The sequence below is a fragment of the Taudactylus pleione genome, unplaced genomic scaffold, assembly GCF_031769625.1.
Source record: "Taudactylus pleione unplaced genomic scaffold, aTauple2 ptg000007l, whole genome shotgun sequence".
Taxonomy (NCBI): domain Eukaryota; kingdom Metazoa; phylum Chordata; class Amphibia; order Anura; family Myobatrachidae; genus Taudactylus; species Taudactylus pleione.
In genome coordinates this window covers 1884944-1957032 of record NW_028284410.1, presented here as the reverse complement: position 1 = coordinate 1957032, position 72089 = coordinate 1884944, and the positions used below count along the sequence as shown (strand labels likewise).

Below are 72089 nucleotides of genomic sequence, written 5' to 3'. Positions count from 1 at the left end.
ACAACTAGACAGGGTCGTGACAATTATGAGCCACAACCAACTGTCGGGGAATCCCTGTGACGTAGATGGCATAGCTATCTGCGGAGTGTACCCCAATTGTGGGGCCACTTGAGGTGCAGCAAGCCGACCCATCAGGGTAGTTAGTGCTTGTGCACAACAAGCCCAGGGCGGCTCTTGAGAAGAGCTGGGCCCAGCAGGTAGTCCTGCATTTCTGGTACACAGGGTACACAATCCTCCCACAATAATCTCTCCCTCCTTTATTCTAGCCAAACACCTGTTGCAGGACTGTGTGAGGGGAATATCAGCTTGTCCAGAATCACTGCCAGACATGATGAATGTATTTGTCAACTCCTCAGCTCAATAACAACTGAACTGTGAAGTAAACTAACCCCTGAGCAGCACTGTCACCACAAGGGCTAGTGAAATAGAAAGTACAGGGATAGTTAAAATGGCTGACAGAGAAAAGAATACAGTCAGACAGCGCTATGCCAGGAAAACCTTCACTAAACTGCACTATCATCAACTAACTAGACCTTGTGTCGATTAGGAATAGTGCTACATACACTGACCTACATGGAGGAGAGGTATGCAGGGGGACCCAGGCTCCGCAGCTCCCGGGGAGACCAGCGTTATTAGCATATGAAATGGCCATCGGAGGACTCACAGGGGGCGTGCCTGAGGGAGGAGAGCTGTCTGCAACCACCAGACCGCTGTGGAAAGGCGCTCAGAGCAGCGGGGGAGGGGCCGGCTGTGCCTTACAGGGAAGGCCCGCTCCCCTGGCATGCTGTTAACCCCAGGGATGCCACAACGTCCGCACGCAGTGGCCCCCTTTCCCTGGTGGTCTAGTGCTGACACGCACAGCCCTTCCCAGGGACCCCAACCCTGGGAAGTAAAAGGAACTGTGTATCAGCGGGCGCCCGCCGCGGACGCCCGCTGCTTACCTGAAACGTCCCCTGTGCAGTCCGGCCACAGTTCTGAGCGTCTGGGGGCTTTTGCTAGCAAAAACCCCCAGACACCCGCCACGATCCCTGGCGCAGTGCCAGCGTCTTGGCGCTGGCGGGGTGTCGGAGTGGCAGCATGGGCGTCTTCCGGACAGCCCATGCTGACCACTCTGAAGAAAAAAACTATTTTCAGGGGCTGTCCACGCAGCCCCCCTTGAAGTGACCCGACTCCGTGCCGAGCACCTACGAAACTGAGGTGCCTTGGCATGGGGCGGGGTATAGGAGAGGGACCTGGTGCATCCTGGGAGCACAATTTTAACTGTTGAGGTGCTCGACGACTGACGACATCAGCCTATACCCCAAGGTCTCCTATGGACCCTGCAGTAGAAATATTTTATTAATATTTTTCATTTATTTGTTTTATATTACAATTGTGTCAATAAATTGTTATATTTTTTAGAACTAGCACTCTTTGTCTGATAAGTCGATAATAATTACTCTATTAACACTGACCTATGGTTGTTATGAGACTTGTGTAAATTGACGGTATATTCAGGCTCTATATATAGCCCTGATTCACCTCTGTCATTTTGCAGGCTGTATTTTAAAAATTACAGCTAGGAACTGATTGGTTGGTACTTTATTTATCTCTACTTTATCTCTCTCCAAGCTTTTATAAATCTCCACCTAATTTACCAAACTTAGCAGAACATGTGTTATTGTGCGACTTACAGTTAAATGATGATGCATATGTGCTGGTTTGTACTTTCTGCAGATAACCTGTAAAAGTAAAATAAGCAGAAAGTAGAGGAAAATTGTTTTTATTTTTTTTTTAAATGGAGATAGATGGCTATTATCTTTATAAAGTTTGTATGTTCTCCCTATGTGAATAATTTTACTCACAGCTCTCGTATCCTAACAGTCTAAACACATATTTAGACCATATGTTCCAACAGGTCAATAAGCAGAATTGGAACACAAGCTATAGATGGCTTTACCTAATAGAAGCCTGTGGGCTTCTTACTGGAGACTTCTCTGGGAGGGATTCAATAGGATCCCTCCCAGTGTCCCTGCGACTCACTTATGAGCTGGCAGACGGCTGCTCATGAGCCAAAGGACTCCTGGGTCATAAGCCAGAAGTCCTCACACCGCAAAGGACAGCTCTTATTGGAAGAGTTGTCCTTTATTTATTTATTTATTAACAGTTTCTTATATAGCGCAGCAAATTCCGTCGCACTTTACAATTTGAATCAACATTAACATTATACTGGGTTGTAAAAGACATACATACATAAAAGACATACATAAGGGTAAGAGGGCCCTGCTCGCAAGCTTACAATCTATAGACCTTTGTGATTTTAATTGCAAATTTTCATGCATAATGCATTAATAAACCCCATTATGAATGTGCAGGGCCGGATTAACGGGGGGGGCGACAGGGGTGATCGTCCCTGGGCCCCCACACCTGAAGGGCCCCTACACCTGAAGGGGTTAAAGTGAACCAGAGGAGACGGAACTCCTGCCAGACGCCCGCTGAGATTGTAACCAGCAGGCGCCCGGCTCCCTCCCCGCAGTGGCAGCCGGAGACTGGAGGGCTCACGACGTTTCTCCCATGGTGCAGAGGAGCAGCCGAGCGGCCTGGACGTGGACGGCAGCGGGAGTGGGGCTTAAGGCAAGTAATAGCTCTTTTTTTTTTTTTCTTTGTTAGTGCAAGCGGCTATTGCACTGGGGGCATTACTCGGGGGGGGGAGCATTACTACTGGGGGCATTACTTGGGGGGGCATTACTACTGGGGCATTACTCGGGGGGGCATTACTACTAGGGGCATTACTATTGGGGGCTCTACTTCTTGAAGCAGGGCATTACTACTGGGGCACTACTACAGAGGGAGCATTACTATTAGGGGCACTAATACAGGGGCATTACTACTGGGGGCATTTATACAGAGGGTACTACTACAGGGCGCATGACTACTGGGGCCACTACCACAGGGGCTATGACTACTGGGGACATTACTACTGGGGGCACAACTACAGGGGTATTACTACTGAGGGCATTTAGACAGGGGGCATTACTACTGGGCACACACAGGGCGCATGACTACTGGGGGGCATTACTATTGGGGGCACTACCACAGGGGGCATTACTACTTGGGGCATAACTACAGGGGGCACTACTAATGGGAGAATTGCATAGGGGGAACCACTCCTGGGGGCACTACTACTGGGTGCACTGCATAAAGGGCACCACTACTGTGGGCACTGACACTACTGAGGTCCCCATTGCGTCACATTTAATAAGGGCACCCACATGTTTGTTGCCCAGGGGCCCCCACAGACCTTAATCCGGCCCTGTGAATGTGACCACTGGCGGGATGCATCGTATTCAAAATGCAATGTGTGATGCATCCTGCCCTAGATGTTTGTTCTTCTGGTAAAGAATCAGAATGTAAGACACACTGGGCATGGAGTGTTGCTGAATAAAGACTGCATTATATGTTGATGCTATATAAATAAATATGATTTATCCAGGTATAGCACTAATCACTAAATTGCCTACACGTAAAGCTGGGTACAGACCTCTGCAATCACTCGGCTGATCAGGTTTAACGCTCTCGATCAGCCGAGTGCTGTGTACCCAGCTTGACCACCTGTGTAGGTTCCTCTATAGCAGTGGTTCTCAAAGTCGGTCCTCAGGACCCCACACATTTCACATTTTCCAGGTCACCCAGCAGGAGCACAGGTTTACGCATTACTCACTGACACATTTTAAAGGTCCCACAGGTGGAGCTAATTATTTCTATTGTGATTCTGTGAGGAGACCTGGAAAACATGCCCCATTAGGGTCCTGAGGACCAAGTTTGAGAACCTGTGCTCTATAGGCTAAGGAGGTCAGCATATAAAGTATTAAACAGCACATAAGATACGACCTACCAATCTGACAGTTGCAGGGGCATTTTAAGACATTTATCGGCTAACACGCTCCTGTATTGCTACTGCATACACACCTACACAATCTCAGGTGATCGCCCCGACGATTGTATAGGTGGTACCCAGCTCTTCAAGGTCATGGTTTACATTACACCAAAAAAAAAAAACTAATTACTAATAAGTTAAACCTATTCTAACATGGAAATGGAGTACTGTGTACTGTGTTTTTCTTTATTAAAACTTGAACAACATATACACTATGAATTACTTTTTAACTATGTACAGTGGTGCTTTAAAGTTTGTGAACCCTTCAGAATTTTCTATATTTCTGATGAAATTTGGCCTAAAACTACCTCATATTTTCACACAAGTCCTAAAAGTAGATATAGAGAACCAAATCAAACAAATAAGACAAAAAATGTAGACGTGCTCATTTTTTTTTTTTTTCTTTAGGAAAATTATCCAATATCACAGATACTGAAAGCAAAGGTTCACATACCTTTGCCACTCACAGATATGTGATATTAGATCATTGTCCTCAATAAAAAAAATTAGCACGTCTACATTTTTTGTCTCATTTGTTTGATTTGGTTCTCTTTATCTACTTTTAGGACTTGTGTGAAAATCTGAGGTCGTTTTAGGCCAAATTTCAGCAGAAATCTAGAAAATTCTGAAGGTTCACAAACTTTAAAGCACCACTGTAAATATATTTCTGCTTCAAAAATATTCTTACAGCTACAAGTTCACTACATATATTATAATTCCATTTTCTAATAACATCCTTAGAAAAGCCAAATCAGGAATTTGTGTCCTTAAATTCAAAGGCTTAATTTTATACTACCTTATAATTGTAGCCATATTTCCCAGCACTTCTGCCTGTTTCTCTATTATGTCTGTCATGCATATAATACACAGTACCCTGGTACCCTAACACGACCTACCTCACAGAGTCCATCTTCCCCTTGTAATCTGAACGAGCCTCCTTCGGGAGATTCAGATGTTTAATAAACTCATTTGTTATGTATTTACAGATGTAATATGTGTTTGATGTCCACAGATGTCCTCTTACCTTATCCTTACTTGTTTCCTTCCCTACACCCCATACTATTCCCCTTTTCTTTTTTTTCTGTATCCCTATAATTTTTTTGCGAATATACAATAAAAATGTATTGATGAAAGAGAAATACACAGAACCATTGTGCACTGCTGACTGTGACTGTGCTTGTGTATGTGTTACATTGTGATACCCAGGTGCATCTGAATCCACAAAGCAGAAAACCTTGAATATAGGTTTGAATGCATTCTGCAAAATAGAAGATATGGATATTAGACGTTATATCTCCCATTTACTTCAAACTATTCAGTCGGTTTAGACAAAACTGTTAGAAGAATGATCTTTAGACAGAAGCCACATCAATCTATGGTAAACAAAATTGATGTGTGATCTGAAATCCTGCCCAGCAGGTATCCTATCTTGTATAAGTATAGAAGTTCATTAGTGCTAGGGCAGTTTTGGAACAGTTTCTGATATGACTATGTATTGGGGCTTATAATTGAGCAATCTTTATAACCACCAGAGCATTGAGTGTTGTGATATAATGCTGCACAGTAGAGCTTGAAAACCTTTCCCTAAAATTTGTTTACTCACTTCTCCCACGTCATCCCATTTCCAATGATATTATTGTGAGCCGGTGGAAGGTAAAAAAAGGTCACTGTTATTGGGCTGCAATTACTGAAGCAATACTGGAGTACATAACATATATCATCAACTAAATGTCATTCTATTACATTCTCTTCTTAAATGTCAACTCCATTTAAAAAGAAAGTGGAAAGAACACAGCATCCATTGTTTATTGAGGTACATCAGCTTATGCTCCTGAAAGTGGATTTCCTGGTGGCTTACTGTCAGTAATTATCTGCAAATTGTCCCAGTAAATATGTCACTGTGAAATATAGTCTGACATATAAACTTGCCTGACATTATCTAGAGTAGAATTGTAAAAAAAAAAGGATATCAGGCAAAATTCTTTTGAAACAAGCAAAACAAGATGATACCAAACACTGCTTTATAACAAAGTACACTATATACTAGTTTACTCCTAGTCAGTAAAAGACTTCACAGTGACAATGTTAGCAGACAGACAAACAGGATTCATTTAGTCTTTTATGTAAAGACTGAGCGCTCGCAACCGGGTCGATGGTGGCCCACAGTGCATGCCCACGACGGAGCCGGCTCCGTCGTGCGCATGACCCTGCTAGCGACGGGCACTCCGCTGTCGATGTTGAGTGACAGCTCTCCCCGTTTGGTTGGCGGGCCGGGGGGGTGGCTGCCCAAACGGAGGCGTTCCCAAGAGAACGCCTGCCATTTGGGGACAGCCCCACTGACATCACAAGTGATGTCAGTGGAGAGCTTCCGGCTCTGTTAGAGCCGAAAGCTCTCTGGGGCTTGCGATGGGCGAGACCCTACCACAAGGGTCTCGTCGCAAGCCCAATGGTCATGATGGTCTTGACCATCACGACCATCATCCTGGCCGCTCGCAATAGCTGTGGGTGGTCACCCACAGCTATGCGAGCCAAAAAAAAATAGCCTGGCCTTGATTCAGAGCGAGCGGCAGCCCCAAGTATATGTTAGTTAGACACGTATATACAGTATATATATATACTCGTATAAAACACTCCCATGGCTGGTATATAATACAGTTCCTCATCTTTCCGTGTCTAATAACTTTTCAAACTCTCTCTTGCAATACTATGAAGGAAAGGCATTATCATGTAACCATAATTTGTTGTTTTCTACGTCAGTAATTCGTGACAGCCTTTACAATGGGATGTATAACAGCATGTGAGGGCAACTGAGAAACTATGTAAGTCACATATGCTGCATAATCAAACATTTAAGTGGCGTGTGACAGGCCTCCAACTCTGATGGCGGACATTCGGCATGTGTGCAGGATCTGTCCCGCAAATTTGCCGATCAGTGTCTGAGAGATGGCTTGTAGTGCCGCCTAACCTGCAGCATGGGGGCATGCGTCGCCCCGTTTTGTACAGTCTTTGGACGCAAATTTCATGGCTATGGTAGGATTTCCGGCAGCCGTTTTGAGTAAGCTTAGGCTTACTCAGCTGGGCGATGATGATCTGATGCTGTGTCTTTGGATGCAGCACTAGGATCTGCAAAGCCGGAACTGGAGTCTTTAGCTTTCATACACCTGCAGCATTAGCATTTTTTTTTTTCCAAAGACGCATCAGCAATATCAATAGCATACAATTCTGAATCAGGACCAATGACTAGAGAAGGTATGGATAGATGTCCATTCTGCCGCCAAGGTCTGAGCCACCTTTACATGAAGTTAACATCACTCGAGTACAGGAAACGCTTACTATTTCTGGCACTTTATATCCATATTCCTTGTATGCCTGCTTATCAGATATATCCAGAAATGGCTTGTTTGAAATGGGTATAACCTCTCCAAGGTTACAAACAAACAGCTCCTTTGTAGTCAAGACTTTTTATCCTGGACAAATATACAGCAATTGATCTCACTAAATGAAGTGGATACAGGTTTTTTCTTGCTACACACCATCTGTGGGTAAAAGGTGGTAAAATAATAAAAAGCGTTATGGTAAGAACTTACCTTTAACTCTCTTTCTTCGAAGTCCACTGGGAGACCTCGGGGTGTAGGTGATGGGAACCAATCTGAGCACCACGCAGTTAAAGCTTTAGCTCCCAGTATGCACTGGGTCCACTCTCCCTATACCCCGCCCCCGAGCCAGAGGCACCTCAGTTGGTAATAAGCCAAAGGCCGGAGCAGGATAAAACAAAAGGAAGATTGGTACACTCAAGAAACACTCTCACAGAAAAGGAGACGGGAAACCGGTGACCAGCAAAATCGCCCATATGAAGCCAGGTACCCTGTGGACCCTATGGATTTCAAGGAAAGAGAGTTATCAAAACGTAAGTTCTTATCATAACTCTCATTTTCTTCTTCAGGGTCCATAGGATCCACAGGGAGACCTTGGGGATGTCTCAAAGCAGTCCTTTTAAGGGTGGGGACGCTCCTGTGCTGAGAGGAGAATCTGGTGCCCAATGGAAGCATCCTGAGAGGCAAAGGTATCAAATGCATAGAACCATAGTAAGGTCTGGACAGAAGACCACGTGGCCGCCTTACAAATCTGAACAGCCGAGGCGCCACGGCGAGCTGCCCACGAGGGACCCACAGAATGAGCCTTAACAGAAGTCGGAACAGGCAGGCCTGCCTGCATGTAAGCTTCTGAGATAGTCATACGAAGCCATCTAGCCAATGTTTGCTTATTGGCTGGCCATCACCTCTAGTGAAATCCATAGAGCACAAATAAGGAGTCTGATTTCTGAAGAGAACTGGTACGGTCCACATAAATCCAGAGGGCGCAGACCACATCCAATGAGGCCTCTCCTGCCGAGATGTCTGGAGACAGAAAGGCTGATACTATAATTTCTTGGTTAATAAACTAGAAACAACCTTAGAACACAACTCGGGGCGAGTACGAAGCACCGCCCTGTCCTGGTGAAATATCAGAAAATGAGGATGACAGAAGAGCGCTCCCAATTCTGACACCTGTCTGGCAGATGCAATAGTCAGAAGAAAAAAAAGAGTATTAGCTGTTAACCACTTAAGATCCACTGAATATAGTAGTTCAAATGGAAGACCCTGGAGGGCCCGAAGGACTACTGCCAAATCCCAAGGAGCCACTGGTGGGACAAAGGGAGGTTGAATCCGGAGGATACCCTGGAGGAAGGTGTGGATATCAAGAAGCGGAGCAATTCTACGTTGGAACCACACTGACAGTGCATGAACAAGCACTTTCAACAAGGCCAGGCATAGGCCGAGGTCCAATCCAGCTTGAAGGAATGCCAGTATTCTGGAAATCCGAAACACCTGAGGGTCGTAATCTCTTGTACGACACCACTGGAAATAAGTATATCACACAGTGGTAGATCCTGGCGGAGACAGGCTTACTGGCTCTAAGCATTGTGTTGATGACCGAGCTAGAGAATCCCTTGGACCTTAGGAGGGATGTCTCAAGAGCCACGCCGTCAAAAACAGATGATCCAGATCCGGGGAAAGGCAAGGACCCTGAGACAACAGGTCCGGACATTGAGGCAGCAGAAACGGAGTGTCAATGGAGAGACTCCGAAGATCTGAGTACCAATAACATCTGGGCCAAGCTGGAGCCACCAGCAGGACAGTGCCTCCATCTTGCTTAAACTTCAGAAGAACTCGAAGAAGCAGGAAGACTGGAGGAAATAGGTACGCAAACCGGAAGGTCCATTTTACTGACAGAGCATCCACCAGGCTTGCCTCGGCATCTCTTCTTCTGGACCCGTACACTGGTAACTTGTGATTGTGTCAGGAGGCCATGAGGTCCACCTCTGGGAGACCCCATTTGTCAACTAGGAGTTGAAACACCTCTTGGTGAAGGAACCATTCCCCTAGATGCACGTCGTGACAGCTGAGGAAGTCTGCTTCCCAATTGAGAACTCCCCTGAAGGAACACTGCCGAAATGGCCGGGAGATGAGATTCTGCCCATGTCAGAATGTGTGACACTTCTGTCATAGCTGCCCGACTTTGAGTGCCTCCCTGATGGTTGGTGTAAGCCACTGTGGTGGCGTTGTCAGTTGACATTTAGGTAATTATTTATAATTTTGGAATAATCATCCCATCAGAAGATCATTAGCTGACAGAGTTGTTACCTGTCCGAATATACTGACACATGGACAAATCCAAACAAACACAGTTTTCAGGCCTACAAGAAAAGGACAGTTCCCGTTAACCCTTTCATTACAGAAATCATTGTTTGTCTTCTTTTAACCCATATCCATTATTGTACTGTAGGCCTTTGAAATCACGTGCCTGTATACAAGTCCAGTGTGCATTGTTTATTGTCACAACATCATACCTTGTAAATAGTTTATTTTGTTTGTGTATTACACAGTAGTATATCTATGCTTCCGTCTTAAAGGCTTCAAACATAAATTAAATATATAGTGAAGATGGTATACCCCATTGGGACAAATTTATTAATTGGGAGAAATTGTTCTCTTAATACAGACCGCATGGAGTCTAAGAGAAATTAATTTTAGCACAAAAAGGGTCATTGTAATTATATGCACATTGCGGCATATTGCATAATGCTGAATGGAGTTACACAAGCCATTCCTGAAAGATATTTAATGCCTGTATGAAGCATATATGTATAATCATTTTAGCTTTCTTGGCAGCGGACTGCCCTTTGACTTTCCCTTGAAGACGAAAGGATCTAAAGGAGACGCTACGAGCCTTTGCAAGAGCAGATGCTGAAGGCAGAAATGCAGATTTTGATTTGGCTAACATGTCAACAATCTTGTTCAGGTCTGGACCAAACAAAATCTCTTTATTATAGGGTAAGGCCTCCAGGCTTTTCTTAGAATCGGCATCTGCATTCCAATAGCATAACCACAGGGAACGGCGAGCAGACACGGCCGCGACCCTGGATGTCAGTAGACTAGCATCCAGAGCGGCCTCACCAATATATGCAGTTGCGTCCCTAATATGGCCGATCAGTGACACCTGACCCTCTGGAACTTCCAAGGAGTCCTCAAGTGTATCAGCCCAACTCTCTAGCTACCCATGAGGACGGGCGGGCAACAGCTCCTGAAAGAGAGTAAATAGACTTCAGGCAAGTTTCCACCTTCCTATCCATGAGATGGAAGGCTTATTTAATGTTGCACTCATTAGCCATGTAACATGTGAATCCACCGCAGGGGGGGATTCCCACTTTTTACAATGAGCCTCCGGAAATGGGTAAAGTGTTGTACATAAATGTATTACCAGGCATAATCTTATTAGCCTGTCCAGAACTCTAATCTCTGAGGAGAAATAGACATATTTTATCTCTCCCCCTTATGGCAGGATCTAACGGATATTTGTACACAGCTCTATGGGCCGGCATACCTGTATAGCATAGCAGTAAGGCTACGATAATTATTAACAGTGTAGATATAATGTTGCAGACTTGCACCAGTCTATAACTAAAGTTTAGTGCTCTCAGTGGATGGAACAATAGTGGTGGTAGTGATGCTGGATTACAGTATAATTACAGGATTTGGGCAGTTAGTGTAAGAAATTCATATTGCATTCATCAATAAGGTGATTAATAGCACCACAGAGAGATCACAGTGATCTGATCTTTCTGCCAGGGCATCTTGTACTAAACTGCCTATAACTCTCCAACACTTCTGGCAGAAGTAATAGCAACGAGAACGCCTTTTAGAGCCACCTATCTCAAGAATTCCTATTTTAGTTTAAATGAAGCATCAAGCACTAGGTTGAGGTCTAATGAGTCCATATCGTTCAATCGCTCATGAATCGTGCACATTAATCTCAGAAACGACCAGCGATGCGTGCTCTTGATAACATCAGGTTGAGCATATTAGGGGATGATTGATGTGCCTACACTGAACGTTCAGTGCAGGCACATCACATACTGTCAAACGACTGCACGATTACAATGTCATAATCGTTTGCATTAGTTTCAAAGTCTGCTAGTGGATGTGCCCTATTAGAAATAATTAAGAACCAATTCTTCTGAAACTAATACAGCCTGTTGCTGCTTGTACCTTGAGTGTAGATAAGGCAAGTCCTTTACAAAGTCTATCCTGCAGAAAGTAATGAATATTTGGAATGGTAGCATTACCTGCATATATTTGTGCTTGACACCATGCAATAAATACTTTCCAAATACTGCAGTACATTCTAAAAAGGTTTCTCTACATTTCTTGTGTTTATTACAGACTCTGGTAATTATCTCTGAGCAGTTCTTACTCAATTTCTATGCCATCAGATGTAGTTGTTGAACATTTGAGGTAAAGACTGAAACAATAATGCTAGATGAGGAGGTAGAGGTCATGATTCCTCCTGAAGAATCTCCCAATCCTTCCGGGAACCACAGGCCATTATGACCAAAACGGATGAATTTAAACTTTTTTTGTTTTCCTTCTTAGGTGAGATGAGTGGAATTGTAGCAAGTTGAAACCTCCATGGAATTGTCAATGCATCTACAAACTTTGTGTAGATCAGAGGTTCCCAAAGTCGGTCCTAAAGGCAGCCAAACAATCTGGGTTCTAACAATATTCATGCTTGACCACAAGTGACTTAATTAGTGCCTCAGTTTGATTTAACCATCTGTGAACAACCATGGATCTCTCTAAACCTGGACTGTTTGGGTGCCTTGAGGACGGAGATTGGGAACCTCTGGTGTAGATAGTAATCTATGTACTAAGCCAGTGGTTCTCAAACCTGGTCCTCAGGACCCCACACGTTTCACGTTTTCCAGGTCACCTAGCAGGTGTACAGGTGTACTCATTACTCGCTGACACATTTTAAAAGATTCACAGGTGGAGCTAATTATTTAACTTGCGATTCTGTTAGGAGACCTGGAAAACATGCTCTGTCTGGGATACTGAGGGCTGAGTTTTAGAACCTGTCTACTAAACCTTGGAGAGAGATAAAGTGGATGGAGATAAAGTACGAACCCATCAGCTCCTGTCACTTTACAGGCTATTTGAAAATGACAATTAGGAGCTGATTGATTGACACTTTATGTCCATCCACTTTCTCTCTCTCCAAGGCTTAGTACATTAACCAGGGGTGAAAAAAAATATATATTATTTTTTTTTTAACCAGGTTTTTTTGCAATAATGTTTTAAATGGAAAAAAAATGCAATCCTCTTATTATATTAATACTGTGAAACATTGCTATGTATTAGAAATCTTGATCAACCATGTATGCTTCTAATATTAACATTCCAAAATTATTAGGAGAGAGAGCCAGACTAAGGGCTAAATGTAATAGCTTGCGATCTTCAGCTGCTGCAGGGATTTATGAGTGTCTCCTTATATTTTAAAAGTGGCAATCATTTTAAAGGCTAAGTCTAGCTGGTTTAGCTTTTAAAATGAATGCCACTTTAAAAATATGGGGAGATTCTCATAAATCCCCACAGCGGCTGAAGATCGCAAGCTATTACATTAACCCTATGTCTTTCTTCCTTCCACTCATCTCAGTAGGACTGAAGGTTTTGAATTGAAATAAACATGAAAGAGATTAAACCATGAGATGTTTCTCTGTGTATTGCCTCTTTAATGTGTTGGGAGTTATTACGCTTTAAAATTGAGAATGTTAATTGTGGTTTTTCTCCTGTCCTATATGATTGTTAGGGGAGGAGTTTGTGGAGTCTTAGCTGATGCTAGGCAGATTTAGTACCTCTCTGACCTTGTTCACACTGCCTATTTTTCTGTTGTGTGTGAATTTACTGTCTTGGTTCAGCTCACTAAAATGAAGACCACAAGAATGTGGAATAATACCAGGGGGATTCCCTTATAATATGCTTTTTTAAGAAGTCCTGGCACCGTGCCTGTACTCACAGCATAATAAAAGAAAAAAAAAAAACATTTGGTTTAAAATCAGCCAACCCTGACATAAACCCTTTAGTACCTAAGCATCCTGGTTTGTTACCATGATATCCATCTACGGTAGAACGAACCTTTATATCAGCAGTTTGAAAACTTCCTGATGTGCAGACAATTTTCCTGGAACCACTTACCTGTGGCGTAACTAGGGCAGGGGCGCCGGGGCTCGTGCCCTGGGCGCCACTGCCCACGGTACCTGGCCGTCCTAGTTAGCCAGTGTAGTGCCGACCACAGTGAGTGCAGTCGGCACTACACATTTACACAGGATCGGCACTAGGCTTCCCTGCGCCCAGCGCCGTCCTGTGCTGCACAGCCACGCCCCTTCCCTCCCCCATAGCGCTTACCCAATAGCGCCAGGCGGAAGGTGGGCTCAGGCTGGTGCATTTTTTACACACACATCACCTCCAGTGTGGCGACGATGTGTGTGTTTCAGCCGCCAATGAGAGTCAGACACTCATTGACTGCTGCTGCGCCCACTGCAAGAGCCGTGCTGGAGCTCCGCCTTCCGGCTCCTGCAGTGGGTAACCAGAGAGAGATGTCATGACGTCTCTCCCATAATGTAGAGCACGCCAGCCCGGGAGGACTGACGTGCGGACGGTGGCGGGAGCAGTACCCGTACTGGGGATGCAGGCGTTTATTTTTTTTTCTTTCTTTTTTTACTTTTATTTGTCTGCACAGCATCGGGGGGGGGGACTACTACTGGAGGCACTGCATCGGGAGGGGGAAGCTCTACTGGGGACTACTACTGGGGGGGGAACTATATAAGGGGCTTACTACTGGGGGGACTACTACTGGGGGCAGTAAATAGGGAGGACCACTACAGGGGGCACTGTATAGTGGGGATCACTACTGGGGGCACTATATAAAGGGCAGTACATAGGGGGGTACCACTACTGGGGGCACTATATAAAGGGAACTGCATAGGGGGTACCACTACTGGGGGCACTGCATTGGGGAGGACTCATACTGGTGGCACTGCATAAGGTAAGCGGCCCTACATGGGGCACTCCATATGGGGGACCACTACCAGGGGCCTGCATAAGAGGGACCACTACTGGGGGCATTGCATACTGGGGTTAAGGTGCATATGGAATGGGAAGGAATGTTCAGAGTGAATCTTCAGGGTGTGTCATATTGACATGCCCCATTTTTTAGGCATGCGCACCTGGGGGGGGCTCCATTTTTTAATTTGCCCTGGGCTCCAAATACCCTAGTTACACCACCGCCTGTGGCAGTGTAGGTAATCTGCCACTGCATTCTCCTTGCATGGGAAGCTTAAATTGACTGTAGTTTTCTTTACCCATAAAGCACAAGTTTTGCTGCCTCAAACATCATAGCTCTGCTACAGGTGCCTCCTTGGCGATTTACGATGCAGCCATTGTTCCGAGAATATTCTGAGACACTTCCGCCATAAACGGTTCAGCTGCCTTCTGTATTGCACTCATTTCTAGTATGTTTATGTTGAACTAGCTGAAGTACATGGCGTTGCCAGAGTGTAAATCTTCAAGTTACAGTTTTATTATGTGATGTCGTCCAAATCCATCCAGCGGAAGGTCCAGAACAGGCTCCCTGGGTCAAAGTTCTCCCCGGCGCACTCTGCCGTGAGGTCCGACCAGGACCCCAACCACTCCATTAGGCATCCCAGACCAATTGCCACCCTCTGACTTTTGCATCCAGTGGAAAGCCCAGTACATGCTCCCCAGGTCAAAGTTCTGCCCAGCATACACCAAATTTGAGGTCTGACTGGGACCCTAACCCCCCCTCTAAGACCTGGCCAGGATCCAACTGGACCACCTCGCATTGCTTTCATCCCAATCGGTGCAGGGGTGTCCGAATGCACAATCGGACAAACAGACCAATGAATTTTATATAATTTTGTGTGCTATTTTTGTCAGGAGAGGAGCTCCCTAGCCTGTAGCACTGGACCATGATCGGTATTACCCATTCTGGATCAAAGATGGACATTCCCTGTATCTTTAATTTGAATTTTGCCACCAGATCAGACTTCTTGGTAGTTATTGATAAACTGTAATTGTAATATTCTTGATACTTTAAGTGTACAATAAGTCCATTTTTTTTCTGCTGTGTGCACATTGGTACAAGATTATTTATTTAAACACTTGAACACATTGCAACTGATCCTTATTGCTTTGATGAATCCTAATTTCCTTTTGGCACCTACTGTACACTAAATGTCACAGCATCCAATGAGTGGTCAAATGTTTGCAAACACCTCCTTCAAGTAATGTTTGGTCATTTCAGCCCTATCCATTAATAACAGGTGCATAATTCAACTATACAGCCATGCAATCTCCATTGTCAAACATTAGCAATAGAATAGGTTCTACTGAAGATCAGAATTCAACGTGGCCCAGATAGAGTTGCCCCAGTCAACTGTAAGTGCTGTTTATGTTTAGTGGGAAGATCCATGTGCAACAACTCTGGTATGCCACACAAGTTCTGTCTGAATTACAAACTGCCTATTATAGCAATATTAACATAAGAACAGTTCATCTGTAGCTTCATGGGTTACGTTTCCAAGCAGTGACACACAAGCCTCAGATGACCTAGATTGTTGTACAGCATACCACCATTGCACTCCGAAAACATGGGAGTGCATTCCTTTAGAATGTAAGCTCCTATGCTTCTCATTACTCTACCTTCATCTACTTCTTACTCCCTACCAGGGCACCTAACACTTGGTTGCTTTGCATTGTTGCTTATCTGGGTGTTATGGTCGCGAATGTAGCAATGTATATTATCCATGTCATGTATTGTATTGTACTGTAAGTCACTGTTAATCAACCTATTTGTTTATGTACTATGTAAGGCGCTGCGTAACACTTGTGGCGCCATATAAACGATAATAATAATTCACTGAAGTGATGTATCACACTTCACCAGCTGACAGTCTCATGGATGAATCTGGATTTATTGGATGACAGGAGAACTCTCTTTGCGTACTGCCAAGTGCAAGGTTTTCTGGAGGAAGAATAATTGGTTTAGTGCTGTTTTTCATGTATTAGCCTGTGACCCCAATTCCAGAAAACAATGATATTCTAGAGAACTATGTCTTTCCAAATTTGTAACAGTAGTTTGGGAATGTCCTTTCCTGTTTCAGAATGACAATACTCAGTTTGGTGTTGAAAAACTTAAATAGCCTGAAATAAAAAAATATTGAACTCAACCTTCAATGAACACATTTTAGATGAATTAGGACAACTACTTTGAGTTAGGCCTTATTGCCCAACATCAGTGCCCATCCAGACTAATGCTATTGTGGGTGAATGGATGAAACAGCCAGGAGCCATGTTCCAAAACATAAGTGTAGAAGCCTTTGCAGAAGAGGTTTTTGGTTGCTGTCGTAGCAAAGTGGGGAAAAAAAACTCCATACTAATACCCATGGATTGTGATATGTTCAACAACTGTATATGAGTGACATTAAGGTGTCCACATACCTTTAGCCATGTAGTGTATATCAAAATGCTGATTATTAGAGAGCTAAACACACATGAAATAACATGTTTACAATAAGCTAAATATGTAAACCATACTCATGCTGCACACTGCATTGTCTTATTACGAAGCAGAACTTTATCTAGCAGAGCAAACATACACTGAACAATGCACTTTACTTTCATGTTTTATTTTTGAATATTTAAAGCTTGTGGACTTTCCAGATTAGGAAGTGTAAAACTTAAATTGAATTTTGCCATTTCATTATCAAACATTGTAGAACGTTGGTTACAACCCTTTTCTAAGGTTAAAAAAAAAAAAAAAACACATAAAACAAGGATTACAAATGGTTTACAAGGAATATTAGAGGTATGACTTTTCTCCTCCACTCTTGTAGTATCATAGAACATCAAAATAGAAATAAAACAAGAGAACCTCCTCTGTATTATATCCACTGTCACACAGACATAGGGCATTATTTTATAGAGAAAATCCAGACACTAATTTACATATCTTAAATAACACAGGCCTGCGAAATTTAAGGTATTGAAAGCTTTTTTAATGATTCTTTTATATTCTTAGTTATACTCCTGCATACATCAAGAAATAGTATATTAAAAAAAATGACCACATCACATTTACCTATAAGAGGGTTACATTTAAGAAAAAACAAGAAGTTTAATTGTTTTTGACATATTTATTGTGAAATACGAAGTGTAGATGATATCACTGTTTTTGTCTTAATTACATAATAAAATAACAATAAAATCAAATAACGGAAACAAAATCATAATTATTGAAAAAATAGTTACTTTTTTTTTTGTCTTCAAACTTCGTTTTGTCGCTTTTCACTTATATGCTTTTTCTGTGTCGTCTCTGTGTATCATCCAGCAGTAGTCAGCCATCATGCTGACATTCCAACGACCCTGGTATCTTCTTTCTACATCTTTAACGTGTTGGTGGAACTGTTCACCCTGTTCTTCACGGTTGTCTCAGAGATTATTCGGGAAATGCTTAATATGGGAATTCAAAATAATGTACCTTTAAACTCATATTGCAGCCAAGGTCTCTGTAACTATTCAGCATTCCCTGACCATTTCTTTGTAGTTTGGATCCTTGAATTTCCCAAAAATGTTTTAAATCACTTGTACTGTATATGTACTGTGTATGTATATGTGGTGGTAGGCAGGGGTTAAAATGAGCCGGCACAGTGCAAAACTGTGTTGCATCTGTTGTATTTGGTTCCACCTTCGCCAGCTCACCTTGTAGTTGTAGTTTTTGTGTGTGTGCAATGTTCCTTTAGACCAGGGCTTACCAAACACAGCCCTCAAGGCACACTAACAGTCCAGGTTTTAAGGATAGCCATAGTTGAGCACAGGTGACTTAATTAGTACCTTAGTTATTTTGATTTAACCATCTGTGCTTAAGCATGGATATCACTAAAACCAGGACTGTTAGTGTGCCTTGAGGACCGAGGTTGGGCAACACTGCTTTAGACAGTATGGGGTTTCAGCCCATTGTATATTTCAGCTCCAGGACCATGTGGACCTTAATCTGGCACTGGGCAGTGGGGGGATGAGGGGGAGTTTTATGACGAGAACTGAATTGCAACGTTCTATACTACTGACTGAATTCATTTAAGACAATGTTTTATAATAAATGTGGGCAGAATACATTAAAGTATATGAAAAAAATGACATTCATAAATACACATTTTGCAGAAAAACGTGATGTGATATGCAAAATCGGGAGTCATTTTCGTTTTCAGAAGCCAAAAATCTATAAGTATCACAAATTCGTTAAAAAGCTTTTTCATCGCAGACATGTGTTATGTGTATGCATTGAGTACTATACAATTTTGAGCTTGATCAGATACTTAAGATCCAGGAATACCCATTTTCTTTCAAGTTAAGCGCACAGGACAGAGTTGTACTTCCCTTATTTAAAAATAAATTGGGATTTTTGCCATATCATCCCCTCCAGCTTAGGTTCAGTATTAGGCAGAACCTTTTGTACCAGGATACAGTTGAATTTATTTATAATTTTATTATTAAATATTATATTATTAATATATATATATATTTTTTTTTTTTTATTACACACACACACATATATAAACACACACACGTATATACATACACAGGTTGAGTCTCCCATATCCTTTGTGAAACCTTCGCTTTCTGATGGTTCAATGTACACAAACTTTGTTTAAAGCACAAAATTATTAAAATACAGTATAAAATAACCTTCAGGCTGTGTGCATAGGGTGTATATGAAACAAATGAATTTCATGTATGTATGCAAAAACTTTTTTTGATGCCCAAAATGATACGGAATATTTGGATAGACTCAAAATATTATATATATATATATATATATATATATATATACATATATATACACACACACACACACACACACACACACACACACATACTAATGGAGGATCAAGTGCCAGCACACAATTTGCATCAATAGGAATATTGACATTCTAAATTGGCCAAGCACATTTTCTAATTTACATTCTTTGAGCAGGCTGTGTGCATACAGCGCCCTTTAGTGGCGTTTCCAGATTCCTACAACACTAGCTTACTTCAACTATTATAAAACAGCAGGTTTATAATGGTCAGAAAGTCCAGAGGGTATATACTAGAGTTCCACTATGTAAATATACAGTATTATGATTATAAATGCAGAAGGGAAAATTCTTGTGCCAAATGCCAATTCACCAAGCAAGTGGAAAGCTGTTTACACCACAGTCTTTGTACATTTCATGTCTATGTCTTACAGTTTTATAGCTGGCCACCTAAGGAGTGAGTGCTTAGGTGACAAATGCTGTTCCAGAACCAGTGGTACTTTAGGCTATTCCTGGAGGGAAGGAGGGGGTGGGTAAGGCAAATTTCCACTAAAGTAAAACAAGGTACATCTGGCAGGTAATGCTATTTAGACTGGATTCAAACCTACCTCTGTATGATTTGGACTAAGCCACATTTTTATTCTTTCAACAGACTTGCAAGATTAAATTGTGATCATATATCTGCTCTGTAGTAAACCTGCTACTTATGAAGAAAAAGCCAAAGCTCTATCGTTCCCTTGCACAAATCACAGGCCTCCTGATTTACAACCCATTCAGCTCTTTCTGCAGTATAAAAACAATACTAAATACTGCTTTATGGAAAGTGGTCATTGTTTATTCATTTCTAAACTGAGAAATATCACTTTCCTTTGTAGTCAATCAGTCTAACAGTTGTAATAAAATAAAGTGTGTTTTACAAAAATTGCCTTGGAACGTTACATCCTATATGTGGTCCAAAAACAGGACATGCTTTCTCTGAATGAGTGATTACTCAGTACAATCATATTGATAACATCTCTGCTGTAAAATGGAAATCTTCACATCTTTTAAAACTCTAGTTTGCTGAAACCTACAGGCGGTAGTTACTGCGAAAGCAGTATTTTCCCATCTCCCCTTTGTAGCTTCTGTGCACTCACAAGACCATTCTGCTGGTCAGTCAAGAAGGAAGCCGAGAATTGTACAAGTGATGCAACTGTTCTCCCCAATTTTCTGCCTCTTTGTATCCCTCAGAGTTGAGCTTCCATATTTGAGGTATCTGCTCAGTTCCATAGTAAGCACCAGCAATAGCTCCAGCCATTGTAGCAATTGTGTCTGTGTCTCCTCCTAGTGTGATGCAGAAGACAATAGTGCGTTGCAGGCAGTTGAAATCTTGGGGAAGATCATCCACTGGATCCATGCAGCGTAGGAAAGAGTAGATTGCAGTGGGAACAGATTCCAAAGCAGCAATGCCGTGACCTTGGATACATAGGAATGAATAAAGCTTGATATATGTATTGCTTGCGATTCCAATATATTGAAAAATATACGTGTCTCCTTTTTATCTAGTGCCTAGAACTACAGATGTGTCCTCATAGACTGTGGCTTCAGTTGCGACACACAGCTCGGCACAAGGTCCAGAGCATCTCCCCTGCACCAAACATCTTTCTCGAAATGTGCTTTTTGTTCACAGAACTAAAACAAATGGAAGCGACAAAACTACTTTGCTACATTATACTGATCAATTTGATGTGCGACATTTGTACATTTGTGTGCCTTTGAGTCTGAATCTGTGTGAGAAAGTGCTACACTGCAGCGGCTTTTTTCTCACATCAAGTTCCGTTGTGCTTCAAATGTGACTCTGTACATGTTTAAAACGAATTCTAGTCGCAGCCCAGTGTCTCTAGGGCACTTTGAACGGTGAATCGTTGAGTCTGAGATGCAAATAAGACGCAAAATTGAAAGAAAAAGATGCTCTGGGAAGTACGCTGCACCTTCCAGAGCAGCTCAGTAGTGCTGGGCGTCTCGTGCCATGTGGTGTATTGAGGATAGGTGTATGAGTACACATCTGTATAGACCAATCAACAAAACAGTAAACTGAAGAAAAAGTTACCAGTAACATGATTATACAGCGACAAAGCTGTTCTATACATACAGTATATGCATAATACTAGCATAGCATAGACATTAAGAGGAAGTAAGGTAAAGAAAACTTACAAGTGTATTTATTGTCCAGCGTTATATTTCCACACCAAACTCAGGTAGTCAATTCAATGAGAATAATATGAGATATGGTAAGAACTTACCCTTGTTATCTCTATTTCTACGAAGTCCATAGGGTTCCACAGGATACCTTGGGGTATAGGCGATGGCGGCAGACATCCAGGCACCACAGAGTTAAATTTTCAGCCTCCCAGGATGCACTGGGGACCCTCTCCTATACCCCGCCCCCAAGCCTCAGGCCACTCAGTTTCGTAACAAGCCATAGGCCGGAGCAGGAGCAAAAAAGAGAGAGAAGACAGTCTGGAACACACAAGAATCACATTCTCACCAGAAGGAGACGGAGAAACCGGTGACCAGATGAAAGCCCATCTGCAGTACAGGTGCGACAGGGCGGGAGTCCTGTGGAACCCTATGGACTTCGTAGAAATAGAGATAACAAGGGTAAGTTCTTACCATATCTCATATTTTGTACTGCAGGGTCCATAGGGTATCCACAGGATACCTTGGGGATGTCCCAAAGCAGTATCCTTTAAGGGTGGGGACGCTCCTGTGCTGTAAGGAGAATCCGCCGCTGAAAGGAAGCATCCTGAGGGGTGAAGGTATCAAAAACATAATACCTTACAAAAATATGGACAGATGACCACGTGGCTGCCAATCACCGCTGAAGCGGCACGTCGAGCTGCCAACGAAGGACCCACAGACCTAGTGGAAGAGCTTTAATAGAGGATGGAACAGGAAGACCTGTGAATCCATCCTGCCAAAGTTAGCGCAGTGGCAGGCCAACCTTTTTATGGAAACCAGAAAGGACAAAACCGAGAGTCTGATTTCCTAAACGGACTGGTACGGTCAACTTAAATTCTTAGAGCCCGCACCACATCCAAAGAGGCCTCACCAGCAGAAAGGACTGGGGAAGTAAAGGCAGGTACTATAATTTCCTCATTGATGTGGAAACTAGACACCACCGTAGGTAAAAAAAACTAGGGCAAGTGCGAAGCACTGCCCAGTTCCTAGGAAAGATGAGAAAAAGGGAGGTCTACATGACACAGCCCCCCATTCTTAGATGCTACCGGCCAAATCAATGGCCAGAAGGAATACATTCCTAGCCTTAAGCCTTTTGAAATCCACTGAGCCCAGTGAATCACATGGCGGTCCTCAGAGAGCCCTAAAGACCACAGCCAAATCCCAAGGAGCCACAGGTGGAACAAAGGGATGCTGAATATAATGTACACCCTGCACAAAGGTGCGGACATCAGGAAGAGTAGCAATCCTACGATGAAACCAACAGGGCAGAAACCTGCACCTTCAGGTAAGCAAGGCGAAGACCGTTATCTAAGCCCACCTGTAGGAAAGCCAACACTCTGGATATCCGGAATACCCGAAGAGTATAGCCTGTAGGACGACAACTTAAAGTATGCCATACCTGATGGTAAATTCTTGCAGATAAAATCTTCCAAGCTCGTAGCATGGATATAGGCCCTGTTAACTATAGAGCTGGAAAAACTCCTAACCTTAAGAGGGCAGTCGTCAAGGACAGACAACCCAGGTCTGGGTATCAGCCAGGATCCTGAGACAACAGGTCCGGTCGTAGAGGTAACAGCTTCGGAGTGTTAACTGAAACACTCCAAAGATCTGAGTAATAGTGCCGTCTGGCCCACGCACGAGCTATCAGCAGGAGCGCGCCTCCTTCTTGCTATTATTGGAGGAAGAAGGGATAACGGAGCAACGAGGTACACAACTTGGAGGGTCCACTGGACCAACATACGTCTACCATAAGACTCTCATCTCTGAAAGGCTCCACTTGTTCACCAGAAGATTGAACACCTCCTGATGAAGAGGACATTTCCCTGAATGCACGTCCTGACGGCTGGGAAAGCCTGCTTTCCATCTGAGGATTCCTGAATGAACACTGCCGATGACGGCAGGGATATAGCCTTCCACCCAAGCCAGAATTCGGGACACCACTGTTAGTGTCGCCCGACTTCGGGAACCTCCTAGGTGGTTTACATAAGCCATCATGATGGCGTTGTCAGACTGTACCTGCACGGTATTTCCGTGGAGGACCTGTCCTGTATGCTGGAGAACCTTGAGTTCTCAGATGTTTATGGGAAGCGCAAAAACTACTGGTGTCCACCTGCCCTGGAACAAGTGTGGACCTGTCACTGCTTCCCAGCCACGGATACTGACGTCCGTCATCAGAAGGACCCTGTCCGCAATCCCAAAGGGGGTGCCCCTTGTTTAGGTGAGCTTTCCGCAGCCACCAGGCCAGAGAGAGACAAACCTCCGGGGAAAGTACTATTGACTTTATCCTATGGGGCAACCCATCCCATCCGGAGAGGATCAATTTTTCTAGAGGTTCAGAGTGACACTGGGTACTCTCCATCATGTCGAACAGCGACACCCTGGAACCCAGGAACCACATTGCCGAGTGAATAGACACTCGGTGACTCTGCAGGCAACTGCGTACCTTTGCCTGTATTGCAGAGATCTTTTCCTCAATCACAAAGATCCTCAGATGTTGGGATATGGAGCATCCTCTGTGAAGAATCAGAGAGGACCATTTCAAGTGTATCAGTCAGCCCTAACGTAGCAACACAGATATTGTCCGTTGCAGAAGGTACTGAAGTATCTCTGGAGACTCTGGTAACACCAGGAGGTCGCCCGGATTGGGTAACAAGCGGAACCCCTGCATCCACAGGTGGGCTGCCATAACTGCCATGACCCTGGTAAAACTGGAAATGCTTATCGACCACTGCAAACCTGAGGAAAAACACTGGTGTTCTAAGAAAATAGGGACATTCAGGTAGTCACCCTGAATATATCCAACGACACCACAAAATTCCCAGGCTCCATTGAATGATGGAATGCAGGGTCCCCCACCTGAACCGAGGAACCCTTAAGAATTTGTTGAAGGATTCGAGGTTGAGGATGTCCAGGTAAGACCATTGGGTTTCTGTACCAGAAAGAGGATGGAGTAATACCTCGTTCCCCTTTGGGCCAACGGAATAGGTACTACAACTCCTGCCTGGAGCATAGAGTGTAACACCCTCAAAAATTACAGGGCCTTTTCTTGAATTGACAGAAGACCTGTAACAAAAAAACGTCTGGGAGGCGTTTACCGGGAGAGGACATACCTTCAAGAAAATATATCTCTTACCCCAGTGGCCGTGGAGGTCAGACACCAGCACTGGACGAACTGGAGAAGCCGGCCTCCAACTCTGGGGTCCCCCGAGAGGCGGCCCGTCCCGTGAGGCTGAAGGCTTATAGTCCAACTTGGGAGTAGGACGTCTTGTACTCCAAGCCTGTTCTTATGGTTGAGCAGATTTCCTGGCTACTGACTGTCTTGGAAAGCTATGTTTTAGACTTACCCTGGCCTCACAGGGCCGAAAAGACGAAGCCCCAGACCCCGATGGGACTGTAGCCGATGGCAGACACGCAGACGTAGCTGCTGCCTGCGGGGCCACAATTGTGTCCAGATGAGGGCCAAACAGGACCTATCCCGTAAAAGGCAAAGCATTCCAAATGGAATCTGCGTCCGCTTTCCAAGAGTGCAACCACAGGGAGCGGCGAGCCACTACTTCTGCCGAGCCGCTACTGCTGCCGAGGAGATTCTGGAAAGGAGTAGGCTATATGTAAGACCGTCTCATTATGAACGTGGCTAAGTCTCTGAGAATTTGCCACTATCCACCTGCTCTGCTGGAGAGTCAATGTGCAGAGATCCAGTTACCTACTCAGCGCTCCATGGCTCTGGCCACCAAGCACACGGCCATAGCCGGCCTGGAATCCCCTCCAGCAAGGGAATAATTTGGATTTTAGATATATTTGTACCTTGCAATGTGTAACCTCCTTCAAGGAGGACCTGGAGGGCATGGGCAACGTAGCACTCCTCACTAGGCATGTAACATGAGAATCTACCCGTAAAGGTAACTCCCATTCGGAAAAATAATTATCCGCAAAGGGGTATGCAAAAGGTCAACCGTTTTTGAGGCTGGAAACGCTTACCTGGATTTTCCACGCCTCCTCTAAATGATCCACCTGACCAGATAGAGGAATTACAGTGGCAACACCCTTATCCTTAAAGAAGACATATTTGGATTTAGCCATGGGGGATATGTAATAACCAAAGCCGCACGGACTGCCCGTATAAGGCCAGGTATATAAACTTTAGACCCAGACTACGCCTCCTGTGCACTAAGGGGCTCGTGTCTGAAAAAGTCAATAATGTCACCGTCATCGAGACCCAAAAGGCCGTTGAGAAGGCCGAAATGGTGACTCCCCCTGTAAAACGTCCATCAGGTGCTATACCATTTGGACAATAAATTCACCCACACAGGTTCCTGCGAGACCTGGGGGGGCGAAAAACAGGATACACTGGGGTACCATCAACTGCCCAGGGACCCCTGCATGTGATGAGACCACCACTCGCTGCAATAACCCCTATTGGGAAACGCAGGGGGCGTTGCCCACAAGGGCTGTAAGCATCTTAGCCAGCCAAGGGCAGTCCCCTTTTTGTGCAGGCACAGTGACAGAAATGGGGCGTGATATATAACACAACATGCCCTCCATAAACCCTCAGCGTCTACATATCCCTCCGCTAACTGCACATGATATCAGTACATTATAGCTGGAAGAGGATATCCTCGTTCACTTTCAGACATGAGGAGTGTGAACGGAGCGTATGTGACCTCCCACACAGGAAAAACCACATTTACTGTGAGGTAATAAACACCCTGCAACACTGCACCGCAAGGGCTGTAGCAGAAAAACAGGGATAGGAAAAAGGCTGACAGTCAGAAATGAAAGTACAGGCAAACAGCGCTAGCATTTAAGTCACATACAATGCACAGATAATATCATGCATTACAAGCACTGCGATCAACTACACAGACCAGAGCCTGGCAGGAAACAGTGCTGCATACACTGACCTTAATTGAAGGAGAGGTATGCGGGGGACCCGGACCACAATGGCACCTGTAACAGCTTCCAGCAGCGTTTGTCATTCCCAGCACATGTAGTGAGAAAATGGCCACCGAGGAGCAGAGAGGAGGCGGGCCCGGGGGAGGAGCGCTGACACAGCCCGCTCAGACCGCTGTGGAATGGCACTGTGCAGCGGGGGAGACGCCGGCTGTGAGACAGGGAAGGCGTTCTACCCTGGCCTGCCTTTAACCTCTGGGACGCCGCGCTGTACCACAAATGCTGCGGTCCGCTGTCCCTGGTGGTCTAGTGGAAGGCGCAGCATCAGTACCTGGCCCCACGCGCAGCCGGTCCCCAGGGAGCCCCCTGCCTGGGGACCAAAAAGGACTGTTACCGGCGGATGCCCACCGCAGGACCCCGCCGCTTACCTTGTCCCCGATGCATCCGGCCACAGTCCAGGTAGCCGGGGTCACCTCTAGCTGTGACCCCAGCTACCAACCAGCATCCCCGGATCGGTACCGGCATTCTGGTACCGGCGGGGTGTAGGAGTGACAGCATGGACGTCAATACTGACTGTCCTATGCTGGAGCACTCTAGTTGTGCAGCCACAGCTGCGAAGAAATCTTCAGGGGACTTGAAAGACCCCCTCTGTACGGTGCGACTTGTCCGGCCAGGTACGGACGAAAACTGAGTGGCCTGAGGCTCGGGGGCGGGGTATAGGAGAGGGTCCCCAGTGCATCCTGGGAGGCTGAAAATTTAACTCTGTGGTGCCTGGATGTCTGCCGCCATCGCCTATACCCCAAGGTATCCTGTGGATACCCTATGGACCCTGCAGTAGAAATAAACACATAACCATTTACCGTACTGTATGGTAAATTGTAGATTGCAAGTTTTCCTGCGCTCCTCTATGGGGTGTGAGACAAAAGTAGTTGGTCACAATGTGTTATTCCGGAACAGCACATTGTGGCCACTACATGGAATTGATTAGACTCCTTATTTTATTCCAAAGTTCGGGTGTGCTCGGTTTTCAGTAAAACTGAACTGCTCACCTCTAATGAAATTTTATAGCTGTAATTTCACATCAATGAGATCATCAACAGGGGAGAGTCACCATCCAAACACTGCTCACCTAGTCAATAGTTAGTCTGACGTATAAATGCTAAAATGTTTCGTTCAATGTGTTTTTTTGGGTGTGGTATACAATATTGACGGTGTCTGCATAGACACTCAATAGATCAACAACAGATGGTCAACAGGGACAAATGGTCGCCGCACATATGGTCGACAGGGACAAAAGGTCGCTACAAAAATGGTTGCCAATTTTTTTGTCATTTAAACCTAATCTTCACCCCAACCCTCCTCCTAGTGCCTAATCCTAACCGTCCCCTTTCGAAAGCCAATGTAACCCTCCAGCAACTTCCTAACCCTAACCGTAAAAATGTTGAAAAATATGTGTCAACCATCTGTGTGTCTAACATCTGGTGTCGACCTACTGAGTGTCCATTTAAACACCGTTAATCTTTAACCTGGATAGCGGTCTTTTATCGCCTCCAAAATTACCAATAAGACTCACCTAGTTCCTTCACCACATCATCACGTGAAACATTCACGTTGCCTAAAAACTCTTTAATCTTCTTTAGTCTCTTACAGTAAGGAAACTCTCCCAGCTCCAATCTATAATCAGAAGTAGATGTAATAAGAATTAGATTTAATTGCAAATCAAGGAGAAACAAACATATAAGCAGGTAATTAGTGCAAGATGTAGGACAAGTGATTACTGAGCTTAGTCTTTGTGATCTCTATAATAGAGAGACAGAGAGCGACAGAGTCATGACAGCCCATGAGAAAGGTGCCTTTTGTAGCACCAGGAGGACTCTGTGACACAAGCAAATTGCCGTTTCTGGCTTGTGTATACAGAACAAATTTTTACTTTATATACTCATCTGTGAATCTTTGTGCTCATTGTAGGCATTTTCGGCAGTGGCCAGGGTTCACCATGGGCACTCTGACCGGTCTGCGGCTACACAGCAAGCTGTGATGGGCTCAGCATTCTGACACCTTTCTATCATAGCCAGCTGCTGATTAGTGTATATTATATACAAGTATATATACACACACACGTACAGTCAGGTGCATAAATATTGGGACATTGACAGAATTTTCATATTTTGGCCTCTATTCACCACCACAATGACTTTGAAATGAAACAAACAAGATATGCTTTACCTGCAGACTTTCAGATTTAAGTTGAGGGTAATTACATCCAAATCATGTGAACGGTGTAGGAATTACAACGCTTTCTATATGTGCCTCCCACTTTTTAAGGGGCCAAAAGTAATGGGACTATCAACTCAAAAGCCATTTCATGGACAGGTGTGCGCTATTCCCTCGTTATTTCATTATTAATTAAGCAGGTAAAAGGTCTGGAGTTGATCCTAGGTGTGACATTTGCATTTGGAATCAGTTGCTGTCGAGTCTCAATATGAGATCCAAAGAGCTGTCACCATCAGTGAAGCAAGCCATCATTTGGCTGAAAAATCAAAACAAACCTATCAGAGAGATAGCAAAAACATTAGGTGTGGCCAAATCAACTGTTTGGAACATTCTTAAAAAGAAAGAACGCAGCGAAGAGCTCAGCAACACCAAAAGACCTGTGGTAGTAATTGTGGTGGATGACAGAAGAATTATTCCCTGGTGATGAAAAACCCCTTCACAACAGTTGGCCAAATCAAGAACACTCTCCAGGAGGTAGGTGTATATGTGTCAAAGTCAACAATCAAGAGAAGACTTCACAAGAGTGAATATAGAGGGTTCACCACAAGATGTAAACCATTGGTGAACCACAAAAACAGGAAGACCAGATTAGAGTTTGCCAAACAACATCAAAAAAAGCCATTACAGTTCTGGAACAACATCCTATGGACAGATGAGACAAAGATCAGCTTGTACCAGAGTGATGGGAAGAGAAGAGTATGGAGAAGGAAAGGAACTGCTCATGATCCAAAACATACCACCTCATCAGTGAAGCATGGTGGCGGTAGTGTCATGGCGTGGGCATGTATGGCTGCCAATGGAACTGGTTCCCTTGTATTTATTGATGATGTGACTGCTGACAAAAGCAGCAGAATGAATTCTGAAGTGTTTCGGGCAATATTATATGCTCATATTCAGGCAAATGCTTCAGAACTCTTTGGACCGCGCTTCACAGTGCAGATGGACAATGACCCGAAGCATACTGCAAAAGCAACCAAAGAGTTTTTTAAAGCTAAAAAGTGGAATGTTATGCAATGGCCAAGTCAATCCCCTGACCTGAATCCGATTGAGCATGCATTTCACTTGATGAAGACAAAACTGAAGGGAAAATGCCCCAAGAACAAGCAGGAACTGAAGACATTTGCAGTAGAGGCCTGGCAGAGCATCACCAGGGATGAAACCCAGCGTCTGGTGATGTCTATGCGTTCCAGACTTCAGGCTGTAATTGCCTGCAAAGGATTTGCAACAAAGTATTAAAAAGTGAAAGTTAGATTTAGGATTGTTTAGTTTGTCCCATTACTTTTGGCCCCTTAAAAAGTGGGAGGCACATATAGAAACCGTTGTAATTCCTACACCGTTCACCTGATTTGGATGTAATTACCCTCAACTTAAATCTGAAAGTCTGCAGTTAAATCACATCTTATTTGTTTCATTTCAAAGCCATTGTGGTGGTGAATAGAGGCCAAAATATGAAAATGCTGTCAATGTCCCAATATTTATGCACCTGACTGTATGTGACCACACAATTTCAATAAAAAAAAAACATCAATGTATAAAAATTGTGTGAAATGTAGTGGTGAAGGAGGCAGAGCAGTTCTCACATTTCTGAGAGTTAATGTAGGACTGGCCAGATGGGGAAGACTTTGATGTAGTTGGCTGGCTTAACAAATATTGCTATATTTTGGAACTAACATTCCTTGAATTTAAATGTAATTAGGCGAGTGCAGAACATCCCCAGATTCTACAATGTGACTCCTTGCTAAATATGCATAAATCCCATGTGCAGAAGACTGTGTAAGAGGCTTATAGGAAAACTTTAACTCCAAAGATAACCAAATGTATTCCATCTAGAAAACAAAAACAATGCAGTTGCCTATTGGGGTGGTTTCATTCCTGTATATGGAGAGACTCCAGTTACTGCTACCACACTGCATATGTGTCACAGAGTACATGGAGCATGACATGCTCAGCAATAGAGGTTATCATTACCTCTTGTCAGCACCAAGGTACTGTTTTCCCTATAGCCCAGAGGTTCCCAAACTTGTTTGAATCACGGCGCCCTAGTGTATCAGCATTGTATTTACGGCACCCCTAAGCCAAAAGATTGTCATTGAGAAATTCAGATAAAAATGTAGTGAAGTAGTAAAGTGCAGTAAATTGTGCTGACGTGTCATCCTTAGGGTCAGTTATGTGATGGGGACAGGTTTGCGCTTCTGTTTGTCCACATGTTTACATTACATTGACCATAAATAATTTGATTTGGTGCTGGACCACCAACCTGAGGCACCCCTGCAAGTGTCCCGAGGCACCCCAGGGTGCCACGGCGCACAGTTTGGGAACCACTGCTATAGCCTATTGGGAAAATGTTGATTAAATATTTGTATGTTTATTGAAGCTCCACACTGCATGATATGTGGAAGAATATTAAAAAGGTTATATGTATGTACAGGTTGAGTCTCCCATATCCAAATATTCCGAAATACGGATTTTTTTGGGCTTGTCTGAGATAATGAAACCTTTGATTTTTGATGGTTCAATGTACACAAACTTTGTCTAAGGCACAAATTATTAAAAATATTGTGTAAAATTACCTGCAGGCTGTCTCTATATAAGGTGTATAACACACAAATACATTGTGTGTGTATATTTGGGTCCCATTCCCAAGATATTTCATTATATGCAAATATTCCAAAATAGTGAATATTCCATTATCCAAAATACCCCTGGTCCCAAGCATTTTGGATACTAAACCTGTAAAATGATGTATGGGATAAGAGAGAGAGAGACAGAGAGATCTATCTCTCAACCATACACATCCAATACAGGCGCTAGTGGCACCAATAACCTCCCACTAACTGGGACTGCAGCTACCAAACAATGAAGGACTGGAACCTCGTTCAATATGTTGTTTCATACTCAATGTCACAGGTAGCCTGCAAATATTATATCAACTATGGCTGCAAATATTTTATTATTCAGTATATTTACTTATTTTTCCCCTATAAACTGTCAGTTTTCATACTAAACTAAAGTATACTTTTAAGCAAATAGTCATGGAAATCAGTTAAATTTTCAAGGGGTGTATTTATTTTTATCAATGCATGTTTTTTCAGTCTGTAATTCACCTTTAATGGGCTCAATCAGATCTTTTGCTTTACCTTGCACCCTTCAGAGTTACTAAACTCATGAAGAGTAAATTAAGAATAGGACAAATAAGAGTACATAGATTAGTAAAGTACTAAGGTGATAATGTCACTAACACTGCATGGAACATGTTAGAACACAACCTATTTCTCATGTGCAATGTATGAAGAGAAGGAAACAAAATAGAACTCGCACACAGGTTTGTTTGCATGAGTTATTGGTCATTTTCCTGGCTCTTATGTGTAAAATAGCACGAGGCATGTGTGCCAACCTTCGTTGGATATTTTATTGACATGTACGTGTCCTTACAAAACGTTTAAAATGTGTATAAGCTTCCTTGTACTTTCTAGCCATGTTTTTCGTTCAGTTGTATGTGACATGCAATGCAACACATGTCTGCTATGTCCTCTGATTTAGATTAAATTGTAAGCGAAAAGCAACTTTCGGTCATATCCAAGGGATGAGGTTTTTTTTTAAAAAAAAAACAAACAATAAAAAAAACACACAAAGAAGCCTGAAAGAAAAACAATGCATTCATGTATTTAGAAGTTACTGGTCATATACAAGACAATGCATTGACTGACATTCCATCTTAACGGTAGTGAGCCTCTAAACATGGCATAGAACGTTTCCACTTACTCCAATGCATCACTACGGGACTTCTCATCGGCTTCAACTTCCTGCATGTGACTCAGAAGATGCTCAAGGAAAGAATCGCGGCTCTGCTCCTCCTGCAGAGCATAATGCACAGCTAGAGCCTGAAGGATGGCTCCATTGTAGCCCAGAGAGGACGAATGAGTCAACTTTCCACTGAGCTCGGCATACTGTTCAGAGGCATAAAACAAAATGACACACAATCATCAGACGTCAGACACTAAATTAGAGATTAATGTACAACTTCAATATACAGACAATTAATTGGTGAAAACAATAACTAAACAGTCATGGGAATGGCAGTATTCAAGTGAGAGATGGTAACATCAGGGTAAAGGAGATTCCGTCACAAATAAATGATCAGTATCTTTATTTGTGACATTGCAAATGGTATTGAAGGGAAACTATGCAGATGACACAAAAGGTATGCAACAGGGTAGACACACCAGGAGGGGTAAAACAAATTGATGATCTAGGTAGACTAGAGGAATGGTCAAAAACGTGGCAACTACAGTTTAATGCCAAAAAAATGCAAGATCATGCACTTGGGTCTCATAAATCCAAAGGCTAAATATAGTATTAATGGCACTTTACTGGAAACTACTGAAGAGGAAAGGGATCTAGGAATCACTATTCCAGGTGACTTAAAGGCAAGCAAACATTGTAACAAAGCAATGAGGAAGGCAAGTCAGATGCTTGATTGCATAGGGAGAGGAATCAGTAGTAGAAAGAAAGAAGTGATAATACCACTGTATAGGTCATTGGTACGTCCTCATCTCAAATACTGTGTTCAGTTCCGGAGGCCATATCTCCAGAAGGATATTAATACATTAGAGACTGTACAAAGAAGGACAATTAAAATGGTGCAAGGTCTACACCACAAAATGCACCAGGAATGACTAAAAGATCTAAATATGTATAGTTTAGAGCAGAGAAGGGAAAGGGGGGACATGATAGAAACGTTCAAATACAGTCAGATGCATAAATATTGGGACACTGACAGAATTTTCATATTTTGGCCTCTATTCACCACCACAATGGCTTTGAAATGAAACAAACAAGATGTGCATTAACTGCAGACTTTCAGATTTAATTTGAGGGTAATTACATCCAAATCAGGTGAACGGTGTAGGAATTACAACGGTTTCTATATGTGCCTCACACTTTAAGGGGCCGAAGTAATGGGACTATCAACTCAAAAGCTATTTCATGGACAGGTGTGGGCTATTCCCTCCTTATTTCATTATCAGTTAAGCAGGTAAGAGGTCTGGAGTTGATTCTAGGTGTGACATTTGCATTTGGAATCAGTTGCTGTCGACTCTCAATATGAGATCCAAAGAGCTGTCACTATCAGTGAAGCAAGCCATCATTAGGCTGAAAAATCAAAACAAACCCATCAGAGAGATAGCAAAAACATTAGGTGTGGCCAAATCAACTGTTTGGAACATTCTTAAAAAGAAAGAACGCAGCGGAGAGCTCAGCAACACCAAAAGATCCGGAAAACAAGTGTGGTGGATGACAGAAGAATTATTTCCCTGGTGAAGAAAAACCCCTTCACAACAGTTGGCCAAATCAAGAACACTCTCCAGGAGGTAAGTGTATATGTGTCAAAGTCAAAAATCAAGAGAAGACTTCACAAGAGTGGATATAGAGGGTTCACCACAAGATGTAAACCATTGGTGAGCCACAAAAACAGGAAGACCAGATTAGAGTTTGCCAAACAACATCTAAAAAAGCCATTACAGTTCTGGAACAACATCCTATGGACAGATGAGACAAAGATCAACTTGTACCAGAGTGATGGGAAGAGAAGAGTATGGAGAAGGAAAGGAACTGCTCATGATCCAAAACATACCACCTCATCAGTGAAGCATGGTGGCGGTAGTGTCATGGCGTGGGCATGTATGGCTGCCAATGTAACTGGTTCCCTTGTATTTATTGATGATGTGACTGTTGACAAAAGCAGCAGAATGAATTCTGAAGTGTTTCTGGCAATATTATATGCTCATATTCAGTCAAATGCTTCAGAACTCATTGGACGGTGCTTCACACTGCATATGGACAATGACCCGAAGCATACTGCAAAAGCAACCAAAGAGTTTTTTAAAGCTAAAAAGTGGAATGTTATGCAATGGCCAAGTCAATCCCCTGACCTGAATCCGATTGAGCATGCATTTCACTTGATGAAGACAAAACTGAAGGGAAAATGCCCCAAGAACAAGTAGGAACTGAAGACATTTGCAGTAGAGGCCTGGCAGAGTATCACCAGGGATGAAACCCAGCGTCTGGTGATGTCTATGCGTTCCAGACTTCAGGCTGTAATTGCCTGCAAAGGATTTGCAACAAAGTATTAAAAAGTGAAAGTTAGATTTAGGATTGTTTAGTTTGTCCCATTACTTTTGGCCCCTTAAAAAGTGGGAGGCACATATAGAAACTGTTGTAATTCCTACACCGTTCACCTGATTTGGATGTAATTACCCTCAAATTAAATCTGAAAGTCTGCAGTTAAAGCACATCTTGCTTGTTTCATTTCAAAGCCATTGTGGTGGTGAATAGAGGCCAAAATATAAAAATTCTGTCAATGTCCCAATATTTATGCACCTGACACACACACACACACACACACACACACACACACACACATATATATAAAAATAAAGGGTTTTAACAAGGTAAAGGAAGGAGACATTCTTCAAAGAAAGAAGTATTAGAACAAGAGGACGTGTTCTGAAACTGGAGGGAGGTAGGTTCAGGGGAAATTGAGGAAAAATTACTTCACAGAAAGGGTAGTGGACAAGTTTAATAGCCTCTACCACCTCTGATGGGAGGCTAAGACAGTAGAGCAATTTAAAAATGCATGGGATAGACATAAAGATATCCTTCAGAAAAGTAAGGATCAATAAGGGTTGAGGTAACAATATATTTAAAAATGGGGCAGACTAGATGGGCCAAGTGGTTCTTATCTGCCGTCAAATTCTATGTTTCTATCATCATTATCTATTTCTATCATCAGTTTGTTTGAATATCAATTCTCTGTTAAGGAAACGGTTTTCTTGGTCATGGAAAAATAAAGCACCCATAATGCATTGTGGAACAGTACCTCCAGTGGACATGTTTTATATAAAAAAACAAAACAAACAAAAAAAAAAAAAAAAACTTACACACACTAAACTACTATGGGCCTTAGATCCTTGAATGCTTCTATAGTGTCAACCGTCCCCACCCTCCTATGCTTGGTACACTATGGCATCAATTCAATTTGATGCAATTGTAACTTTTCTGTCACATCAAAATAGTTTACCCTTTCACACTCAAAGTTTCACTTATCACACCCAAATGAGGGTGTTTCAGGAGGTGTCCTGGTGCTCTCCAGAATTTTTTTTTTTTTTTTGGTGTTTTATTAAAACAGGTCTTAAGTACAGATTACAGGGGGTTCAAGCCCATTTACTCATGGATCCCAGCCCATAACAAACAAGCATATTCAGATTATTGCATCCATGCTAAAATAATGCATGAAATTCATTTATTAGGACATTTTGTGCTTGCCCAATTCTCATGTGAGTGCGTCAATAATATGAACAACAGAATGGGAACAGGGGGAGTTAACAGTTCCTCCCTAGAATGAAGCACTATATTGCACAAAAACAGGATACCATTTATTATCATTGCATTTGAAGGTGGGAGGCAGACACCTCGTAAGAGGATCGAGAATGTTCTAAGTGAGATATCAGAGTTTTATACAGTTTTTAACAAACATTCTCTAATAAAGAAATTCATATAATTAAGTAAACTGCTCTTCTCACACAACAAGCAAAACAATTTAGAGTAATCATTTTATTTTTAAGACAGAAAACTACAGAGCTGGGATACACAATTAATCAAGACCCTTGAACAAAATTGAATACTATTAACCTTCACCAGCAACAATCAGAAACTGCATTCGCCATCTCACTGTGCTAACCAATGTAACTTGATTTAATTTCTCACTGCTTCCTTTGGTTTATTTGTCCCTCGCCACTCATTTTTAAACTTTTCAAATACCACAATATTTAACAAACTATGGGGGCCAGCAAATTATTTCTTCTCAACCCTCCTGAGGGTGCGAGGAGCGATCAGACTATAGTGCCGGCCGCACGACTGTTTTCCGGCTTAGTCCGGCGCTAAAAGCCACGTGGCAGGCACTTTGGTCGGATACTGCCGGTTAAGTCGTAAGAATCAGCATTCTCCGACTAAACTGCTTCCCAAACAAGTCAACAGCCCGCTGAATCGAATAGCTCCAGGAGCTCCCTCCCGGGGCTATTCAGCATCGAGCTGAATTGAATCACCCCGAATCACTACTCCAGCACCAGAGGCCTCTATAAAGTAAAATTAGCAGTGTCCAACAAAACTGGGATTTTGGTTCTTACCTGCTAAATCCTTTTCTCTAAATTCCATGGGGGACACTGGAGTATGGTGTCTGGGCAGTAAACAGTTAAAGCTTGACAGCACAGTCTCCTATACCCCATCCTCTGACATGAGCTACCAGTTATTACTAACCAAGCCCAAAAGATAGAGTGAAGAGGAGTCAAACCAAGCACACAGCGCACGCGCGCAGACACACACACACAACAAAGCAGTGGATTTGGCTTGCCAAACCCCAAGCGAAAGCCAGGTGCGAAAGGTTGGGCGTCCAGTGTTCCCCATGGAATACTGAGAAAAGGATCCATCAGGTAAGAAATGAAATCTTATTTTCTCTTTCATCCATGGGGTACACTGGAGAACACTGGGATGTCCAAAAGCTATCCCCAAGCGAGGGAACACTCCTGTGCATACGACCCTTCGCCCAAAGCTAGTGTCCCTAGAGATGAAGGGGTCAAATCTGCAGAATTTAACGAAAGTGTGTGCAGAGGACCAAGTAACTGCCCTGCAAAGCTGCTCCACTGAGGCACCACGCCTAGCGACCCAGGAAGTACCAACTGCCAGGGTTGAGTAGGCCGTCACCAAGACCGGAACCAGAGCAAGTGTCTGCTTGGAAGCAAGCCAAGCCCACTGATTCTTTAGCTGTCTATCGACCTTGGAATGTAAAAAAGAGTAACGGACCCCCACCCCCTCAGGATTGCTTCTGTCGTGAGCAGTATCCAGTCCTGGATCAGAAGGGGATGCCCCTTGTCTAAGTGGGCAATCTGAAGCCACAATAGCAAAGAGTGACGCACTTCCTGTAAAAAGGAGAGGTGTTGGGACCGGAGCAAAAAGTGGGATGTGTCTGGAGTGAAACTGCGTTTATTCTACCATGTCTAAGGTAGAGAATAAGTTGCACAGAACCCTCATGCAGAAATATACCAACACCCAGAACACCTGTAGGAGACACCTGATCATCATCTGCAAGCATACAATCTTGTACCTGGAGAGGAAAACTTGCTGGGAATTGGTGTCCAATACATCTGATTTGGAGGCAGCAACAGTGCAATAATTTAAGCCAATCAGGTCCAAAGAGCCCCTCGTTATTAAAGAGAAGAGACTCCAGGGCCTTCTTGGATTCTGAATACACATGCCATGAACAGAGCCAGAGAGCTCATCTGGCAGCAGCAGCGGAGACCTAAACCTTAGTGGACAGGACGGTCGAGTCAAAGGCAGCCCTCCCCTAAATAAGAGTCTGCTTTCTTGATATTCTCAACCACTGACCACAATTCTGAGCAATGCACTCCAGTCCTAAATCCTTCATCTAAGTAATCCGCTCACCGAGCCTGATTCAGAGTTGGGAATAGAGTGAGATATCTCTCTCAACTGTGAACCTGAACAAACCATATTGCAATGCAAGGGGTGTAAATACATAAATTTTTTACATGTGGGGTAAATACTGGCTGCTTCTGCAAGTAGTCCACATATACTACACAGCTTTAGTATTACTCAACAATTTAGACGTCAGTTTGGAAACACTCCTCCCAAACCTAAATCTCTCTGCACATTTTAAATCTGCCCCACCTGCAGTGCAGCATGGTATCACCTAGAGCAGTGTTGGCTAACCTTGACACTCCAGCTGTTGTGGAACTATATATCCCAGCATGCCCTGCCACAGTTTTAGCATGCCCTAATAGCAAAACTGTTGCAGTGCATGCTGGGTTATGTAGTTCCATAACAGCTGGAGTGTCAAGGTTAGCCAACACTGACCTAGAGATATCTCACTCTGGCCCTGATTCAGAGCCGGATGCTCTTTCAAAGCTCTCGCTCTGAATCAGGGCGTTTCTTTTTTTAATTTTTTTAAAAGGAGCCGGCCTCCTGGCCGCTCGCTAAGTTGTGGGTGACTACCCACAGCTTTTGCAAGCGGCCAGGTGATGGTCGCGACCATCGGGGCTTGCGACGAGACCCTTGTGGTAGGGTCTCGTTCCCGCAAGCCCCAGTGAGCTTCCTGCTCTAAATAGAGCAGGAAGCTCACCACTGACATCACTGGTGATGTCAGTGGTGCCTCCCACAAACGGCAGGGGTTCCTTCGGGAACGCCTCCGTTTGTGTAGCCACCCCCCCTGCCCGCCTCCAAAACGGGGCGAGCTGTCAATCACAATCGACAGCCGCCCCGTTTTGGTGCGAGACCCGTAGCGATGGAGTGGCCGTCGCTGTCCGGGTCTCACGCATGCGCACGCCGGGGGCGGTGCATGTGCAGGGGGCAAACGTCTACCCGCTTGCGAGCGCATAGCGCTTGCGAGCGGGTCTGAATCAGCCCCTCTATTCCCAAGTCTGAATCAGGCAGTAAGGCCTTCGCAATCTAAAAGGAGACAAGAGCAGGATGCAGTGTTGCCCCTGCTGTAGAGAAGACAGCATTGAGGAAAACCTCCATTTTCCTGTCCATGAGGCCACATTAGGAAGAGGAAGTGTGGTGGCCTTAGCTAGCTGTGAGATAACTGCGTCCACTGGGGTAGGAATCTCCCAAATTGTACTATTGGAGGAAGTGCAGGGACAAAAGGTGAAAAGATTCTTTGAGACCAGGAAACACCTATATGGATGAGTCCAGGTTTCCGCAATTGCATCTTCCAACTGAGTGGAGGAAGGAAAAGTCACAGTCTTTCTTTTTGCTTTCGAATAAGGCGGTCAACTGTGGCAATTAAAAAGAACTGGCAGTTCAGGGCAGGGAATGATGTATAGGAGAGGAGGAGACTGTGCTGGCAAGCTTTAACCATTTAGTGCCCAGACTCCTGCAGCACCACCCTGTTCTCCAGTGTCCCCCATGGCTGAAAGAGAAATCTGGAATGTTATCTTCTTCCCCAAGGAACAAACTACTCTGTGCTTTTTTAACATCCTCCGCTGGCACCTTTGTTAATTTCATCCCACATGTGAAGATGTCTCTACCTTCTTGTTCCTCCACTGTACCACTTGCCAGAATCTACTTACAAATCAGTCATTCGCTCTCTCTTGTGGTCAACCTAGTCTTAACCAATAGCTATATTTTCTCCTTCTCCACTGGTATCTTTACACAATTATTACTATTGCATTAAAAAAAAAAAAATCAGACCCAAACTTTCTCTCAGCTCAGCATCTTCCAAATACCCTGACCCCAAGCTTCTTCAAAAAGCTTGTTTACACTCCTCTTGTGCATCCTATTGGAATCTCTTCAGTAAGGCTTTTGTTCACACCACTCCAGAGACTGCACAGACTAAGCTGGTTAATCATTTTACATGGTCGTCCTCTCAACCTCTCTCTCTGCCTTCAGTGTTCAGCTCTCTGTATCCACCTTCCCTCCACCTCATATAAATTGGGATTACTATAAAGCTCAGTCCTAGCCAATCCTCTCTCATCTATTTTTACTTCTCTTGAAAAGGGACAAGATCCATTGGCTTTCAGGATCACCTTTATGCAGAAGTTTATCCACTCCGGATCTATCATCATCTGCGTTGGCGCAGGTTAGTAATGTCTTCATGCCATGTCACTTGCCGCCTTAAACACAATCTTTCATTTCCACCAGCCAACAGAACCTAAGTACTTGATATCACAACAAACTCTACCCCCTTTAAGATCACTGACTAGGTATATTCCTTGATTTATGATCCTTTGCTCCCCCACATCTGATACAATACATCTAGGTACACAATTCCAGAAAACATGTTACAAATGCCATTGTAAAACATTTAATAAATGCGCTCACTGATTACTGCAGACAGTGCTGCCCATTATTATACATAGCCCTAAGGAATCCCAATCTCAGTAAATTCCTCTAGCCTTTAAATACAATGTGGTTCTAATATATGTAAAAACAATAGCTGTATAACCAGTGAGATTGATTAAACAGTGTGTTCATAAGAGATTTAAAAAAAAAAAAAAAAACACTGTAAAAGGAATAATTCCACAATACAAAAATAGGCATAATCATATCAAACCACCACTCAGATTGTTGGCTTGTGTAAATATATAACCAAGGAACTCCTCTGTGGTATCGTTTAACATGATAATTCATAGTAGAGGAGGTAAATTATTATAAAAATAACCTTTATAATATCCTGAACATTGGGGAATGCCAATGGAATGCCGACTACTCGCATGGCTGCTCCATTACCATACGATCCCTTCCCATTAAACTGCTCCTTAGCTGGTGTAAACACATCAGAGCAGTTTCCACTCTGAAGCTTTTCAAATACATGAATTACTCCCATGCCATAGCCACGGTCAGGATCACTGAAGTACTCACTCGTAAACCTGAAATTATAAAAAAAGATGTAATATTTATAAACATGATTTGTGGATCTAATTTGTTAAACAAACTGTTAGAAAGGAAAAATGAATGAACTACGAATTCCTTAACATTTCACATGAAAATGCAGGAGCTCAGAAATCATGGTTTGCCAGGCAAGTATATTTCTAGTAAAGTCCAAAGTATTGTGGATACTACAGGTTTACTAGCTTGAAGTGTAACTAGTAGTTGGAGATTTTGACTAGGTGCTGGCTATGAAGTATTCAGGACTACCGCAACCACACAGGATTTAAAAGACATTTCCATCTGTAGACAAGTCCAAATCAATGCAGTATTGCACCATTCTTTTTCAGTCCTCACTCACTCACAAAAGCAAATGCACTGCTCCACCGGGTGTTATCGCTCTCCAACATTTTTTAGTTTGTTCTAAATGTCCAGACCAACTCTTTGCCTCTTTTTCCATATTTTTTTAAGCACAATACGAGGGATGTGCAATAAGTTTCTGGATATGAAAAAAGTATTATATTTACAAACAAAGTGAGCATTACACTTTTTTAAAGTATTCACCAGAGGAATCTTTGAAAAGTTGCATACACTCAAACCACTTGGTGAAGCAGCTGGAAACACGTGTGTCTTCTACATGCTGGATGAAGATCTCCACTACAGCTTCTGGCGACTGAAAACAAATCCAAAAGCATCTCGCACTTGGAATTGTGGGAACATGAAGTCGCAGTGGGACAGGTCTGAACTGTACAGTGGATGACCAAGCTCCTGGATGAGTTCACTGGGCTAAAAAATCCGCCACTGTCCTGGACTTGTGGTCAGGTGCATTGTTGTGAAGGGCACCATGAGCGCAAGCACCTGGAAATGGCTTCCAGCACTTATGAGCCAGCCAATGCCTGCCACATCAGTGCCCAGTGATGGTACGCTGATGCACGAGTGATACGTTAGCTACATGACCAGTCTTTGCCACACTGCGTTCACTTAGAAACTTCTGTGTACGCGCACTCCAAGTGGGCCAACTTTCTGTTCTCTGGGTCGAAGCTGTAGATCCAGGATTTAATGCCAGTGTTGAGCTCCCAGAGTTTGAGCGACTGCTATCAAACCTAGCCAGCAAGTTGCAGCACCAAGTCACCCCGAGCCTCCTTCTGCTCAGGAGTCAGCTGATGAGACACCCAGTGTGCAGAAACCTTGCTCAGGCCAAGCTTTTCTTGGAGTATCAAGCAGATGGATCCTGATGAGATGCCTACCTCCTTATCTAACTGGACAACAGTCACCCTGGCATCTACCTCAACTATGGCCTGCACAGCAGCGTTATCCTCTGTGGTGGCGGACACAGGGCGGCCGCAGCACTGCTACTTTCCAGCACCGTCTTCCGCGTCAAAATTCTGCAAACCACTTAAAATCCAGTGATTCAGGACAGTGCTTCCTCCCTAAAAGCAGCTCGCAGTTAGTCAAAACTCTCCTCGTAGAAGATCATGGCTCTCCAGTGGCCTCTGTTGAGCTCCAAAACAAGTTCATAAAGGAAGTGAACAAACTGACTTCCTCGGTGTGCAGTGTTGCTTATATACGGTTCTGTGCCCTGAAATTTCACAAGCACTTTAGTCAGAGATTGGAGTTCACAACCAGACAGTCAGAATGTGTCTACTGTACCTATGTACTGCACACCCCTCCTACGTGTTTAACATGCAGCACTGGAGCTTTTCAATGCAAGTAACATGAAGCTGAGATGTCTATGAAACAAAGTCAACTCTAAAAAGAAGAAAACACTGGGTACTATTGGATATAAAATTGAACAGGTCTCAGCAGCTGTTTCAAATAAACCTCTGTGTGGTTTACTATATATTTCTTACAATAAAAGTGATAAATTAAATAGTGCTTGAGAACTGCTAAATTTGTGGATGGTTCCAAAATCACTTATAACAATCCATATTTGAAAACTAATTTAATAAGCAGTATGCCTGCACACACATTAAAACAGATCACACTTAAATCACATATACAAAGAAGAAAAGTAAGTAGTTTTAATGGGTGCACTGGGACCCACATTGGTAATTTAAAATTTAATAGGTATGCATTAAAATCTCACTGTATTAAATTTGTTAAGATGGTGAAATATAAATAAATAGAATTGTGCAAAAGAGATGAAAATTAACATCTACAATAAAATATGCAAAACAATACCGTTGTCCATTTGTCATTTTTTTCAATATAATCAGTATTTAGTAACACAGTTGGTCACTACTTATTATAGTTTATTCTGTTATTTATGTTGCAAATAATAATTTCTTAAGGCTAAATGCCTTCATCAGCTCCTAGAAGGAAGTAGCAAATTGTATCAAACAATGCAGTGACTAATATTGTGTATAGTCAGCATTCCAAACTGATACAATGTCTTCTCTTCCTATGCTTAGATGTCTTATCCTCATGTATTGCCATGCAATGCTTATAGTAAATATTTCTTAGCTATGCAGTATACACAAATATATGTTGTAGTTCTGAGTCTCTTAGCTATAAGGTGAAATCCCACACAGCAGGTATAATTATGTTAGTATATAGTTGGTCAACACAACTAGTATTAACGGGTCTCCACTACATGTGATATATATTAGTAGTTCCCATTATATCATATGTGTGTGAATCACATACCATAAAAAAAAAAGATTTTATAGGTAAAAATGGTAACCTTTGCAGCTCTGATTGAGGCTTAAGCTTTCCTGCATTTAAAGGAGATATGATCATGCCATTCAACATATAATTATCTTGTAACTCTTGTTATGCTGTGCAAATACGGTGCATCCGGAATGTATTCACAACGCTTCACTTTTTCCACATTTTGTTATGTAACAGCCTTATTCCAAAATGGAATAAATTCACTTTTGTCCTCAAAATTCTACACACAATATCCCATAATGACAATGTGTAAAGTTTTTGTTTGAGATTTTTGCACATTTAATAACAAAAAAAAAAAAATAAGAAATCACATGTACATAAGTATTCACAGCCTTTGCTCAATACTTTGTTGATGCACCTTTGGCAGCAATTACAGACTCAAGTCTTTTTGAATATGATGCCACAAGCTTGGCACACCTATCTTTGGGCAGTTTTGCCCATTCCTCTTTGCAGCCCCTCTCAAGCTCCATCAGGTTGGATGGGAAGCGTCAATGCACAGCCATTTTCAGATCTCTCCTGAGATGTTCAATTGGATTCAAGTCTGGGCTCTGGCTGGGCCACTCAAGGACATTCACAGAGTTGTCCTGAAGCCACTCCTTTGATATCTGTATACTGGAAACGGAGATTGGGAACCTGTCTGTAATTTAAAAAGAAGGATATCACCTTATTTATTGAGATTAATCTCCCAGGTGTCCCAATCTTTTTGTTGGTTCCACAATGAAAATTCACTGGATTCCACAGCCAGTTGTAAATAATGAAGGGTGAGAAGGGCTTCCTATCTCTGTCTTCAAGCTGTAGAGACAGAGGTAGGAGGACCATCTATATGTAAACCTAGATCCAAGATTGGCTAGGAGTAGATATAGATTGCCATATACCTCTGTTCCCGGTGTGTGGAGGTTTGTAGCAGGGAATCAGAGTAGTCTGTGCAGCAGTGAGCTCCTGCCACTAGCGCCATACACTCGCTCTTCCTGTATTGTAGCGGTCAGTCAGCGGTGTTCATACTCAGTTTGTATATTCAATTGCACGGGAGCGGTGATGAGAATGAGGTTTCAAGCACATTTCGTCACACACGTGACTTTATCAAAGGTAAAAACTACTGTGCTGGTCCCCTAATATACTGAGAAGGGTGTGGCTCACACCAGCAGCGTCACTTACTTACGCAACACCAGGAGCGGGTGGTGGGAATTCTTGTGCAGCTAGGGGCGTGGCCTCGCTCCACAAAGCCATGCCCCCTTGTGTGTTGATCTTGGGGGCATGACCGCATTTAGACAACATTTATTGGAAAATGAATGCGCTTGATATCAAGTCATTTTCAATTTGAGATGTTGTATACTTAATAGAGAGCAAGCACAATATACAAGAGGCTTATTTGAATACCACCAATAAAATTGTTTTAATAATACACATGCATATATTAAAAAAGCATTTAATCAGAGCATATAAACATTTAAACATTGGTGTAGCTTGTAAAGCAACAAATCCTACATATATAGACCTCTATTTATATAGAAGTCACAGGAACTTCAGGGATAAATAAAATATAGTTTCCTTTTATCACTTGAATCCAAATCCATATGAAAACAACTGCTTTCTTGTAACACTTTAGTCCGCACTTTGGTTAATAGGTATCCGGATCTATTGGGGAGCAGCCATCTACTGATACAGCAGCCGCTGATTATCACTGAGAAGCCCGATTGTACCTACAGCTGCCGTCTCTTGGCAGGAAAGTCTTTCAAATTGAATACGGCGATACTTTTCGCCTTGTGAAATTACTTCATCGGCGAAACTTTTTCGCCGATCTCGGCTTTTCGCTCCAAACTGAATACAGGCCTAAAGTGCCAGCCGCGATGCTGTAATAGCGCTGCGCTAAGCCAGAAAACAGTATCTGGGCTGTTACTCAAGTTGGATTTTGCTCACACTTTAGGCGGGTGAGAGCAGAAATCTTGTATTGTGACTTAATAGCGCGGTCAATTGAATAGCTTCGGGAACTCAACATTGCACTGAATTGAATCGCCCCCCATGCTTGGTAAGTAGCATTCCCACTAGGCTGTTTTAGCAGGGCGCTGCGCCATGCCCTCCTTCTGGAGGGCAAAAAGCACCCTGCCCTCACAGCACAACGCACCAGTAACACTGCCTGCGGGTGTCGTCTTCACCCGCGGGTCGCAGTTGCCCACGGGTGGGGAAATGTGCGGTGACCCGGTCACCGCTGGTGAATACACGCTGGGCGCATGCGCCCGGCATCTATTCTGCCCGTCAGCAGCGCTTGGGGGCTGCCTGGCGTGTCCGCAAGTGCCGGGCACACCCCCAAGAGTGACGAAAAGGTGACGCATCTTATAGACATGCCCCCGCCCCTTTTGTGCGCGCGAAAGTGCCCGGTCTAGCTCCGCCGGAGCTAGAGTGAACACTAGTTAAGGACTATTTTTAATCATAGGACAGAGTATAATTAATGCAAGGTCTACAAATGGACATTTTTCTATTCCTTTTTGGTAGAATACCAGGGTATGGCAATAGCACCTTGTAGACACTTGCAACTCACACTATTAAGTATACACATTGATTATTAGTCCCTGTGTTTTTCATAATTTGCCATTATGTCTTATAACATCTTATTACAGAATAATAACAGACAATGACTGACTCACTAAAAAGTTACACAAAAGCTACAAGTTGTACCTCTGAGCGAGATCCTTTTCATTAAATGTATGGTTCTCCAACAAAGACTGCACGATTGATCTTGCCATTGCTGTATCATCTGTGTACGTCATAGCTTTCAACCAAGAAAAAAAAAAAAAAGGTCACCTTTCATTTCAGTAGATGTTATGTTTTAGAGAAGATAATAAAAGGGCAAGTGAAACAATTTATATTAGATATATTAGTGAATATTGGTTTTCTAAGGGCAATATTTATCGAAGGTTGGAGGCAGATGAAATTGTGAAAGGTAAGGTAACCAATCAGCCATTAACTTACATTTTACAGGCTGTGTTCGGAGTTGTGAGATAAAGTACCAACCAATCAGCTGCGAAACATAATTTTTCAAACACAACCTGTATAATATAAAAGTTAGAAGCCGATTCACAATTTTATCTCTCACCAAGTTTTGCTAAATATTCACCCAAATCAGATAACAGAAGGCTAGTTAAGCAACAAACAGCAACATCCCAATGTAAGAACCATGTAAGTTTACATAAATGCATTGAAATGTCACTCACATGGAAAGACAAATTATTTTATACATAAAACTATTTTTTATTCAGCTCCATCCTAAAACAGATTTATGTTTAAGTTACAGGTTCTTATCAGTTACACATATTTCATACCACTATTTCCCTCTTCCCTTTTACCAAAGTTTCTTTCCTTACTAGTCAACAAATGAAAGCCTGCAGTTCAAGATAAACTCAGTTGATGAACAGGCACACACAAAAAAAAAATAGATGGGGTTGTCAGCTTGAGGCTCAGTGTCCGACGGCAATGAGGACATGTTAGTGAAAGTTCCAGGTGACGGGACAAGGCGCGTTGGGGCAGGGGGAAGTGCCAGGCAGGGGACGCGGCATTGGGGCAGGGGAGAGTGCCGAGCAAGGGATGTGGCACTGGGGCGGGGGGTAGTTGTCCATCACAGTGCAGGGGCGGTGTCAGGCTGGAGGGCAAAGATCCCTCCTCCTGTATAAAAGTTCAGACGGGAACAGTCACCTGAACTGATTAAAGAGAGCCTGGTAAATTAACCTATTTTAAATGGAGAAATGGCGTTTTGTGAGGCGAGCCAGAGGCCCCAGACTTTATCGATATTCCATTCTTTTATGGGCTTACACTACTGTCATTTGTAATTAAGTTTGTAACCTGTGTACAAAGAATACATACAAACTGAATTGCAAGTGTTTACATGTTTTTTGTTTTTTTTAACATGCCTCTGGTGGGACAAAACAGGAAACCAATCTTACCAGCATTCAATTATGCCTTCAATGTGTTCCCATTGAAATAAATATGTCTGCAACAGCACTGACACATGTTATATGCAATAAAATGGAACAAGCATTCACATTATATAGCATATAAAAATGCACATATATTGTATTTGGTGCAATGATTTTTATTTTCCTATCATAACTATTTACATACACTTAAATCCTGTAAGAATTTGAATGTCATTGGGTACATAGGCTAGGGTGGAATCTAACCTATATTGCTGCAGAAAAATTAATTTACATTGACATTTATTTTTATGATCAGTATTTGGGCTCGATCCAATTAGCCGAGATGATCTCGGGGGTGCGATTCATCATAGCAATAGCCACACTTTAACGGCAACTGGCACCCTTCACTGCTAATGGAACTGACCCCTTTGATTGAAGACCGTTCTTGGGTAGAGTCATGTTTGCACACAGCTAGCAGACATGTGTGGCACCTCCTCACCCCTCCCTTGTACATGAGACCGACTTATAAAATAATTAAATCAACAGCAGTTCTGCTTGCAGTAAGCATGGGCAGATAGTTTTTAGAGAACGACCAATAGCGGTGCTGCAAACGGTCAGGATGCTTGTAGGTGCTGCACTGGGGGAAAGCCCACTGCATTAGGTTAGACATATTTCTAAGGCTGTTCTATGGGGTGGGGGGGAAGCAGTATTTACTCCGTGCATAGATTCCTTTCATACACACACACGTGTAACTAGCACAGAGATGTAAAGCATGTAGGTGACCTGCATCAGTGCTGAACTCCTAAAATATGCAGTTTCGGAATCCCCCGCCCCCTTACACCTAGCACCCTTCTGCGGGCGGCCACAGCAGGGTATACCGGGCCAGTAACCACGGGGGCATGAAGCAATAGAATACAGGGTCACAGGACAGCATGCATTACCCTCCCGCACGGCCCCCAGCTCACTACTAGCGTATGGTGCACACAGGTGTCACCGGGAAGCCTACCTTGCCCCTTCCTGTAATTTTTCTCCAAAGCCTGCAAGGACCGGAGCACCGACCGGGCAGACACTACCCACTTATTCTCATACATAGCCCCCAGGCAATCTCCGAGCAGCGCACCGAGAAGTGCGCCCCGGAACCGGGACACCGGCACCATCCTCTGCGCCTGGCACCAGGAACCGACTCAGAAGAGAGGTGACCTTACTACAACAGGCAAACAGCCAATAACGGCGCGCAACGCGCATCAGCCAATACACGGAGCTGTATTACACCAATCAATGGGCGGGGGCGGGACCGTAACGTGTGACGTACGGTCCCTCACACTTCACTCCCTGTCACTCACACACTCATATGTTGAACAGGATTGCTGCGAGTAGTGGGGAGAACAACGCTCCTGCATAGTGGGACACTAAGCATTAGCTAGCGTAAGCTGCCCACACATCTAAAGAGTTTACTTCCAACCAGGCTGGTTAAAACAAAAATCTAATAATGTATGGGAACAACATTCTGGTAATGTATGGGAAGGAGCAAATGGCAAACAGATTTTCTTAACCAACTTGCCTGAATTACTGTTTTCATCTTTTTTCTAGACTTTGGGAGCAAATGACCGATTGTCGTTTGCTCCCAATACATTACCAGATATTCATTAATTCCAACCAGCCAACTAGGCTGGTTGGAAAGATAACCTTTTAGATGTGCAGCCAGCTAGCCACTGAGCTACTGGCTGCTAGGTCAGCCTTGTAAACCAGACACAAAATACAGGTGTATGGTTTAGATCTGATATTTAAAATAAAAAAATAAGTCTGTGCACACATCATAGCAATCACAGACGGTGTAATGGTTAGCATTACAGCCTCACAGCACTGAGGTCGTGGGTTCAAATCCCACCATGGCCCTAACAGTGTGGAGTTTGTATATTCTCCCTGTGCTTGCGTGGGTTTCCCCCCACACTCAAAATATACTGGTAGGCTAATTGGCTCCCAACAAAAATTAACTCTAGTCTGTATGTGTGCGAGCATGTGGTAGGGAATATAGAGTGTAAGCTCCACTGTGGCAGGGACCGATGTGAATGGCCAAATGTTCTCTGTAAAGCTCTGCGGAATGTGTGCGCGCTATATAAGTAACTGGTAATAAATAAAATCACTGCAGATCAGATCAACGCTCCGATCCACAGAGTTCATATGATCAGTGAAACCCCATACACATCTATTTTTGGCTCAGTGTGCATGTTCTTCAATAGAGCAAGAGGTTGGGCATCTTAAAAATTAAAATGCACATATGTTACGACCTCCCAATCCGACCACTTGCAGGAGTGTTAAGCTGTTTATCAGCTAACATGCCTGCATACACACTAGGGGTGGTTTAAGCGAGGAGAGGGCCCGTGTGCAAGCTCAGTGTGAGCCCCCTACTCTCTGGCAGCGCGATAGACTCTGGGTTGGTTCTCCCACAGGTCTCTGGGAAAATGGCACCTGTGCCTTATTCCCAGGGACTTCTCTATTGCGCATGTGCAAATTGCCGCCAAACCATTTTCCATGTTATTTTTGCTAATCTGCAGAGATGCAGGACTCCGGACAGGTAAGTATAACTATATATTGGTGTAAGGTGAGCGGTGTGGGACCGTGTGCACTGCACACCCTGCACCCATTATAGATACACACCTATACAATTATCGGGCCAATCAGAAAGCTGGGTACACACTAAACTATGTGTGTACCCAGCGATGTCGCAGACGACCCCAGCGCCAAACGGACCGACATACTGGACGGTCTGTACACACTGGGCGATCTGGTGCCTGACCGCCCAATATGCCGGCCCCCTGCATAGCATCATCAGCCGCATCGCCTGATCTTACATGCTGCACATAAGATCAGGCAGTGAGGCCAACGACCCCATAGGAGCGCGCACTACACGATGTAGTACATACACACTACACATATTGAATTATTTGTCGTTCTGATGTGTCAGAATCGTTAAAATCGTTAAAGATATCGTGTAGTGTGTAAGGGCCATAAGTCTGTATAATGTAGTTATATGTCTATGTTTTTACATGAATTGGAAAGTAACTTGTGATGGGGGGGGGTGCTGTAATTGGCTCACACAAATTTATAAAACAATTTTTTAAAAGTCGCAGTGGAAAAAGAAACTAATGTTGCAATGACTTTAGAATATCACAAACCAGCCAGCTGTCCTGCCATAATACCCAAATTCCTATTGTTCTTTCCTAATTTTGGGAGATACTACACAGTCAAATGCTTGTCTAAATCACCAAATTAGTATAAATCGCTGGAATATAAGGAAAGACAAATATTTGTATGATCGATATAGGTCATTGAATATCACTGTGATATTGTTTGTATGGGTCTCACCCACCAAATCACTTTTTTATAACATTCTGCAAATAGATGCCAAAATTACTGCAATTCGCAGGTTAAAATTGTAGCGATTTGCAACGTCACCACAAATCCAGAACCTATTACAGTCAATTTCTGGTCACTATGGCCTGGTCAATGGCATGTATTTTTTTGGTGCAAATGTTATACAACCAACTTGGGGTAGGGCCATCCCTTATGCATTACACGATGTGTGTACCCGGCTGACGCACAATGAGGTCGTTTGACACCGCACTATCTGGTGAACAACTGATACGTCGATCACCAGCCGTCCCCACAAGCATGGGGTCGTTCATCAAACTGACAGATCGAGCAGCATGTAGGTTCGATCTGTCGATGAGATGAAGGAACACGCTGGAGTGCACATGGTCATAGTGGGTAAACACTTGCCGAAGTGGACAATATAACGGACCGATTCGCCGGATCGGGCTACATACCGTCTAGTGTGTACCCACCTTTAGTATTAAGCCAAAAACAACAAATCACATCCCTGGGAATAGAGGTTCCTAAAAACCTTTTCACTGCCATGCATAAGTATTAAAGACCTGCCAGTGACATTGTCTGGAAACATCTCCCTATGAGGCCTATTTATCAAGCCGTATTTTCATAAAATGCAGAAGCTACAGTGAATAATTTTATGCATCCCAGCTATGTAGCAACATCCAAATCACTTTATGTCTATAGAGGCATATTCGTAGGAGAGGTGTCTAATCCCTCTCACACAGCCTCTGGAATCTGACACTGTGTATGCACAGTCTCAGTTTCCCAGGAGGAGTCTTTCAAAAATGTGAAATCCTCCTCCGATACCCATGGGATGTAACTCGCTAACACTGTCCCTGTGAGTTACATTTAGTACAGAGGGGATAATCATGTAAAAAATTATAATACCCACTGCAATGTACAATAAAAAAAATGTGCAGCACTTCCACGATTTTAAGTACATATACCCTATGTATACACAGTAAGTGTAAGACAGTAGAAGAACAGGCAGTATACTTTAAGTGTAGTGAGACACAAGTCATCGTCTATATGCCTGTGAGCATAGGATTGCTCAGGATAATCTACAAACTGTCCAGCATGAATAACTTGCATCTACCATAATTGACTGCATAGCTTGCAGTAGACCCATTACAGCAATGTAATACTATGTGTATAGGTGACTACAGATTGTTACCTGTGCGGCTCAAGGGATAAATATGAACGTATGCCTGTTGTCACTTGTGTGTACATAGACACTAAATATTCCACTGTATATAGGATCTACGGAGTAACTCACTGCAGCAGCTGATGCCTTACAGCCAGACTTCATTATACAGTTGAATTTTCTCACTACCTAACAGTTTGGGGCATAAAGCTCTTAAGACACTGCTACAATACCAATTTATCAAGTGACTGAGCACTAAAGCTGGCCATACATGGTGCGATATGCACCGCGCGACGAGATGGGGGATCCGACGTCCGACATATTGGGCAGTCCCCACACAGGGTGAGATTGCATGGCCGAACACCCCATATGCCGGCTCCCCCAACCGCATAGCGCTGCATGGGATCGCACATCGCATCCCCAGATCGACTGAACCTGCAGTAAGATCTGGGGGTGTGATGTAGGACTCCACGAGTGCGCACTCTGTCCGATATCATGCCCATACATGGTACGATATAGCAGCGAAATCGTACCAATCCGTCGGATCGGCTGCTTTATCACACAGTGTATGGGCACCTTAAAGGAGCACACACGGTCAGATTTGTCAGATGAACGATATCGTTCAACGATTTGAACGATTTTTTGAACGATATCTGAAGAAATATGAACGATATCTGACAAATCTGACTGCAAACATGAACGTGCATCGTTCAAATCGTTCATCTGACAGATTTGTCAGATATGAACGATTTTTTTGAACGATATCTAAAGAAATATGAACGATATCTGACAAATCTGACTGCAAACATGAACGCGCATCGTTCATCTGACAGATTTGTCAGATATGAACGATTGAACGATTTTTTAAATAGTTATCGTTCAGATCTGAAGGAAAAATCTGACCGTGTGTATGCACCATAAGACTGTGGACAACAGACTAATATGAGCACCACTGACTGCTATGTGAATACAATGAAGTTGTAGTGTACATATTGGCTCACATTGATTGCACAACATATACTGGACTATTTTGTATCACTGCAATTGCAGTTTAAATCATTAGCTGATCTCTAGTGTACACAAATCCATTAACACTTTACCCTAGAGCACATAATTATTTTATTACTATGTGATTAGTGAAGCTGAACACCTCATATCTATACTGCTAAGTGCAGGGCACCAGTGGACCTATTGAGCGCTGGTTATTGTATTGTTATAACCTCACACACACGCTGGCTGGGTGGCCATGCTCTCAGCTGTTATATAGCGCTAGTACATAGTGCAGTATTTTCCAACTCCAGTCCTCAGGGACCCCTAACAGTGCATATTTTCCTAATCTCCTGGCAGGTGCATATGTGTATTCATTACTGGCTGACACATTATAAAAGATCCACAGCGGAGCTAATTATTTCACTTGTGATATAGAGGAGATCTGTAAGACATGCACTGTTAGGGGTCCCAGACAACTGGAGGTTGGAAACACTGACATAGGGGCTCATCACAGCTGGAGGTATTCTAGACACAGATGATAGGAGTAGCCACCTTTAGAATACAGCATTCTGATAAGAGAGCAGTAGCATGTGCCTTAAATGTATATGCAAAGTTGAAAATTCTGTCAAGTATTAAGAACTTTCTCTTACATATTTGTTAGTTATTACTAGCAGACGATCACGTCACCCCAGTTTCCATTTCTTACCTTCTTGTGGTACAGCACAATACTTTCTAGCTCTTTTTGTGTGTTAGGTTCAGCTACTGTGACATGCTCTGCCATTTGTTAGTGTAACTCCACCTACCACTACATGTTGCTAGCAATGCCTATCACTGATGTCTCCCGATTTAGAGATGGACTAATCCCACCTACTTTGGTATTGGTTCCACCTATAGTTGATTTGGGGCCCACGTGAGGCCACTTCCAGGAATTTTTCCAGGGCCACTTTTCCAATTCGCCCCTGCCTTTTATCCTATTTGGGCAGGCCAAACTTAATACAAATTATTTCTTCCCCAGCATACTTACCCGACCTGTCTTGATACCAAACATCAGTAATCAGTATTCTGACAGGAGGCATCCCGACAGCCGGTATATCACACAGATTCCCATGAACCTTGTCTCATAACTTTGCTTAACACACTAATATGCTGGCCATACACCTGAACATTTTCGGGCCAATTGGCGACGAGTCATACGATGGATCGTGTGGAAATCGTATTTTTTTTAGTAGGATCCGATGCGCACTCCCGCAGCTCCTAAAACTGATCGTATGATCAGATGTGCAGCCCATATGTTCCATCGTATCGTGTGCAGATCATACTGTGTACTTTGTGCATGCAATGCATCGTGCGTCCATTCATGTCATTTCAATGAGTTTTCCTGATGAGCGCGTGAGGCAGATTGTGTGCAAAGATGATCAACAAATATGCCACCAGGACTGCCAGGGAGCTCCAGGGAGTCGTGAGCTGAATCTTATCTGATGCTTGTTGCGCAGGTGTATGGCCAGCAAAAGGGGTCAATACAAATCCACGTGAAGGGTGCGAGTTGCCTTGTAACAGCATTAAAATGCCAGCAACGGCACTGCTCTCACACCCGGCTCCGTACCTGAATTCGCATAATTTTGCTCAGAGCGCTATGAGCACTTTTATGCTAATTCGGGCTGCCATCAAGTGTGCCCATTGTCGTGATGACTTGCACCCCTGAGCGCTTCGCGTGGAATTAGACTAACCTGTTTGTTACTCGATCGTGAATCGTAACTTTGCTTCAGTCTACGAAACTCAAAAATAAGTAAATGTCCCAGCAATTTTTGTGGCTTGTTGACAGTTGTTTAGTATAGTGCCGCACAGTGCTTCCATAAAATGTTAGTAACATTTACTAATATATATAATCAGTTGTTTTATGGTACACTGAGTCTGAGCTAGGCTCATCTGATTGCAGAACACAGGACATCATGCCAAACAATATAACTGTTTTCAATGGGGGGACTGTCCCTGGGAATATAGTTAAAAATGTCATCCTGTGAACACCATGCGAGTCATTGCCCTGCTGCCATCATGAGCTCCTAGGGAACTAGTGCTGATCTAGTGGGGACAGTAAAGCAGCAAAACACCCGAGCTGCCCCTCACCTTGCTCCCTGTGACTGGTCTTCTCCAAATCATGTAACATATTCTGCACTGCTTGGACGGATACTGATTCGTGTCCCTCAAAGAAAGACCCTATGCAGTCTCCGAGCAGCGCCCCGAGCAACGAGCCCTTGAACAGAGACACCGGGACTGACGCCATCATTATACGCCGGACAGCAGCAGCCGCCGCAGCTAGTAGATGAGAGGAGGAGGAAGCGCCGTGCAGATCCGGACTCTCTGACGTCAGAGAGGGGCGTGGTTCTAACGTGCCCGGGACACAGGGAGGGAGGCGTGTGTGTAGGTGGCTGGCCTTTGACAGGCTGCAGCGTTACTAGGATACGTACAAGCCGCACCTCATGGCTCCTCTGGCCAGCTTACCTTACTGCCCCATTTGACCACTAGGGGGCACACTGTGACATATACTGTGATACTGTGTAGTTAGGGGGCTGCTGATGTGTGAGATTGGAGGGGACCTGAGGACGGATAATTTTTGGAGTAAAAACATGAACGTCCGCCATTGCCGTATGCTACATCCTTTGCAGGGTCCTATCATAGGGTGTGTGGATTCCGGCTAGGAATACATACTCGCCTCCTCCATCATGATGACCCCTACACCTGGGTACACCAGTGGCGTATCTATAAAGGGTGCAGTGTCCAGGGGGCCCCACACCGCACACACTGCACCCATATTATTTTAGACTTACCTGTCCGTGGTCCCACATCGGGTGTCTGCGCTGCTCAGAACACCGGAAAATGGCCGCGGCAGTAATTTTTCCGGTGTTGTGCACATGCGCAGTAGACTCCGGGCACACTCTAGTGCCCAGAGTCTGCTAAGGCTCTGGTGGCTGGCTAGCCGCGTCAGAGAGGAGAGAGGAGGGGGCCCTGCACAGGGAGTGCACATGCCCCCCCCCCTCTTTTAAGACGCCCCTGGGGCACACAATGCTTAGCATTGTCTTGCACTTACCATTGGGGTAAATTTTCAATTAGCCACAAGGTTAGCGAGTTGCTGTTGTAACGGCTAGAGGAAACAGCACCGCAATTTAAAGCGCACATCCACTAGGCGATATTAATGTGCATTTGCACGATTACGACATTGTAATCATGCAATTGCTCTTTAATCGTGCACTATGGGGCATATTCAATTGGGTGCGAGAATAGCAAAAAATCCGCACCGGTGAGGTTTTTCCTGCAGGTGCGGGGTTTTTGCTATTCAATTAAGTGCGTTATTTTATATTTATATTCGCGTTGAGAGATTTTTTTTTTAAGCACCTCCACAGCAAGTGTGATTTTTCCTAAAATCGTTAATTTTAGGAAAAATCAGTAGGACTTTGCTCTGGCACCCCGGCGGCAGCCCCCTTAGAACTAATTAAGCAATTGGAAGTTTCCAATTAACTACTTACCTTCTGCAGTGCTGTCTTCTGCATCCAACGTCGGGAGCCGGCTCTTCTGCAGCAGGCTGAGTATGTCAGTGTGTGTGGTGTTTGTAAGTGTGTATGAGTGACAGGGGTGTATCTTGGGGTCCGAGCGCCCCTGGCAAACTAAGGGACTGGCGCCCCCATCCAATGACTGCTTCTACTTGAAAAAATAAAATAACACACACTGGGGGTAGTTTAACCACTTGCCTGGCACGGTCGTATCAGATACGACCGCACCAGGCTGGGCTTTCCCTGACATGGTCGTATCTGATACGACCAGTCAGAAATGCCCACTAGGCGGCTGTGGGAAGCTAATCTTCCCGCAGCCGCCTACATCAGAGGGACCTTCCGGCCACCTCTCCAGTGTGTCCCGATCACTGCTGGCCACAGTGATCGGGCACCGCCGGCAGCCCCCCTCCATTAGAAGCAGCAGTGCTGCTGCTGTGACCCGATCACTGTGGCCAGCAGTGATCGGGCAGCCATCTCCACCCCCTTCAGTGAACAGCAGTAGCGGCGGCTCTGGTAGCCGCCGCTGCTGCTATCTATCCGGGCCGCCAGCGGGAGACCCTCCCGCTGCGGCTCCGGAACTACAGTGATCACATAGTGATCACTGTGTGTGAAGGAGCAGCAGCGGCGGCTCTGGTAGCCGCCGCCGCTGCTCTGTATCCGGGCCGCCAGCGGGAGACCCTCCCGCTGTGGCTCCAGAACTACAGTGATCACATAGTGGTCTGTATCCGGGCCGCCAGCGGGAGACGCTCTGTATCCGGGCCGCTGTATCCGGGCCGCCAGCGTGAGACGCTTCCGCTGCTGCTCCGGCTCTACATGTAGGAGCAGCAGCAGCGGCTCTTGTAGCCGCGGCTGCTGCTACTTTCCCCGGCCTCAGCTCCGCCTCCCCGTCTCCATGTGCCCGATCACTGCTGGCCACAGTGATCGGGCAATAAATAATAGAAAAATTATAAAATATATATATATGTGTGTGTATATATATATATATATATATGTATGTGTAAATATATACGTATATGTATATATATGTATATGTGTGTGTATGTGTGTATGTGTATATATATATATATGTGTGTGTAAATATATACATATATATATGTATATGTGTGTGTATATATATATATAATGTTCGACATATATGTTTATATATATCGATCGATGGATATCGCAGAGCCTCTGATTAGGGATGGCGACTGACCATCGATGGTTTGCAAACCATCGATGGTCTGACTGAAAACAAGTGGTTTGCCATTGCTGGTGGCCATCAATGTTGCACCATCGATGGCAAAACCTCAATCGATGTTTAGGAGACATCGGCAGTTGTGGTGTACACAGATCTCGACCAATCGCAAAACAATTGATAGCTTCTAACGATGGTTGAACCATCGATGGTACAGCCGTCAATGGCCATCACTACAGTATAATATAAAAATTGCTATTTTTATGGTATACTGTGTTTTTAAAAAAATATTTTTTTCAAATAAAATAGTGATGGATAAGTTTAAAATTATGTTCGTGACCTAATTCAATCATAAAAGAAACCGACAGTTTTGGAGCAGTTTTTGGAAAAAGAATTCGTCAGTTAAGTGGTTAATTCAGACACCTGTAGAAATAGGGAGAATATTTTTTTTTATTTCTCTTTTTAATATATATATCTTTTACAGAACTTACTCTATTGCAAACCACTATTTACTAATGCCAAAAAAACACAGGAAAAGCTTGAAAACATAGCATCAAAAACAAACATGCATTATGGGTAAAATAATTTACATATATTCAAATTGGACTGTACATTGCATTATGCTTTTCTATCTCTGCCATATAGTTCACCGGTAAAACAGCCCACATGGGTCCATTGCTATCTCACACACAATAATAAAAACAGTCCATAAGGATCATGTCATAATCCTGACACATTCTATAAAGATCATGGTCAATTCCCGATACTGAGAAAAATATATATTTATTAGTACTTACACTGAGGTAGTTCAACTAACACGCCTGTAGAAATAGGGAGACAATATATATATATATATATATATATATATATATATATACTTTTTTTTTCAGTTATAACACTTACTACATGCAAGCACTGTTTATTAATTTCTATATGTCAACAACACAGGAAAAGAGGGCATCAATAACAAACAAGGTGCATTGTGGGCAAGATAATTTGCATATATGCAAATTACCTTGCGAATAGAGCATTGTGGTTGATGTGGTGCTTGCACTCTTTTCCTGCAAGGTTGACATTTGGGAATTAGTGAGTGGTGATTGGTATGTGGTGGGTATTTTGGGAGGAGAGATATATTATAATAAAAAAAAAAAAAAAAAAATGAGTCTCTCTAATTTTAAATGTTTCTGATATAAAGGGACATATAAGAAGCCTGATACACATTAAAAATCATGGAGGAAACTGATAAGAGCAGAGGAGACAAAAGGAAACTAACAACAGCTGTTTGCTGGACACTGATTTGTTAATTTAGTACGTGTGGAAGAAGAGAGATGGGAGGCCACCTGGAGCCACGGTGACCCCAGGCTAGTTAAGTGAATAATTACATTTTTATTTACGCGGCGCGGGGTTTACAGAGCTGAAAACTCTGCGACCAATTTTTTTAATTGAATACCGCGGGTATCGGGAGTGCACATACCCGCGGTATTTCTAAATTGGGCGCGAGGTGTGCAAGGTTTTTCCTCACTAAACCTCGCGCCCAATTGTATATGCTCCTATAATGTTGGAAACGTTATCGTTCATTAATCGTGCAGTAATTATGCCGGCAACGACCAGCGATGCACACTCCCGCTGGTCGTTGTCGGCATCTGTCATCGCCTGAACATGCAAGCCAACCATGACGAGATCGTCATGTTGTGCATGTTCGGGGATGAGGGAGGGTGCCCACACTGAACGACATATTGTTCAGTGTGGGCACATCATCCACTGCACAGGATGATGAACGATTGCACGATTACGATGTTGTAATCGTACAGTCGTTCTACACTTGTGTAGTGGATATGCACCTTAAGTGTGGCTTTATGCAGTTACAGTACAGTACCTCAGAGTTGCGTACAAAAATCTATGAGTCTCGGGCAAGATTGGGATGTGAGGGGGGTAAGTTGCGGTGCTGTTTCCTCGCCGTTACAATGTCAACTCACTAACCTTGTGGCTACGGCTAATTGAACCAATGTATGATTGCAGTAATTTGTGTTACACTTATCCAATCCACTGCAGATCAGACTGTTTATACAATCCTACTGCAGACCTGCCTGCAGATTCTACATCCAATCCTTGCTACTCGTCCAATTTTTCAGCACACCTCCAATCTTTGTCTGCTGAAAAAATACATTCACTGTGCAGGAAATGGATATATTAATGAGGAATTTAATTAATTAATTATAATGGTGAAGAGGGGGAGGGTGAGAATTAATAACCTGATAACTGGAATGGGACAGGAATTCAGGTTTCCAAAAAAAAAAATACAGTGACCTGGGGTTCCCCCCACAGAGGCATAACCAGCCCCGGGGTCTTTGAGCTGGCCCTGGTTCAAAAAAATACAGGGAACAAAACGTGTCGGGGTCCCCCATGTTTGTTTAACCAGCACCAGGCTCTTGGAGCTGGCACTGGTTCTAAAAATACAAGGAACAAATCAAGTAGGGGTACCCCATATTTTCAGAACCAGCATCGGGCTCCACTAGTATTGGCCTTTAAGCTCTTTTTCATGGCCATCGCCCATCCAAGACTTCCCCAGCGTTTTCAATCTTCAGGAGATCTTCTTCGCTCCTCCTCCACCGTCGGACTGACACCCACTCCCTCGCCAGCATAAAAGGGCGGGGCGATGCCATTTTTGACATAGGAAGCCTCGCTATCTCCCGCAAGGTAAGCCACCTCCTGTAACGTCCCGCCGCTGCCTCCCGCACCAACGCTGCCATGCCCGCCGCCACCACCGCCGACATTCCCGCAGCAGTGGCGGAGGGTGCTTGATCCCACCGGATCCCACACCGCCACCACGCCGATTGTGTGTTGGGCTGCCGGGTGCGGAGATCGGGCCCCAGCTCCGGTTTCCACAGCCTACACACTACAATATTGGTAGCCTGGTCAGTGGTCGGGTTTTTAAGCATGTTTAAAAACCAGGAGACCCGACAGTCGACCTGAATTTGGTCTGCAAAACAGTCGGCGGCAGGTACACATTTGTCCAATGTCAGGCAGACCCATCGGTCGGGAGTCGGATCTCCTGAAGATTCGACAAGTGTGTACCCAGCTTTAGAAAGACCTCATTATTAACCACTTGCCTGGCATGGTCGCATCAGATGCGACCACACCTGACAAGGCATTCCCTAACATGGACACATCTGATGCGACCAGTCAGAAATGCCCTCTAAGCGGCTGCCGGAAGCTAATCTTCCAGCAGCCACCTATGTCAGAGGGACCTGCTGGCCCCTCTACACCCTTGGATTCCCCTCCAGTGTGTCCCGAACACTGCTGGCCACAGTAATCGGGCACCCAGCAAGACCCCCTCCTGGCACAGCTGCAGACATCAGTGCCTTCAATAGAAGTGGCGGCTGCTGCTGTGTCCCAATCACTGTGGCCAGCAGTGATCAGGCAGGCTGAGTGAACTCCTTCCTGGCGTGGGCAGCCGGCAGCACCACCACCCCATACACACCGAGTGTGGCTGTGACTGCTGTAGAAGCAGGTAGCAGCTGCTGCTCCGGGGAGCCGGTTGCTCTCCCACCCCCTGCATCCCCGACGCGGTGGCCAGAGCCATGGTTGCTGCTCTAGACGAGCCGGCGATGCTCGCACCCCCTCCTCCCCTGTCCCAAGCCGGCAGCGCATACACCCCCTTCTCCTCCGGCACAGCTGACAGCACTGCAGCCGCGCCGGCTACTGCTCTGCCCTGAGCCCCCAGCCACACCAGTTACTTGAGCCGGCAGCACTCGCACTCCTTCCTCCCCAGCCGCGCCGGCTACTGCTCAGCCCTTCCTCCCCCGGCTGCTCTGTCCCCCCGAGACCCTCTCCTCCCCCGGCCAGGCTACACAGGCTAGTGCTGTCCACGTCCCCTCCTCCCGGCTACAGCTCCGCCTCTACCTGTCCCCCCATGTCCCGATCACTGCTGGACACAGCAATCAGGCATTGTGCATGAATTTATATATATATATAAATATATATATATATATATACGAGGGTTGTTCAAAAAGTAATGGCTAAATGCTCATAACTCTGAAATAATACGCAACATTTATTTGAAACTTTGTCAGTTTGTACTTTAATATGTCTGCTAACTATATATGTAGTTTTGTTTAGGTAGTCCAATAAATACCATGGAATCCAAGATGAAACAAAGAGCCGTCATTGAATTTCTGGAAAAAGAAGGCTGCAGTGCTACAGAAATTCACAGAACACTGAAAAACGTGTATGGTGAGCGTACAATTGACTATAGCAATGTCAGAAGGTGGATGAAGCATTTTCAATCGGGAGAATCGTCCATGTGCGACAAACCTCGTGGTGGCAGACCAATTGCAGTGACAGCAGAGAACCGACACAAAGTCGATGCCATGATTCAGAAAGACCATTGTGTGACCATCAGAGATATCAGTGATGAACTGGAATGTAGCCATGGCACTGTAGAAACACTAATCAATGATTTGCGATATCGTAAATTGTGTGCTAAATGGGTTACAAAGCAATTAACCAGGGATCATAAGGCCCAGAGGGTGGAAGTGTGCAATGACCTTTTGACCAACTTTGAGGCCAACCCTGAGATGTTTTTGGAAAATGTCATTACATGAGATGAGACCTGGGTACTCCTTTATGACCCAGAAACAAAGGCCCAATCAAAGCAATGGAAACACCCAAGTTCACCTAGGCCAAAAAAGTTTCAATCACAGCGATCCGTAAACAAAGTCATGGCCACATTCTTCTGGGATTGCCGAGGTGTTATTCTCATCGATTACTTGGAACAAAACCAATCAATCAACAGTGATCGATACATTATTACACTGAAGAAGCTGAAAGAAGCCATCCGCAAAAAAAGGTCAACAATTCGACTGTCAAATGTCATCTTACACCACAACAATGTCAGACCTCACACTTCGATGGCAACATCTGCGGCCATTGCCAAAATGTGGTGGGCAATAATGCCACATCCACCATAGAGTCCTGATTTGGCCCTCTTCTGACTTTCATCTGTTTGGCCCTCTCAAATACTGTCTCCGTGGTCAACATTTTGAAGACATAAAGGTTGTTAAAAACGCCATATGTTCCTGGGTTAAACACCAACAATTGGAATTTTTCCAAAGTGGATTCACAGCTTGGGTTGAGAGGTGGAAAAAATGTTTGAGGACAGATGGTGAATTTTTTGAGTAGAGTCATTCTGTTACTAAGACTTCAAAGTATTTTACTGCAGAGTTTTGAGTATTTAGGCATTACTTGTTTTGGTGAACCTTTGAAAAAACCGAGGAGTGCCGCCCGCTTTGTGGTCACTATTCTTGGAGGCTGCTGCTATCCCAGGGAGGGCACCCAGGTACCTTTTGTCTTTTTGGAGTGCCGGTCTTACGCTGATTTTATATATATATATATATATATATATATATATATACATATATATAGCATGTCTGAGGCTCCGATGAACACAAAGCAGGCGGCACTCCTCCGGACTTGATGAAAAAGATGAAGGTTTAATCAAACATGAACCAATGTTTCAAGGCCCCAACGGCCTTTTTGTCAAGGTGTGAGGCCGTTGGGGCCTTGAAACGTTGGTTCATGTTTGATTAAACCTTCATCTTTTTCAGCAAGTCCGGAGGAGTGCCGTCTGCTTTGTGTTCATCGGAGCCTCAGACATGCTATATACATTTATTGGAAGGCACCCCGGCTATTTACTTCTATATTGAGTGCCTGTCTACATGCTGATATATATATATATTATATTAGTATGCAGTCAGGAAGCCGACGGTCGAAATGCCGACCACCAGCTTCCTGTCACGACCAGGGTTTCTCGGCATGGCGGTTGGCGGGTGATACCTCTGAGGACGCTATGGCAAGGGGCGTCTGGCGGTGGCGCTGGTGCCTGGCGGGGTGCATTGGCTGTGCGTAGTCCTGTGCGGGCATGCTGTCACTCTGGTCTGGTTAGGCATGGTGGTGCTTCCGTTCCGCTCTGGCATGGGCGCCACCATCTTGCCTCCGATCATGTGACCTAGTTGCCCTATCCTGGTGTGTCACATGCCCCTCTCTGACCAGTCACAGCTGAGCACTGGGGATTTAAGGGAGTTCAGAGCTACCTTGCATTGCCAGTGCAACGTGTTTCTCAGCAGCAGCTGAGAGAGAGTTCCTGAGCTTGTTACCTGCCTCCTTGGAAAAGCTACCTAAGCCTGTTTCACCTAACCTGCTCCTTACCCTGCTGGATTCCCCTGCCTCCTCCAATTACCTCTCCCATTGCCTGAGTACCTGTGTCTGCTGGTTCCCTGCACCTTGCCTCCCTTCACTCTCAGCTGGACTTCCATTACCTCTGCCTGCATTTGTTACAGCTCACCATACCTGCATTCAGTTACAGCTCATCATACCTGCATTCTGTTACAGCTCACCATATTTGTATACTGGACTGTTCCTGCCTGTCACTATCTGGACATTCTCCCATTAACCCCCACTACAGTTATCAAGTGCACTTTAGTGCTATACCTGGACTTTTTCATTTGCCATTCCCATGTCTTCTAAGCCACTTATTAAAAGTTCCTCATTTTCATTTAAATCTGCTTCAGTGTCGGCTCCTGTCACCACCCCGGGTCTACAACAAAACCAGAGCCCCAACTGTCATATCCCGGCAAGGTACTAATGATAGGCGTCGAAATCCCGACGCCTATCATTAGCCCTAGGCAGCGAGATCGACGCCTGGCATACCGAACGAAGGCAAGCCGGGCGGCGGCAGCGGACAGCTGCAGGGGGGGAGGGTTAGGTTAGGGGCTCCTGGGGGGGACTTAGGGTTAGGCGCCCCCCCCGGGAGGGTTAGGTTCAGGCTAGGGGAATGGGGGGTTAGGGTTAGGCACCCCCTGGGAGGGTTAGGTTTAGGGTGCAAGAAGGAGGGGGTTAGGTTTAGGCACCCCTGGGAGGAGGTTAGGGTTAGGCACTTGGGGGGGATGGAGGTTAGGGTTAGGCACCCCTAAGGATGGGTTAGGGTTGAGGGGGGGGGAAGGTTAGGGATAGATTAGATACTTACCCTGTTGGGATCTGGTCCTTTCTAGCTTCCGGCATCGGTATTACATCTGCCGGGCTGACGTCCGGCGGGATATACCGATTCCATATGTGTGTGTGTGTATGTTTTTATATATATATATATATAATAACATATTAGTCCGGCACTCCTGTATAGAGATAACTGCGCCCGGTGCCCTCACAGTCATGGAAAATCACGAATAAACAAAAGTGCGGCACTCAGGGCTGTAAGAGGTTCAGAAACTACAACACAGCGAGTTGCATACAACGTTTCAATCTATTTAGATTTTCGTCAGGTATATACAGAACAAACACAGACATCTTACCTTATACTTTATCATACAACACATGACACCCAATGCATCGCGCTCCCGCCCAGAGCGGGTCCCTGCGCACATTCATGACGTCAGCCACAACAGGCTGCAGTCGCTGATAGTGAGATACGCAGCCATCACCATGGGGATATATGTAAACATCAACAACGTAGTTGGAAACAGTACAGTAAATATGTAGCGAAATCAAATACATTAATCTCTAACAGTACATGTCAATTTAATACTAAATCCATCCCACCAACCATCTAAATACATCTGTAGTACATTGACACATGCTGTCATGTCTCTGAAATATAATATGCTTAGGACATCAAATGATTAATTAAGACACGCGACCGGTAACACCTCATTAAGTCCCTTCGGGGCGATCACATCCAAAAAATGTATCCAAAAGGCCTCGCGTCTCAATAACATGCGACCCCTATCACCCCCTCTCACAGGGGCAGGCACATGTCAATCATCCTATACTTTAAACAGGAAAGGTTATGACCTGCCTCAATGAAGTGGCGAGCCACAGGCTGATCGCTCACCCCTTTGGTGAGTGCAATACGAATGGAGGACCTATGGACACCCATACGTTCCTTAAATTTCCTAGAGGTCTTACCTATATAGGAAAGACCACATGGGCACAAGATTTGGTAAATCACAAACGTGGATTCACACGTCAGATGATGTCTAATATGAAGAGTCTTCCCTGAATGGGGATGGTAAAAAGTATCACCAGATAACATGTATCTGCAAGTGACACATAGACATCTAAAACATCCCAGTTTTCTGGGGAGAACATTACTGGTTACACCCATACCAGTGATATCAGTCTTCACAAGTACATTTTTAAGATTCCTGCCTCTTGAATAGCAGGCCCGCAAAGATTGATTTTGTAAACCCAAATCCTTATCCGTTTGCACGAGGTGCCACAATCTTTTACTAATAGTGTTAATCTCCGGTGACAAAATGTTAAATTGAGTGACCCATGTAAAATTATCATTAGATTCTGCTCGTATTTTCCTACATAATAGGTCACCCTGTTGAAACTGTAACACCTTGTGCTTCAGCTGTATTAAATATTGCAATTCATAACCTCTGGCTACAAAACGTGCAATGAGCTCATCAATTTGCTGGATCGCCAATTCCCTCCTACTGTTTATCCTCATCAGTCTTATCATCTGAGAGTACGGAATGCCCATTTTTAAACCTCTCGGATGGCAACTGCTCGCATACAAATAAGTATTACGGTCAGTGTCCTTACGATACACCGTCGTCTCTAACGACGTGTTCACTAAATTCATCCTAACATCCAAAAATTCTATTGTCTCACTATGAATGTTAAATGTGAACTTCACCGGACATTCTGAGGCATTGTGACGATCAAATATCATTTTTAAATCATCACAAAGACCAAACCAAATCAAAAATAAATCGTCTATAAATCTCTTGTAAAATAAAATTCTAGATGCAATACTGGTGTCACTAAAGAACAACTGTTGTTCGATATCGAACATATAAATGTTCGCATAGGTCGGAGCCACGGATGAGCCCATTGCGCATCCTTTGGTTTGCAAATAATACAAGCCATCAAATACAAAAAAATTGCATGACAAAACAAGTGACAATAGACGTAAAATAATATTAATAGACACTAAATCCAGGTGGCCCTTGCTGGTTAACAACTTTCTCACAGACAATAGACCATCCTGATGGGGAATGACAGTATAAAGACTGGTGACGTCCGCCGTCACCAGCCAAACCTCTGTGGATGATGGTATGACCACTGATTTTAATCATTGTAAAAACATGGTTGTATCCAACAAAAAATTTGGGTGATCAAGAATCAGAGGTTGTAGGATGGAGTCCAGCAACATCGATGTCGGTTGGAATAACGAGCCACGAGCTGACACAATCGGTCTGCCGGGAGGAGGATTAAGTCCTTTATGCACCTTAGGCAGGGTATATAAAATTGGCTTCAATGGGAAATCAGGAATCAGTATTTGAAGAATATGTTCATCAATAATACATGCATCTTTAGCTTCACTCAGGATGTCTCTAAGTTCCTTGGTGAAGTTGATGGTAGGATCACCGCTGAGTTTGTTATACACTCCAAGTTCATTTAGCTGTCTCATAATTTCAGAACGATAAGCATCAATGTCCTGCAGTACTATAGCACCGCCCTTGTCCGCAGGGCAAATGATCAATTTATCATTATTGCTCAGAGATTTCAATGCACGTCTCTCATCAGATGATAAGTTAAAATATCTGGGTTTGGCTTTGGAGCTGGAAATAACTTCAGTGGTCTCCTTCTCTAAGAGTCTCATAAAGGTTTTGATTGATGAATTACTGGAGAGAGGATCAAACGTCGATTTTCTTTGTAAGGGTTTAAGTTTCTCAGGGATAGATACAATAGATGTTGTAGAGCTCGTCACATTCTTAGAAAAATATTCTTTAAGTTTCAATTTCCGATTAAGTTGAAATTTTTCAGCTTGCCAACGAAGATCCGAGAAATCGTTTGAAGGGACAAATGATAGCCCCTTAGATAGTACACTGCGTTCACTGAAGGTTAATTCATGGCTAGACAAATTGAAAATTATTTCTTCCTTGGTAATATTGGTGGACGTCTTCCACGTCCTCTGCCGTTTGAACTGACCACTTCTACAGGTAGGTCGTTTCTTAGGGCACCTTTGGTACGTGTAATGACCCCTAAAGGGACAGAGGGATCACGTCTACCACGTTGTCTAATCTCAGAGTCACTCGTGTTGCTATCCGCGGACGTCTCCGTATCCAAGGTACTCTTAGGATATTTTCCTCTTCTGTGAAACGGTTTTCTGCGTTCCTCAGATCTATTCCCGGATAACCACCTATAAACTTGATGTTGTTCGTAGTCCCTGTTAACCTTATCTAATTTGTCTGTCTTAAATTTGATGAGATCCCGTTTATAAATGGCCAATTGATGATTCAATTTGTTGATCCAATCCTCATTATCATCATGAGAGAGCGTTTGTAAATGATCATTCTCAAATGAGGTAATCTTCTCCTTTACTGACTCCATCTCCTTATTAGATTGCTCAATAACTAATAAAAGCAAGTCCATAGAACATTTATTGAGTACCGCTATCCATTTGCGGCAAAACACAGGATCGAATCGGCCAATGGTCGGGCAATTGCGTACTCTAAAGCCTCTTGGAATTCTTTTAGCTCGATAATAATCACTTAAAGAGATCGCATAATAGTTAAAATCGATCTCTTTCTTTTTCAATCGTACCAAGTCACGATACAAAAGATCACAAGGTAAGGCCTCAGGTAACTCAAATAATGGCTCTTTACGTAAGATATGCTCAGCTTCAGTTTCTGAGAAAGTCAATATCTCATCTAATGGGAGAGTTAGTGGGTCAAACGACCCCAAAACATCCTCAGTAATATCTGCCATAATATCAAAGAATCCTTCCAACGGAGTCTGGCTACGTTCACCCCAACGAGCGACCAAAAAATATAAAAAATCTCCACACAAAAAAGTGAAAAAATATAAAAATCCAAAAACCAAAGAGGGATGACCAAATGCTGAAGAAAAAATACAATAAATGGCAAGGTGCCTTGACCTGGTTCAGCTCCACGTGTTGTAAGAAGCTGTTCCAATCCACAATAACATATTAGTCCGGCACTCCTGTATAGAGATAACTGCGCCCGGTGCCCTCACAGTCATGGAAAATCACGAATAAACAAAAGTGCGGCACTCAGGGCTGTAAGAGGTTCAGAAACTACAACACAGCGGGTTGCATACAACGTTTCAATCTATTTAGATTTTCGTCAGGTATATACAGAACAAACACAGACATCTTACCTTATACTTTATCATACAACACATGACACCCAGTGCATCGTGCTCCCGCCCAGAGCGGGTCCCTGCGCACATTCATGACGTCAGCCACAACAGGCTGCAGTCGCTGATAGTGAGATACGCAGCCATCACCATGGGGATATATGTAAACATCAACAACGTAGTTCGAAACAGTACAGTAACTATGTAGCGAAATCAAATACATTAATCTCTAACAGTACATGTCAATTTAATACTAAATCCATCCCACCAACCATCTAAATACATCTGTAGTACATTGACACATGCTGTCATGTCTCTGAAATATAATATGCTTAGGACATCAAATGATTAATTAAGACACGCGACTATAATCCTATACTTTATAGGATGATTGACCATGTGCCTGCCCCTGTGAGAGGGGGTGATAGGGGTCGCATGTTATTGAGACGCGAGGCCTTTTGGATACATTTTTTGGATATGATCGCCCCGAAGGGACTTAATGAGGTGTTACCGGTCGCGTGTCTTAATTAATCATTGGCCCCTTAAAAAGTGGGAGGCACGTATAGAAACCGTTGTAATTCCTACACCATTCACCTGATTTGGATGTAATTACCCTCAAATTAAATCTGAAAGTCTGCAGTTAAAGCACATCTTGCTTGTTTCATTTCAAAGCCATTGTGGTGGTGAATAGAGGCCAAAATATGAAAATTCTGTCAATGTCCCAATATTTATGCACCTGACTGTATATACAGTACACTAGGGATGGCCAATGACCATCAATGGTTTGCCCCCAACCGATGTTAATGAAACATTGGTGGCTGTGGTCTCAAACAATCGATGGTTTCTATTGATAGTTGACCCATCGGCTATCGATGGTACAGCTGTCAACGGCCATCATTACAGTATACCATTAAAGTGTACTATTTTTATGGTATATACAGTGTTTTAAAAAATATATATATATATATATATATATATATGCATAGTCCAGAAAGCTGCACTCACTGTTATAAAAACTCCAATAGTGGGGTGCTCCATTACAGACATAAAAAAGTCCAGAAGTAGATAAAGTCCAAATGAATGGGATAGGCACTCACCAGTTAGTAGAAAAAAGTTTTAATCACTCACATGATGTAAGACAATAGTCGACGTTTCGGTCCAGATAGACCTTTACCTGTGGCTGAATCATGGTGGTGAATCTCTTGTCTTGATAAAGGTCTATCTGGACCGAAACGTCGACAATTGTCTTACATCATGTGAGTGATTAAAACTTTTTTCTACTAACTGGTGAGTGCCTATCCCATTCATTTGGACTTTATCTATCTATATCTATATATATATATATATATATATATATAAAATCGTGTTGGATAAGTTTTAAAAAGATGTGCTTGACGTAATTCAGTCATAAAAAAAAACGTCAATTTCGGAGCGGTTTTTGGGAAAAAAATCATCAGTTAAGTGGTTAAGTGTGACACAGGTGACAGCATTTCTAAATTTAGGGGGAAATCCAGGAGAAGGGGCTTGTGTATTTGGTGGAGGGAGTCAGGTTGATGTGTCTGTGCTGATGCCATGGGGCACATATATATTAAAGTAATTTTGTGGGAAATTTTCAGGGGATTCCCACAAAATGTAAGTATGCTCAGGACGTATGTAGGGGTTACCACTTCAGATATTGGAGATCACAATAGCAGCCTCCATAGAAACCTATGGGGGCTGCAATATTGTGAGAGTTACCAAGCTCCAGAATGCTTAGAACGGTAGCTAACGTCATCTTCAGATGGCATTAGCCATTGTAGCCTATAGGCCACACACAGCAAAAGTTGCTGAAAAAGGAACTCTCCCCAGCAAAGGTAGCTTGTAGATGTATTTCAGACCCACCCCCTCCCTACAGACATGCGAATCTCAGTAATTATCTCCCCATCCTGCCCACTTCACTAGGAAGTGGTGGTGGGCCGGGGGAAACCGAAACTCCCGCAACTTCCAGGAAAGTAGGTAAGTATGATGTTCCTTGGTATTGGAGCTGAATGTGATGCACAAATATACTCATACTTGCCAACTCTCCCTCATTGTCAGGGAGACTCCCTGAAATAGTAGCAAACTCCCTGTCTCCCTGAAGAGTCTAGCAATCTCCCTCATTTCATCCTTACCCCCATTATGAAGCTGTTATATTAAAAAACAGAGATATATACATTCAAATGGGATCATTAGTGTAATTTCCTTACATTGGTTATTATAAGGCACAATGATCCCTATGAATTTCTGGAAAGTATTAGTGTGTTTTCATCAACAAACAGATCTTACTAACTGCTTTTGGGCTGGTTTACATTTGGATGTAAGTCAGGTTTAGGACACGCCTCTCAGATTTATCAGTACACGCCCATCACATGTATGACACGCCTCTCAGATTTATCAGTACACGCCCACTGTAACACACGCTCATAGGTGCTGCTTTCACAATCTCCCTGAAATGCTTTTCAAAAGTAGGCAAGTATGCATATACTCCCCCTGTTTACTAGCTACCCCCTGTGGTGTGTGCACCATAGTGTCTGAGAGTTACTTGGATAGAACAGTGGAACTCAGAGATTGTTAATCAAGAGCAGATCCGGATTAAGGTTTGTGGGGGCCCTGGGGCAACTAAATTGTTGGGTCCCCCCCGCAACCACAGGGAGCCTAACCCCTACCCCGCCCCCCTGTGCAGCAGGAAATGGAGAAACAAAAAAAAATTACTGTTTAAGTTAATTGTCATAGCTCTATCAAATATCAAACATTATATATAAAAACACATCAGGTTATGGCAGGAGGTTGTCGATCTCTTCTCGCGCCTCTTTGAGACCACGATTCCCTCCGATCCTCAGCATTTTCTGCTTCCCTTATATCTGCCCACCTTATCACGATATCAGAATAAGTTATTCCGACATGTAGTATCTGCTATGACCTGCCAAATAGCAGCGGATTGGAAAAACCCTAATCCTTCTCCTATGCAGGCAATATTATCACGTATCTGGTATGTCTGCAAGATAGAATACATGACCGCGTTATTACGCAATACATCGAAATCTTTTGATAAAACATGGTCCCCTTGGCTGACATATCAAAACATATCCTCGCCAT

General features: G+C 43.7%; 1 protein-coding gene across 2 annotated transcripts; it reads right to left on the bottom strand.

The window, feature by feature from the left end:
• Nucleotides 1-19979: 19979 nt before the first annotated feature.
• On the bottom strand, nucleotides 19980-55483 carry ADPRS (ADP-ribosylserine hydrolase). Of its 2 annotated transcripts, none has more exons than XM_088460620.1 (6): nucleotides 55212-55483; nucleotides 46329-46422; nucleotides 40780-40987; nucleotides 32313-32497; nucleotides 27850-27950; nucleotides 19980-20621 (listed from the first exon to the last, which is right to left on the bottom strand). In XM_088460620.1, exons 1-6 carry the CDS (start codon nucleotides 55369-55371, stop codon nucleotides 20323-20325), a joined length of 1047 nt encoding a protein of 348 aa, XP_088316746.1. In that variant the 5' UTR covers nucleotides 55372-55483; the 3' UTR covers nucleotides 19980-20322. The 2 variants fall into 2 exon arrangements, with proteins under 2 accessions (XP_088316746.1, XP_088316744.1); XM_088460618.1 differs by lacking the exon at nucleotides 55212-55483 and adding an exon at nucleotides 48570-48786.
• Between the last annotated feature and the right edge of the window lie 16606 nt (nucleotides 55484-72089).

Bases quoted from the DNA above. Each gene is read 5' to 3' on its own strand.
- ADPRS (XM_088460620.1), bottom strand. From the start codon at position 55,371: ATGATGGCGTCAGTCCCGGTGTCTCTGTTCAAGGGCTCGTTGCTCGGG. The intron at 27,951-32,312 runs GTAAGTGGAAAC...TTCTGATTATAG, and splicing joins TCCCGTAGTGATGCATTGGA to ATTGGAGCTGGGAGAGTTTC. The intron at 20,622-27,849 runs GTGAGTCTTATT...TATGTATCCAAG, and splicing joins TGATGTGGTGAAGGAACTAG to GTCACGGCATTGCTGCTTTG.